The following is a 72,089-nucleotide window of genomic DNA, read 5'->3' on the forward strand; positions in this document are numbered from 1 at the left end:
GTAAAAGCTTTGTTTAGATGGTTTTCGTTGCTTCTCCTTAGGATGGGGTATAACACTTGCATTAACTTGCTGTATTGCTTGTCCTATCCCCTGTGATGGTTGCAAGTTTGTGTTGACTTGTAATGGTGCCGAAGGTACTGCAATTTGTTGTCGACTGCCATATGGTTGTTGTTGCATATCATTTGTTTGCACATTTGATTGTACCTTTTGTATATTACTCAATTGTTGCAACAATTGCTGGTGGTGCAAACCACTATCCATAGTTCTTTGTGTCGCCATTATTGAAGGATCTGTCGCAATAGTGTTTGACAAAGATACATAAGAACTTTGTTGCATCATGGAATTGCTTTGGACATTATTGACATTAGGTATTCCAGTTGTGAAATGTTCTTGTATCTTAGATGTTGATCCAATTTTATGCATATGAGGAACCACTTCTTGTTGAGGAACCATTGTCGATATTTACTGGGTCTTCATTTGATCTTGTATTACAGGCGTTGTATTAAATAATGGATTATTTATCGTCTCAAATGGTGACTTTTGAGGAATAGTCACTGTCAATTCCTTTAAAGCACGTTTACTCATCAAGGTAGGTTGAGTTGCTTGTTGTACATTTTCTTCATTTGGATGTGAGGAAAAACTTAGCGGCCCGCTACCTTGTTGTGTTTGCACATTAATCTGATCATTTGAGGAAGCCACATTACTCACCATGTTAAGGTACTTCTGTGGAAACATCTTAAAGACCTTATTCAAGAATCTATCCATTTTTTTTGTTACCTTTGGATCTTGAAGGAACATGTCAATATCATTTGAATCATCGGAATCGGATGAAGAGTCTGGTTGGATATTCGGATTCACTTCTTGTTGGATGCCTTGATCTGAACCAAATCCTTGCGAAAGAGTTTGTTCTTCATATAAGGTTTGAGTTTGAATATCATGTTGCAAGTTTGGTTGATTCCAATTGAAGGGTGCACTTCCTCTTGGAGTTGGTGGGACACTCCCCTGTCCTGGTTTCATAGGTACAAACACTGGTTCATATAATGGTGGTGGTCCAAGTTGTACCGTTCCATATGGTGGTAGAGATGTGTTTGATGAAGCTTCAACTTGCACTAGTTGGCTAGTTTGAAATTGCGAATTGGCTATGTTGTCCATGGGTTGATACATTGGTTCTCCCATCTTCTTAGATCTTGATCTTGTCTCAACTGGCATGTCACTTATGCAAATGCAATATTTTTGGAATTTTTCAAGGATAATATATGATATGCAACTAAATGCAAACTAAATATATGAAAATGCAATCTATGTTTTTGGTTGTTTTTGAAGATCTTGATAAACTTATGAAATGCAAATCTAAAAGAGACCCTTAGGAAATTGAAATGATACCTAGACCTCAAAGGACAAAAGGACCAAGTGACAGAAGGACAAATTGACAATGTCTCACCTATATGCTTGGATACTAAGCTAGGTTTGACGAAATGATATTGATGACAAAAAGGACAAAAGACTTGATGAGGTCTAGACTTCTTAACAATGACTTGGGGTTTATCAAAGATTTGGATTGCTTAAGTATGACAAGACCTAGGTTTTGAGACTATATGCGAAAGGATAATTAATATGCAAATGATCTTAATATGATATGATAAAGACTTAGGCTTAATGAAGAGACTTTGGATATGCAAATGCAAATGTATGACAATGTCAACCTAAGATGAAACCTAAGGTTTAATTATGAAATGATATTACTCTTATGCAAGAGGACATATGCAAATGGATGACTTTTATTGATATGCAAAAGAAGTATGACTTAGGTGAAACCTAACCTTGATACTTGACAATGACTTTGAAAAATGCAACCTAGGATGAACCTAAATGCAAGTGACATGAATGTTAAGACAAGATTTGGAACAATGTTTGACAACCATGTTTTAGGAAGATGATCTTTGAATCTTGTTGAATTTTTGTTGGATGAATGTCTCTTGTGTTTAATCTTGTTTTGATCAATGTGTTTTGCTTTTGAAATGGGATAACATTCAACTTTTGACAATCAAAGAATACAAGATGTTACAACTTAGACTCAAGACAATCATACTCATTTCCACATTCCTTATGGTAGGCAAAGACATTAGGTACTTGAGAGGTAGACTCATTATGAGATTCAAGGAGAATACATAGATGCTTGACCCCACGGGCTCCCCTCCACGGCACTCACTTCTCAGGGCAGCCAAGCATCAGTCCCCATGGAATCTCCCCATGGCGAACTTAGTATCTCTTCCAAGTATCCGAATTTGTCCTTCTCAAGCAACTAGAAGGGTTTTTGGCCTCTAAAAACAAGGTATGTAGTAAGGATTTCTGTTAAGCATTACTCCTTGATGTCATGCAAGCATGATTGAGACATTAAGCCCATCAAGATACCAACAAATGTAGTCACGCAAGCGCGATTTAGACCAAGAGGCCCTACTTAGATGTTGATATGAGAAAGAGTTTCAAGGGGCATCACTTCCCAAGTAACTGCAATTCCCACGTAACACTTCCTTCAAAGCTTTCGCTCATCAGGTATTTTTTTATAGTGAGTTAGAATGCCAAGGAATTGTAGCCGTACTCACTTTGGGTCGTCCCCTTCTCACGATTATCACTCGCTTGCTAAAGCAAAGTGGTCGGGAAGGCAGGCCCTCTAATGGAGACAAACAATCAACAACACAAGCATGGTATTGAAGATCTGGATTTCTGATCACCCTATGAAGGATGAGAGCATACTCTCCTACTCCAATGTCATACTTAACAAACAAAGCAAACAAGGGTTCATTTCCAACCTATTTAAAAAAAATCACTAAGTGCCTAATTAGAAAACTCAAACACACAATTTGGTTGTTTCTCCAAGGCAACCTGCAAAACACATGTCAGAAGTTTGATTTGTTGTCTTTGACCATCGAATCTGCATAACACATGTTAGTAATTTGATTTTTAGTCTTTGTCATGCGTACGCCAAGATCCTGCACAAATAATCAGTACCAAAATCCAAAGCATAGAAAACAGAAAGCAAAAAACATCAAAAATTTCAAGTAAACTGCATTTTTTTTACCCTCTGATCTGGACTTTACACAGGCGCAGAAGATAGGACACAAGCACAGGTTGTCAAACACAAGCGCAGAATGTCTTGACACAGGCGCAAGACTCTTCAACACAGGCGCAAGATGCTTCACACAGGCGCAGGATGTGTCCAGAATGCATTGCACGGCCCTGTTTTTGAGTTTTGCCCTGCAAATCAGCTTAGAAGCACTCCAAAACACAGTAAGATGGTTAGAAGGTTAGTATTCACGTCGGGTTCACCAGTTAATGTAGTGTAGAAATTAGGATTCATCACAAGATATAAGTAGATCAATCAAAACGTTAAACATGATAGCTCAATCAAAGAAATACTCATTGCAATGAACCTAATTCTAAAGCACATTCAATGAAGGTATGAAAATGAAGCATTCAAAAGAAAACATTATGCAAACCAGATTCAAGATTGAATACTCCTTCCATGCGGCTCCATTGTTGTTCTTTCCTCTTCAATAGTTTTGTGGATCTCACCTACAAGTGCTCTCACAATTGAAAGCAAAAAGCTCAAGAGTACTAGAACGAAAATTCAGTAGTCTGATAGCAATTCGGAGTTCATGAAGTGATTGAAGGGGGTGATTGAAGAAAAATTATCCAATTTATAGAGAAATTGGAGAAGTGACAAAATTGGCATGATGCAACTCAAATGGAAATTGCAAATCAATATGTCAATTATGACAAATTATGCATTTCCATACACAATTTTGATTGATTGATTATGACACATTTCATGTCAAAATTGATTGATTAATCAATTATGACAATTTCATGACAAATTGAAATGCCACTCCCATAGAATTAGGAGATGAATTAGGAGGGAAAAGGAATTAGAAATTTGAAAATTAGCAAAATGAAATTGATGACAAATTAGGAAATTGGAATTAGAAATTGATGAAAAATAGGATTTAAGAATTAGTGAATTAATTAATAATTTTTCATTTATTAATCAATTCACAAAGAAGAATAATTAGACAATTAAATAAAGATTTAATTGTAATAAGAAGACTTAGGATAAATAAGTAATTTATTTAATCCTAAAGGAAGAAATGACAAATTAGGTTAAATGACTAAATCATAAAACCCTAGAAGACGAATTAGAAATGCGAAAATGACAGTTAGGTCTTGATTAAAGATAATTAATGTCATGATTTTGAATTGATAAATGACCAATGCGACAAAATGGTTTGATTGATAAATGCGCCAATTGACAAATTGATCCAAATTGACATACTTGAGATAGACAACGATCGATGACAAATCGATCGTTAAAATGACAAGATTGAAGGATTGATGATAAATCGACAAGATTGATAAGAGGGCAACGATCGATGACAAATTGATCGCAAGATTGACAGGATTGAAAAGAGGACAAAACCCTAATTAGGATTGACAATGTCCAAAATGATGACAAATAAGCATGCTCATTGATGCAATAAGATAAAATCGATCAAAATCATGACTGGATAATGTTGTCGACAAGACCAAATTTGAGGACGAGATGATTGAAGAATGTAGAAGAATGACTCGATGTTCGCAAATGATAAAGACGAAGTGCGAATCATAGGAGAAATGTTAATGCAACGCAAAAACCTAAAATGAGGCAATGCGCAAATGTTAAAGTATGACCTCGCAAGCGTTGACCATTTTTGGGTGTCTACAGTTTTAATTTTTAATTATTATAATTTTGAATTGTAATAAAAATATTTATTTTAATTTTTAATTATTATAATTTTGAATCATTGTTATTAAAAAAATATATTAGTATAATTATATTTATGTAATATTAACTATAACTATAACTCTCATTTTAATAAAATAATTTAAATAATTATAATATAATACAAATTTAATAGTAAAAATATATATTTTGCTTAAAAGCATAATTCTAATTTAGTTTTAAAAAATTATATAATCATAATCATAATTATAATAATAAAATTAATCTCAAATTTAATTATTAATTTTTAGTGTAATATTATCTTATTTTTTATATTTATGTAATATTAATTATGACCAGTCTTAATAACAACTATTAGTAATTATAAAAGTGAAAATAGACATTTTTTGAATAACTTGATGAAAAATATTTAAAATCATGATTAAAAGTTATTTAATTATTTTGTATATATTAAAATAATTAAAAAAATTATGATTTAAAATTATTTTGTTATTTAATGTTTAGTTTAAATGTTAAATTCCTCACTAAATGAGGCTAAGGTCTTTTTATCGCCTATATAGATGCAAAATGATCTTCACTAAATAAAGTCCTCAAATACCTTTAGTGTTCATTTTCTAATATTTCATATTCTCGCTCAACCTTTCTTTTCTACCTATATTGGACTACATATGGTCTTAAACATTAAAGTTATAGGAATTTTGGGGCCAAGTCATGTCATTACGTTTAATTTTAGCACTCAACAACCCTTTTTTTATTTCATATCATGAAACATATCATTACATTTAATTATATCCAGCACAATAAACTCTTATAAGTTTGTTACCTATATTCTCTAATAAATTTGATTTAATTCTCTCATATTTTTTAGCAGCTATATTTTCCTAGAAATGATACACCTCCATGATTAAAACAACTAAATTTTAAATGAATTAGATTTTTAGTACATGTTATTTTAAACGATTAAGATTTCTAAGATATCGGATATTTATGCAGATGCCTGGAAAAAGTTTACACAACTCTCAACATCCATGCTAGGATTGTAGAAGCCTCTCGACTTAAATTAAAACTTATAATGTTCAAATGAAACATATGTTTTTTAAAGATATTTATGGACATTCTTTATATAAAATGGAAATTATAAATATTTAATAACTCAAATAATATAAAAAATATATGAAAATATTAAAATATAGAAAAAAAATAAAAACAAGATAATAATAATAATAATAGATGAAAATGAAAAAAAAGATGAGGAGCCGTGCACATCGACACCCACACCTCGGTGACCATCATTCACACAAGGGCATGAACTACAATGTGGTTGGAAGGCTTCCATCCGAGAGGGAAGCATCTTCACAAAACCACTTGTGACAATTGGTAAAGTGCAGAAGAGCTGCTAGGGCAGAGAAGAGGGAGGCTAGGGTTTCTCTGGAATGGTCAAGTATGTGGGCGATCCCCATCACCTCTCGAATCCCTGGTTGTGCCACGAATGCAAATAGCATACCAGTAGGTTTTTGAGAAAATACTTCTGGTCCTGGACATCCCCTTCAAAAGCCACAACATTCTTCCCGCCCACATACCTATAGAGCGGAGGGTTATAGAAGACCCGCTATGGATGGAGGAAGGGAAATACCATATCATGGCCCCAAATTAGTCAATTCAATGTCGGTTTTGAAGCTGGGAAACTCACTCCATAATGAAAGCAAGAATGTGACAAGGAGCGAGGATGCCTTAGCAGTGATAACCCCGACCCGGATTGCATCGAAATTTTGAACCCCAGGGAAGCCATGGAATTAAGTAAATATTACAGAGGGCACAGGCTCTTTGCAAAATAGGGAGGGAATAATCGACCTCTCACCAGAATAGTTGAATGGTGGAAAACAACATTCCATGGTCGGGTAAATATCACTACCCTAGTGAATAATTTTCTATATATTGAATGCTACAAAAATTCTCTAAAAGCCAAGCTATTACCTGAAGAATATGTTTTTTACAAAGATGCAAATTTCAATTTCATTGAATGGCAACCTAAATTCGATGCTAATAGATATGAATTCAAAATAGTATCAAAATGGGTAGAAATTCACAATGTTCCTGTTGAATTAATGCATGCTAAAATTCTTGTAGAAATTGGGGATAAATTGGGCAAATTCATAGTCGTAGAGAAAAACTAGTCGAATAAATCTAACATAAAACTGCTAATAGAAGTAAATAAGGGCATGGAAAACCTAAAAAACATAACTCTAGAAAAAATAGATGGTATTTACACCCTAAAACCGGTATGGTATATTGGCCCAGTAGCTGAAGATTTAGTATTCTACAAAAGGTCGAACCCTAATCTACAGAAGCCTCAGGAAAAAGAAAGAGATAACCATAGAGCTCCAAAAGACATAATAAACATTTAATTTAATAATGACAGGGGCGGCTTTATTATAAACAATGGGACCAGCAAGAGAATGTTAATATCCCAACCTCGCCTCCATCCTCAGTCTTGAGTAACAGTCCAAACAGAGTCGATAACAACAAAGAAACTCATGTTTATGATAATGAGGACCGAATCCAATAAGAACTGAACAATGTTATAGAAAACTTAATGGGGAAACTAGCTGAAGAATTTGTCGAGGAGGTACTCATTGATACTCTGACAAATAGGGAAAATAATGTCAATATCTCCAATATAGAACAGGTTCACGCCCCCCTCAAAACCCCCTCACTAAACACCAACCCGGCTGAGGTGGCTCAAGAGGAAAATATCACAGTCTCTCCCACTTTAGAGGAATCCCCTATTGTGGAAGGATTGAATGCTAATGAGGAAAGAGAATTCATTATCAATGAATTGATCAATATGCAAGAAAGGAAAATAACATATTATTAGATAATAGCTCAATCAACCCACAAAAAAAAGGTATCCTCCAGATGGGAGGTGAGAAATTAACTCCTAACTGTGGAAAATCCATGAGCAACAAAATAGGTCAGAAGTCTTTTTTAGACAAAAGAAAGATGGATAGGGATGTGAAGGGGTAGGCCAAAATCACAACCCTGTTGGGGCAAGGAAAATCTCCCCTTCTCCTCGTAGAGGAATAAACATACTTACATGGAATGTTAGGGGTTTGGGGCCCCCTAACAAACAAAGATTGATTAAGCGAAGCATACTAAAATCTACTATGGACCTAGTTATGATACAAGAAACAAAACTGGGCAAGACTGATATGAACAATTTTAGTAAAAAATTCACCCAATGGCAGATGGAAATGTTGGAGTCTATAGGGGCATCGAGTGGACTGGGTATAATGGAGAAAAAATGCAGTTGCATTCACATGTCATACCAAGATGCAAAATTGGATGGCTGGAAAAGTAAGAGCCCTTAGTCTAAATCTTGAGTTTATTATCATTAATGTATACGGTTGAATTCCAACAGATAAAAAGAAATTTGTTTGGCAGGAAATTGAACACTACTTAAACATTCAGGATGAAAAACACATCATCATAGGTGGTGAATTCAACACCATCTTGTTCTCAACTAATAAAGGTTGTGGTATAAAAGCCATAAGACAACCACAAAGAGACTTCACAAACTGAATAAATAACAATAACCTACTGGAAATCAGGATTGAGACAGGTTTTCACACATGGAATAACAGAAGAAAATGTTTCTCCAACATTGCAGAAACACTTGATAGATTCTTCTTCAAAGGAGACCTAACCGACCTCAAAACATAAATAGAGACTACAGTATTACCATGCTCAGGCTCTGATCATTACTCAGTGCTTTTAGAACTTATGGGGGAAGCAAAGAAAATTGGGTGTCCCTTCAAGTTCAAAATGATGTGGTTTACACATGAAGACTTCCTCCCCAACATGTAGAAATGGTGGAAGGATAGTGTCTTTGTAGGATCTAAAATGTACTATCTTGTCTCTAAGCTAAAAGAGATTAAGCATAAATTACTAGATTGGAACAAAAAGAAATTCAAAAACATCTTCGAGGAGAAGTCAAGAATTAAGAAAGAGTTGGAGACAATAAATACTGTTGTGATGCAAAACGGGATGACCTCTGAAACATACGAGGCTGAAAAAATGCTTTTATGTGAATATGAAGGCATTCTGGACAGAGAAGAGATATACTGGAAACATAAATCTCGAGAGACATGGTTAGAAGATTGAGATAGAAACACTAAATTTTTTCACAATAATGTCAAAATGAAAAGGGTAGCAAATAAGATTACTCAAATCACCAATGATAGTGATCAGATCATTACAGATCAAGATCTAATTGCAAAAGATGCAACCAAGTACTTTGAAAATATTCTCAACAACTGGGAGCACTCAAACCTCCCTAACAATAGAATCTTATTAAATACCATACCCAAACTGATAACAGAGGGTGATAATCAAATGTTAAACTCCAAAATCACCCATGAATAAGTCAAAACGACGTTGGCACAATTTCAAGGAGATAAAGCCCCTAGACCAGATGGCTTCCCTACTGGTTTTTTTCAGAAATGCTAGTACATCTTAGGGGACGAGGTTACTAATGCCTTGGAATATGCCCGTAATGCAAGGAAGTTCCTAAAAGAGATCAATAACACCTTTTTGGCCTTAATTCCAAAGGAGAATCTCTCAAAGTGGGAAGAATTCAGACCCATTTCTATATGCAACATGACTTATAAACTACTAGCTAAAGTCATGGCCAATAGACTAAAAAAATTACTACCTGTCATAATATCAGAAGAACAAATAGGCTTTGTACCCAATAGATCAATTTTGGACGGGATTATTATCGTCCAGGAAGCCATCCACACCTGTCAATTCCAAGGGCAACCTAATATGCTGATAAAATTAGATATCAAAAAGGCTTATGACAAAGTGGATTGGTATTTCCTTTGTAGCTGCATGAAGGCCTTTGGCTTTAACAAACAATGGGTTAATTGGGTTTACTTCTGCATATCAAACCCTAGGTTCTCTATCTTACTAAATGGGAAATCGGAAGGCTTCTTTGAAGTATCTAGGGGACTCAGATAGGGAGATCCCTTATCCCTATTCTTATTTATAATTATGTCTGAAGCCTTAGGAAGAAGCCTGGATGCATCATGGAGGGCAGGTAGACTGGTAGGGATTTAGATCACCGGAGGGGTAGATCCATGTACTCATCAACAGTTTTCTAATGACACAATTATTCTGGGGAAAGGGCAGTTGAAGGAAGCTAAGGAAATCAAAAAAATATTGCAATCTTATGGGCTAGCTTCTAGAGAGATGGTAAACAAGGAGAAATTGAAGATATTATTTTTCAATATGGAGGCACAGGAGGAATACATAATAGCTTCGTGTCTAGGGTACAAAATAGGTCATCTACCATTCTCGTATTTAGGGATGCCTTTGGACAAAGGTATTAGAACCAACAAACTCTGGGATCCCCTGAGTGAAAGGGTGAGGAAGAAGCTGTCATCTTGGAAAGTCTTATGGCTGACATGGGTAGGAAGATTAACCCTCATAAAAATAGTCTTAGCAGCAATGCCTTTGTATCTTCTATCATGTATACCACTTCCAAAAGGGGCCTATAAGAAATTAACTCAAACAATCAGAGATTTCAATTGGAATGGTGCAGAGGATAAGAACAAAATGAAATTGATATCATGGGACAAGATATGTCAAGAAAAGAGTGGAGGCATGGGAATAAGAGAATTACTATGGCAAAATAAGGCTTTAGGGGCAAAACTGGCATGGAGAATGTACACATCCTCAGAAGCCAAATGGGCAAGAATCCTTAGGATCAAATACATATCATAAAATCAGAAAGAGGCAGTATTTAGGGAAACAAACCCATCCAAGGGATCTAGAATCTAGAATTTTATAAAAGAAAGTCGATTGCTCATATCGAACCATCTATCCTGGGATATTCGTGATGGTAAATCCGCCTTGTTTTGGGAAGATTCCTAGGGGGGCTACCCCCTAATAGACAGTCTAATGAATACGACCGGTATAAAGGACCAAATGAAATCTTTATGGGGTAATCATGTAAGGGATTATACAACAATGGCACCAAAATTGACAATGGGATGGAAATGGAAAAACATGCTCCCATTCTTGGCGGATAACAAAGACCAAGAATTGTTGCAAATTCTTCAATGCAGAATAATAATATTCAGACTTGGGCCAGATGAGCTTATATGGTCGAGATAAAAGGATGGATAATACAATTGCAAAGATGGTTTCAAAACCATATATGATGAGGCAAACAATGTCAAGGATTACATCCCTAATACACTATGCTGGGACAAATTTTGTCTCCCAAAAGTTGGCTTCTTTGCCTAGGTGGCATTCTAGGGGAAGGTCCTAATTGCTGAACAATTTAAACTTAGAGGCTACGAAGGACTCTCAATCTGTTTCTTATGCAAAAAAGACGAGTAGACAAATGACCATATATTCACAACCTGCAACTACACACAAAAGTGCTGGTATTGGCTGATGGCACAACTAGGTTGGTCAGGTGCACTTATCCCTTCCCTAAAGGAATGGCTCAGAAGTTGGCCAATTATCAAAATAAATAGCATCTTCCACAGTTTATAGATATGCAACCCAAAAATAGTAATCTGGGAGGTTTGGAAGGAGAGGAACAGGATAATTTTTCAAGAAACAAAAATGAAGGTAGAGAATCTTATAGAAAAAATAGAAGCTTCCACCACAGAAACCTCCAATAGTAGGAATGCACCCATCCCCCAACATGATAAGACATTTACAGACTGGGATAACTGCATCAGAAGGCAACGGAAGGGGATTAAAATCCCTTCGTTCACTGGGAAGGGTGGCATAGACAAGACCAAAGTGGAAAGCATGCAAATGGGTGCCTCCAGAGGTTGGATGGAGAAAACTCAACTTTGATGGAGCATCCAAAGGTAATCAAGGGGAGGAAAGGGCAGGATGTATAATTCACTCAGATGAAGGGATCTGTATTGGATCTAGATCCAGATATCTAGGTCATTGCACTAACAATAAGGCAGAACTGTTGAGCCTAATAAAGGGTTTACACCTATGCAAACAATTAGAAAATATCCAAATTGGAAATAGAAGAGGACTCTTCCATTATAGTTAATGCAATGAGGACTAGGACAATGCCAAACTAGGAACTCAGAAGTTTATTGGACAGAGCCCTATCTCTAATGGAAAGCTACTCAGATTACACGCTCAATCACATATATAGGGAGGCTAATACATTGGCAGATAATCTAGCCAAATTAGGGGCAGATGGAACAAAAAAAACCACATCATTAACATATAGGAATTTAGACCCAGATACTTATAGGCAGGTAGGGGTTTAGATATAATCCTGAACAACACATTCACACACATATTGGAAGGTGTACATATGTATATGCATAGATAGCAGTATATATTTATACTTATATACTTATATGTGCATATGTGCATATATATGGTATCAGATACATATATAGATGAGCGTATACATATATAACTATATATATAGATACATACTCACACATATACAAATATTGTTCGTATATATAACCATATATACCTATAAATAATAATCTTAGAGAAGAGCTCATCATAACCCCTCCTTTGGCTCTTAATAGATTTCTCAATATAATAGATGCATACGATCATTTGTATACACAAAGTATGTTTGTATGCTTATATGGTTATATACATACATATATATGTATATATATAAACATATAAATATGTATATCTATATATGCATACAGTTATATATGTATATACACACACAAACATATACACATTTAAAATTTATATATTTACATAGAGATATATATATCTGTATATATAGATATATATATAGAGAGAGGGAGAGACTAAAATATGTATATATACATATAGATATATATGCAGACATGTATATATATAGATCTATATAATATATAGATATGCGTAGGCATCATCATATGTCAAGACCTTATCATTTAGGTATAGTTAGAACCCTTAGCAATCATTCACTGGAGATGCTAGGGTGCAAGGCAAACAGAGAATAAGGGAAAAACAATCAACAGCCCTATATTCAATATGACAGGATAGTATAGGGATGAAAATCTCTCAGATTTGACAGAGATACACATGCTCATCTGTATACATAAAACATGTTTATATACTCAAATCTATATATACATACATACACACACACACATCATAAAGGCACCACTCGACTACTTGAGCAATCATACATTGGAGAGGCTAGGAAGTAATGCTAACTAAGAATCATGAAAAAGTAATCAACACTCCTATAGTCATTACAACAAGGCGGTATGGGGATGGAAATATGTCAGAGTTATCATAAGATAATCATAATATTTACCAAGAGGTGAATGGGAAACCATCACGAGAATAGCCTGGCATAACTGGGGTTACAACTCAATTTACTGATTATACTAGTTAACAAAATCAATATATCTAAGTAGAGGCACCCACCATTTATCTTTGTAAAAGATGGACTCCGGTATTGTCTTTTCCCTGAGAAGCGTGAAATGTCCTTTCTCGGAGAGATCTCTAGCAAACGCTAGTCGGTTATTCTGAGATCGGAAGATGATCTGGTCATACATGCAACCAAAAGGATTCTGGGCAATGAGATTATATACTTGGAACATAGAAAATGAGTCAATAGAAGCATCCCAATGGGGTTTGTAGCAATACTACTCACAATGGGAGAAGATAAAGCAGTCACAGTCTAACTATGCAGGCTAATATTAAAAAAAGAATATTTGGTTAAGCTGGAAATGGCCATTAAATGTGTGGATGATAAGCTATATATACATTATCTAGAAGATTAAACCAAAGTTGTGGAAGCTATAGACAAGGAAGAGGCTCTCAATATAGAGTTTAAGAGGCCAATTCTCAACAGCAAAGATCATAAACTATGCCGCCAAAGGCAAACAGAGATAACAAGGAGCATTGCATTCCTCAAACAATGGCTTGGTGTAGTAGAAGAGGCAAAAGGTGAATGGTGAGTAAGTTATATAGTAGAGGAGGGTTGGACCCCGTTCCAGGTTGATAATCCCAGTGATATGGAGGCTGAGGAAACACAGGCCTCTAGCATGGAAGTCGTAGATGATAAGGAGGAATAATAAGTTTTCATAACATATTTTTATTTGCAGTTACTAATATAACTAATCTAATACATAGGGATGTAGGATCTACAGTTAGTACAAGGCACATATAGAACTATTTATGAAAGCACTTTGATATAAGGATGGCTTAGAAATGTATAACTTTGTTATAGCATAGATAGCGAAGGGTAAGATACTCACTTGATGACATTTTCAAAACATATAGATATACTAAATAAGTGAAGTTTAGAATCCAGATGTTTCTTTGAGTTAGGCATATACTAAAATGCAATAACAAGAAGTACTCTAGTAACTCTTGCATATTGGTTTAATTGAGCATTTACATTTAGACATCTATAAGACTAGAATATCATGAATTATAGGATAGATGGGTTGTGTTATTATTAGTCTTTTGTTGACCAAGTGTTTATACCTCTATTATTATTGTAGTCTGGGTAATCTTTCATAGTATAGCCAACAATTTCTGATGCTGACTTAATATGAAAGAAACCTAGGGTATAATAACAACAGTGGAAAGTATGCAGAGATAATACTAGTTCTTCTTCTTTTTGTACTAACACTTAATGAAGTGGTTTGCAGAAAGATTGTCTTGAGAATCTGTTTTGAAGGAAAAGAAGAACGCATAAAATATGGCAAAAGAGGCAACAACGTACAACGAAGTTTGGTAGAAGCAAGTAAACTTAGTGGAAATTATAGATACTACCTATGAAGGGCTTTTTGAACAACCATAATGAAGAATTTGTATAAGATTATATGTAACTCAATCAATGATATTAGATACTGACTGGACCTATGGTCCCGGGCAAGGCCGAAGGTTTTCTCCTCTCCGCTCTTTCCTACCGGTGCCCGCACTGAGCAGAGATTGTAATTCTATTTATTAATAAAATATGACTTAGGCCTTTTACCGAACAAAATAATAATAATAATAATAATAATATGAAAACTATAATATAATTATATTTTATTATATTAACTTTAATATTAAAAAATTATTTTCTTATCAACTTTTTTATTATTTTATATTTTTGGTAAATTGCTATAGTTTTTAATATTTTATTTTTATAATTTAAACATACCATAATTAAATCCTAATTTCTTATCTATGATCGCGTCAAAATTAAAATCAAAATATAAAATGGTGGTCATTAAAATTATGACCAAAATTTAATCTATGCATGAATAAAAGTTTGCACTAATGGTTGTTGCGGTTGTAGATGTTACGCCTCAGGACATAACAAAATCTTGCTCAGTAAATACTAGAAAAAATATCTATACTTGATTACAACGTTACAGATCATTAATGACCCTTAAGGTCACATGTAGCAGGTAATGACGGTGGTTACTTCTGCCCACGCAATTATGCTTTTACATTCAAGCAGTAGAAAAGTAAAGAGAAAGTGAGGAGCATATTCAGCTTTTGCTACCTTAAAAATCTCGTCAGTTTTATCTCTAGCCTGTTAGAATGGCCCAGCAGGTTGTCTGTTCTTCCTTCATTGGTAAAAGTTTTGGATGGCGAATATTTTGTGGTACAAAAGTAATCTTGCCTCTCTCCCACAAAAGGAGAGTAATCTACATCAGGTCTAAAATAGGTATGTGAGTCTAATATTGAGTTACAGAGCTATCTTGACATCTTATAAATTAGAGTAATTTCTTTTGTAGTGTAGATGGTGCAAGCTCTGGTTTCGGAGACAAACTACAAATTCGTTTTGGAGAAGTCGATCACAATATAGTTGGTATGTATGTGATTCTTTGAATAATATCTCAATTTTGACTCAATTTAGTTTCATTTGAGTAAATTAACGTCATATTCAGTGAATACTTTGGTAGCTTCATCATTCACACAGACATATGAGGCAAAGCCATACCCCCAAATATATGGGGCGATGATTTTATGGTTTCTTTTGCGACAAGAAATCAGGTGTATAACATTGTCTAGAATGTTTTAGAGAAACAGAGTTTTCTAGAAATGAGAAATTGTTAGAAGTTGTACAAGTAAAGGAACTTTCTAGTTTTAGAATTCTTTATAATTCTAGAAGCTTCCAAGTTCAATTATAAATATGAAGTTGAGCAATTCAATGGAACACACAATGTGTTGTGGATTTATGTTGTTGGATTGAATAAATAAAAACTAGATTGTTATATTTCAGTCATTTCTCTTACTAGTGCCCTGTTTTGCCTTGATTACTGTTGTTATTTCAATTTATAAGTATATTTTGAACCTGTTTTTTACACCAGGTACCTAGGGATTTGTGGTTTTTTAAAGATTGAAATAGGTGCATGATTTAATAGCCTACCTTGATTTTGATGACTATATGAATTCTCCCAGGAGACCATGGTTACGCATAGAGAATTTGGTCTGTGAGATTAAGGAGAAGTTTGATTCTATTGAGGATGGTGAGATAAGTCCGAGCTCGTATGATACCGCATGGGTGGCAAGAGTGCCCGCCATTGATGACTCTCACAAACCGCAGTTTCCCCAGACGCTCAAATGGATAACTGATAACATGTTATTCGATGGCTCGTGGGGAGAGGAAAGCATCTTCCTTGCAAGCGATAGAATACTTAACACTCTGGCCTGCGTCATCTCACTCACTATTTGGAACACTAGCAAGACTTATGTATATATATATATATATACTTATTGTAAAAAAATTTGTATTTTGTTATTAACAAATGGCGAGACACACCATATCCTTTTTAAGAAATTATGTAAGTGATAGTTTACAGATGGCATTGTAGCAAGATGAGAAGTGCAACATCTCATATTTATCTGACATAATGAAGATAAGGCCTTGTTTTTGTAGGTCTAGATTTCATCAAAAGACATGCAGAACAAATGATGGAGGAAATTCAGGCCAACGGAACATCCAAAGAATTTGAGATGGTGTTTCCTCCAATGCTTAATGAAGCTAAAACTCTCGGCTTGGATGTTGATGCAACTCTTTTTAAGGAAATCAGTAAAAGGAGGGACGTGAACATGAAACTATAGAATTCTATCTATGTTTTTGCTACTACTTTGTATATGTTTTATGAAAGGGAATTTATAACTAAGGCATCTATTTAAGGAAAAAAATTGTTATGAAATAGGATTTCGGTGGAACGCTTCCATATCATTCCCACTGGTGTATTGTACTATCTAGCGGGTGTGCAGGATGTAGTGGATTGGAAGATTATCCTTAACTTGCAATCCAAGGATGGCTCTTTCCTAGGCTCGCTAGCATCTACAGCCTGTGTCTTCCTCTGGAGACAAGAAATGTCTAGAGTTCTTGACCAGCCTTCTTTTTAAGTTTAGAGGCCATGATAAAGTTTCAAATATGTAAAGCATGCTCAAATAGAACTAGCATATATATCTTAAATAAAACATTGTATTTAGTAAGGATTTCTTTTTGAATAGTAAGTTAATATAAGCCTGGAGTCCCTGCAAAATATATTTATGGGATCCTTGATACATTTTGACATGGATTTTGTAGCGCCATGCATGTATCCAGTGGATATCTATGAACGTTTGAGGACCGTTGATAATGTTGAACATTTAGGGATCGATCATTATTTCCTAACAAGGATCAAACAAGCTTGGGATTATATGTTCAGGTTGTAGAATTTTGCAGCTATTCCTACAAAATAAAATAGATGTAGCAGAAAATGAAGAAGCAAAACTTGCAAACAAAATAGAGAAGAAAATCAAAACCGAATTAATGCAATTCAATCATCTTTCTTATTACAAATCTGTATGAATTACAAGTGATATATAGATCAAAGGAGCATAAATTATGCGTGAGATGCATGAAATTTCTAAAGATCAACTGAAGTGGAAGAGAGAAAACTCCTTGGTTAGGATTACATTCAAGCATGCAAACATACTTCTCCATAAGTTATGGGAGAAAACAAAATGTGTAAGCAAACAAGTATGCATTCATGCTTCTCCATAAATCACATCTTATAAAAGGAGAGCATGTGTAATCTAAGCTCCGTGGATCACAGTAGGAACAAGAAGTTAACTGCGCTAACACCCCCCCTTAAGCCTAACTAAGGAGAGATATGAGAGATATGGGTCTTGGCAATAAACCCTGATTAGGAACCCAATTACAAAGAATAAAGGAGAAAACCCAATTGAGAGAAACTCCTAACCATTTATTCAAACTAAAGAAGAAAGATGCAAACTACAAATAAATCCACACTACAACAGGATTGTATCAAAATCATAGAAACCACTGCATGAGTACCTCCGGGATACTTTGAATTTATGCAGTTGTATATACTCTACATTGCTCAAATAGATGAACAAACAGGTACACAATCTCTGAATATAGAAACTGATCATCTGAAGACATGAAGATATGAATCTGCAGAAATGTGCTCCAAGCTGAAGAACTACAAAGAAGACCTCCAGTTGGGATGATGCCATTGCTTATCCAATGCTTGACAATATTGTCCCACTAGAAAGAAACTTCGGAAGCACTCGAGGATGCGACTCTGGAATCTCATGTAGTTAGGAACCCTACTAGAAAGAATATCTAGGAGAAAACAAAGTTGCAACATTGAAATCTCATGTAGACAAGAATGTAGAACAAAAGAATAATTTTGGTTGTCAATTGGAGGAGTTGAGTACATAGGAACTTTAATCTTCTATTTTTATTCAGGAAACTTATTGAAAGAAACAAATACTAAATGCATTAAATAAAACCCTCATATAAACCGAATTAATGCAATTCAATCATCTCTATTATTACAAATTTGTATGAATTACAAATGATATATAGATCACAGGAGTAGAAATTATGCATGAGATGCATGAAATTTCTGAAGATCAACTGAAGTGGTAGAGAGAAAACTCCTTGGTTAGGATTACATTCAAGCATGCAAACATACTTCTCCATAAGTTACGAGAGAAAATAGAATGTGTAAGCAAACAAGTATGCATTCATGCTTCTCCGTAAATCACATCTTATAAAAGGAGGGCATGCATAATCTAAGTTTTGTGGATCATGGTAGGAACAAGAAGTTAACTGCGTTAACATAGGTGATTCTTGGGTCCGTCATTCTAGCTTGGTTGTTTTTATTAGAAATTTATGTTAAAAGCAAACATGAGTCCTTAGGTACTAGGACGAAAGAGGCGTGGGTTTTGGAAGAGAGAGCCTACTTCCAGACATTGATTGCACCGCCACAGGCCTCAGACTCTTAAGACTTCATGGGTACAATGTGTCTTCAAGTTGGTCATATGGAATCTAAGCTTGTTTTGAAAGAGCGGAAAATTTATCTCCACAACTACTTTTGTCTTCACAATTTAATCGCTAATATTTTCATGTGGCAAACATTCTAGAGAATATAAATGATGACCAACTTTACTACAGGGGACCTTCGGCTATGTTAAGGCTTTACAAGTGTTCACAGATCAACTTCCCTAAAAATGATTAATGAGAGAGGCGAGTGCCATGGCCAAGGCTTACCTATCCCAAAGCATTCGAAGCAAAAAATTTTTTAATGAGTTGGCTATCAGGAAAGACCTTCGCATAGAGGTTCTACCTATTGCAATATGAACCTTCATCACATCAATATTTGTTTTTATTATTAACATGTATAGTTTATAATGTTTTTTATTTATTTATTTGTTCATGCTCTCAGATTGAGCATGCTTTAGATTATCCTTGGCACATGAGTCTTCCAAGATTGATGACTAGAATTTACATGGATCATTTTGCATCCAATCACTCGTGGATGGAGAAGACAGTATATTATTAAGAATGGCTACATAAACTTTTGAGAATTTTATATTTAAATATTTAGTAGGGGAGAGGCACCAATATGTGTGCACCCTAACTTCAGGGGTCCACGTGGCACATCATGCCACGTGGACCCAGAGACCAATTTTGACCCTTCGCCAGCTCAATCGGTGAGTTGGCAACCCAAAATAAAAAATTGGATGTCCACTCCTTTCATTTTCCATGTGTTTGTCGTGCATTGGTGTGAGGTGTCAAAAAATTTCCGTTTTGTACCCCCGACCGGAACATTGGCGAACCCACCCCGTTCCCTATCAACAATATCTGACAGTCTCAAACAAGTTTACATGTGGTAAATTTTTACAAGACAACCCATTTCATTGAGCTCTCCCTCTAAAAACAATGCCACCACTTTCAAACTTTCCAACCTGCCGCATTAACTCCACATCCACTCACCCTACGTCTAGCTACCGCATCACGTTTTTTGAGAAGAGATGCATTCATGGCATTCATCTCCTCACTTTTTGCTCCTGCGTCCATTTTGTGTGCTTTCTCTGGTGAAGGGTTTCAATCAACTCACCTCTTGTTCGCCATGGCATGCAACCAAATCAGCAAGGACCCAGAACGTGCGCACCTTCGATCGGGTATGTGATTTGTTTTTGTCCTTCGAATTCTGGGTTGTGGTCGACTTTTTGCCTTCGTTCCACTTTTTTGATGTTTCAATTGATGTTTGCAGGGTTTGGTTGTGACGAGGACGCGTTGCGATGGCTGCGGCAGACCAACGACGACTTCCCCTTCGACCCAGGTGAGGAAATGTCCTCACTAAGGCATGTTGATTCTAGTTTTTTATTTGAAGGCTACTTCCCTTTGGTATTTCAATTTTTTTTTTCATTCTCTATCTTTCCGCAAGTCTTTGTGTTTTTTAGCACAACACAGTGTGTTCTTGAACACAATTACATGCCAAAAGGGAATCGTAATCCTCTGTTCAAGGTTCGTTGTTCTTTATTTGCTCACTGCTATGAGAAGATGGGTTTACATTTCTTGCATCTCTGTTTCTATTGATGGCTTCTAATTGATGTACAACTGAATTTTGTTTGAGGGTTTGAGGGTTCGAGGATTTGAACTGATATATGTTGGAATTTTGTTTGAGGATTTGAGGATCTAAATTGATATATTTGTTACATGGTTTCAATGCTCGAATGCTTTGGATAGTTCAATGCCTTCGGTTTCCAAGGGTTTCAATTTTTTAAATGTTGGAATTTTTTAGGGTTTATGGGTTTCTCGGTTTGAATGGTTCGAGTGTATATTTGAATATTCGAATGTTTGAGTCTTTGTGAGTATGTGAGTATGTGAGTTTGTGGGTTTGAGGGTTTGAATGCTTTCACTTCAATACATTGCTTCAATGCTTAAATGTACACTCAATGCTTCAATGGTTACATGTCCAAGGGTTTACACTCAAGAAAATGAAGATTATTTGGTAAATCGTGACTTAATGGTTGTCACATTTCAATATTTGCCATGTTTCAATAGTTTGAATGTTGTCAAGTTTCAATAGTTTCAATGCTTGTCATGTTTCAATACTTGTCAAGTTTTAGTAGTTTCAATGTTTCTTTCAAATAATGCACAAACAGTAAATTAGAAACCCTCAAACCCTTAGACATGAACAATGGCATGTATGTGCAAATGTGTATGCACATGTGTATGGACATGTGTATGTATATACTCATGTGTATTTACATGTGTATGTATTTACACATGTCTATGTCTTTACACATGTGTATGCACATGTCTATGTATGTACACATGTGTATGAATATAATTAAATGAAGTTTATTTGGTTTATTGCGAATTACTTGTCAAGATACTTTTATTATTCTTTCAATGAACTCATTAATGGTTGTCATGTTTCAATAGTTCATGATGTTTCAATAGTTTCAATGCTTGTCATGTTTCAATAGTTTCAGTACTTGTCAAGTTTCAGTAGTTTCAATGTTTCTTTCAAATAATGCACAAACAGTAAATTAGAAACCCTCAAACCCTCAAACCCTCAGACATGAACAGTGGCATGTATGTGCAAATGTGTATGCACATGTGTATGTATATACACATGTGTATATAAATACACATGTGTATGTATATACACATGTGTATGTATATATTCATGTGTATTCACATGTGTATGTATTTACACGTGTATGCACATATCTATGTATGTACACGTGTATGAATCTACATGTGTATGAATCTAATTGAATGAAGTTTATTTGGTTGATTGTGAGTTAGTACTAGTCAAGATACTTTTACTCTTCTTTTAATGAACTCATTAATGGTTGTCATGGTTGCATAAATAGTATATTAGAAACCCTCAAACCCTTAGACATGAACAGTGGCATGTATATACACATGTGTATGTATTTACACATGTCCATGCACATGTTTATGTATTTACATGTGTATGCACATGTCTATGTACATATATGAATCTACTTGACTTACAACTCAAATTTCAAGACATTCACTCTATAGACATGTACATTTATGTATGTACATGTATATACATATGTGCATGTACATATATATACGAAGGTGCATGTACATGTTTTTGGTGTGCGATTGCACAAGTTTTGTCAGGCAGGCGATCATGTGTGGGGTCCGTGTGGAGTCCATAATGCACATGTTCTATATCACCTTCTGAACCCGTGCACATATTGGCTACTCTCTCCCCTACCCTAAATCTTACCGATTCTAATTCAGACTGCCGAATAGGACCGACGAGAGGTTCTTACAACTGGCCAAGCTGGACTTCAATAGAGTGCAGGCTTTACACCAAATGGAAATTCTAGAAATTAGTAGTTGCTGCAGAATTTATTGTACAATAGTGTAGTCTTTTATGTTTAGGTATTCAATAACTGACATTAGTCTGTATGCGTTTGTGTTTGTGTTGGGGGGGCCAAAGATGGTGTATATACAAGCTGCGGTTTCAACAGCCTCATTTTCACTCGTCATAGACCAGTGGAGATATACTTCACAGCTGCAGTGGTGAATACTCTGCTTGTACAATTGCCTACACTAAAGCCGCCTGCATTGCAGTTATTCTGGACGACCTCTTTGGTTCTCATTCTTCGCTAGACCAAGTCAACTTATTTACTGAACTCATCAAAAGGTAAGCCGTGTGGTATCCTCATCTACATACTACACGTTAGATTATCGCATGGCTACATTTAACATAGTTTCTCTTGTTGCTGCAGGTGGGATCTATCTCTTTTGCACTGCCTTCCAGCCCACATGAAAATCTGCTATTTGGGTTTGTATGAAACTGTAAACGAGTTAGGGCAACAAGCACCGGAGGCTCAGGGACGTGATGTGCACCCCTACCTTCGCTCGGTTGTAGGTAGACAGTTAATGCTACCATATCTTTCGAGATTCAATGGAAACTATATTTTACTGCCTTACTTATTGCCCCGGCTTAACCGGCACACTCTAAGCATTGACTGCTTAGGTGGTCGGGTTCATGTGGGGCCCTCTTAACCAGGGTTTCCTCGTTACTTCAACATTTTCTTAACTAACCGTTTCCGTAGCATTCTGTCGTTAACCCTTGCCCAGTCTCCGTTTAGCATTTTGCTGTTGCGTTTCACGTTTGCTCTTCAACAGACAGAAAATCAACGCCAGGGAGGGATGCAACGTTCAGGATTTCTGCAATCTACCTGATCCGTAAGGAACCCCCATTTATTATTGCTCATTCCCACTGTTTCGATATTATCTGCGTCACAAATCGACTTTAAATCCCACATTCGTTTCATTACTTGATTGGGTGAGTGTAGCCGTTTATATAAAGGAACCCCATAGGAAAATGAATTTAGTATAAGCACTCATCTTTTCTATATTTCATTTTACACGTGAATAATATTTTTTTATATTAAAATATATTTATCTAAAAATAACTAACTCTCATGAGGGACACCTTTGTGTAGAATTCTAAGTTGTGACTCTTGGTCTTTCATTGGTTGTTTAAAGTGGATTTCTAAGTTGTGACCCTTGGTCTTCCAATTGTTGTTTCTAGTTTGGCGCTGAACAAAAAATGAGCTTTATGATTCTATGATACTTAATACAAAAAAAATAAAAAAATTTGTTAACGTTAATAATTTTAATTTTTATGATTATTATTTAATTATTTTAATATATATATATATATATATATATATATATATATATATATATATATATATATATATATATATATATAATTTCAAATTAATAATTTTAATTTTTAATGATTATTATTTATATATGTTAATAAATATATATTTAAAAATGTTATTTATTTTAATTAAGAAATTTACCTTGTGTAATTTAAAGAAAAAAGTAAATTTTATGAAAGTTATGGAAGAATTGATACTACTATAAGGTCGATTATATAGTCTTGCAAAAAAAAAATGAAAAATAAAATGAACATAAATAAATAAATATCTAATGATCAATGCATTGACATTAGACTATATTTCTTTAGCGATTTCATTGAATTCATTGAATTAACCTGTATTTTTTGTTCCTATTTATAGATATTTGGAAGAAGAGAATTTAAGGTTTTGAAAAGTTTCTATGCTTTTTTATTTGTGAAGTTTAAATTCATACAACTAAATATTTCTTTATCATTCAGGTTTAAAATGTAAATATCAATTTTACCATATCTAAGTGTATATATAAGGTTTTTATTAATCAATTTGTCCTATATTTAAAAAACATTATTTTGTATGACTCTTAAAATGGTTGAATGATAAGACTATTAATTATCAATTCATGAGACATATGACCATAAGAAAAATTATTGCACATACCTTTAATAATCACCATCACCTTTAACAAATCATTATAGAGTTACATTCTTGACCTACTATGTGTTACAAACCTCTATTACTTCATGTAACCCAACTAAATAGACAAGAAAAATAATGCTTAAGAATGTGTCTTTACAAAGCTAAATTCTTGCATGAGATAAAATTGCTCAAGCTCATTGGCTTCTACATCTTTCCATTTTCTTTATCTTCATTTCTTTATGGATTATTACCTAGGTTATTCTCATATTTTATGGGAATTTCCCCCCCCTTTCTACATAGAGTCGGGGCACAATTCTCATTTATTAGTATTCAAATATTTTTTTCATTTTCATTTCTATTTCATCTTAATTTTATGTTTAAATGTTAACATGTTAATTAATACAAACATTGACCACATAGTTTCATACAAATATTGTTTCTATAGCCTATCATTTTGGAAATCACAATAATTATCGCACTAATCACCATATTCACAATTTGTAAAATAAAATTAACTTAATTTTATTACCATCTATGAACAAGATGAATTCAAAGGGTAGGTTTTAAAATACTTGCATGCATGGTAATTACTACATATTTAATATACTGATTATAAACAAAATTAAAATAGTAAAACATGTTAAGACTAAAAACCTCTAGATGGATTTTGGGCCTTGGAACCTAAAGTTTTGGTTACCAAGTCCATCCTATCTCTTATCCCTCACAAATTGATGTTAGATCCCCTTTGCATTTTCATTTTTGAATCCTTTTCAATCTTGGTTTGTATTCCCTTCTAGTTCCTGGACTTGCGACCCATTCTTTGACCTTTCCTTATCAAGAACAAACTAATGAATGGATTCTAAACTTTGGAACTAAATTCCTAGTTCATATTTACATTTGTACCTTGATCTCTTATTATTAGTTCCTCCCCACTAGGCCTTCTTCCCATTGATAAATAGTGAACCTTGACACCCAAGGTTCAAGGTCCCACGTCGTCCTCAACCTTTATGACCTAACGTTATTTTCAAATCTCTTCTTCATAATCTTCCATGACCATTTCCTTATTCCAATATCCTCTTATTCCTTGGGAATTCATTCAAACCTTTCATGTCTCACCTCAATTTTCTCTACATTCATCCTTCCTTCTTGTACCTAACTTGCACCCCTTTCAATGTGACTTTCTCAAGTCTATCCCAAACCTTGACTTTGGTCAAGCATTGAAATGTCTAGAATATTACATCAAGAGTCAACATGCTCATTTCACTTACCCATCCACTTTTTATGGATACTATTAATGACTAGATATTATAGATTGAAGGGAGATGAATCCCCACAAGGACATGTTTTAGGAAGATTTAAACTAGCAAAATAATTAAAAAAAACATGACATTGAGGTATATTTTCACTTTCTAAAACTTCCCATGATCATAGATTTTAGGAATTTCTGGAAAGCCTACATGTTTTCCACTTTGGCATGACCTACTAATAAGTATAAAGACTGCATTTTAGTTGTAAAAAGGAGATGGAAAAATAAATAGTATAATAGTTCCAAAATCAACAATAGAAGAGTATCCCACATTAACCTTGGGGTTTCATTCTCTAGTTTTAGCTAGTGTATTTTAAGAATATAGTAATGTAGGTTCACTCAAATTATATAATAGACATTAAAATTTTAAAGAGTGTCTATACTAGAAGGTTTGATAAAATTTTATTGTTTCCAAGGATATTCTATGCATTATCTTGATGAGTTTTGATTAGTTGGTCAACTAGAAGGCCATTGAATTATTTGAAATTTTTTTTAATCTTTCTACTCAAGATCAATAAATAAATATACAAGTTGATTTTTGAATTATTAAGTAGGCTCATGTAAAGTTCTACAAATTTCAATTATTTATTTATATGCATGTGTAAAACCTAATTTATGTGTGCATTTAAATAATTATAATATTTGGATATATCTTGATTAATGTAGCCATTTAGTTTTGAACAACTATTATATATTTTAAGCAAACTTCATTTCTTTTTCTCAAGTAGATATATGCATTATATAATTTTTTGCTTTCCATCATTTTAACACATAATATCATTTCTATCCTTCAACTCTCATTTTACATCCCGATGATGGATCATGGAGTGTGATCCAAAAATGTTGATGCAAAAGAATATCACATTATTGATCCAGAAACAAAACAAATAATTTTAACATGGAACGTAGAAATTTAATGTCTCTTACATAATATCAAACTAAACTTTATATACATTTTTAGTTGTTTGTCTACTCCTAGATTCCATGCATGTATTTAAGTATAATTTAAAAATGGGGATTTTTAAATCTAATATTTAAAAAACCTACACTTGACTATCCCCTTGTTGCTATATAAAGGTCTAACTCTACATTTTCAAACCAACATATAGATACATTTTGACAAGTTGTATACAAGTATAATGTGTAACTGTGGGTATGGTTTGTAATAATAAAATATTTAATCTTATTCATATTATATAACTTGAACACCTCATTGAAGCCCCCTTGATCTTGTAGAAATATAAGTGAAGGAGGTCCTATATGCACCTCAATATTTTGTCCTTAATTGCCCAACTTGAATATAGTTTTTGTGATAACCTTCCTAAGTTTGACACCTTTGCAAATTCATAAATTATCCATTCATAGGGATTTGGCAGATATATCTTAGAACACCAATAAATTGACATCATTGCAAGGGATAATTAATTTAACCTTCTATTTTAAGATTTAGGTTGATAAAATAAGTGGTATATCTAGTTAAGTTGACACTTAGCTCAAAAAAAATCAAAAGATTTATTCTTATACAAATATATTTCTCCTAATTTGAAGAGTGGTGACTCTATCAAGGAAGAAAATATTAGTTACAAGAAAGAAGAAATATAATAAGAGAAAGAGAAGCAATTTGAAGGTCAAAGATAGCCTAATGTGATTTATTAGAAGGAAGGAGGCAATAGGTTGAGTGATGAGCTAAAAACCTAGGTATTTTTCTTGAGCATGATTCCCAAACTATTGAATTAGTAATGATGCAAGAGCATCCCTGGTCTATGAGCAATCTTGCATCAACCAAAAATATTTCCTTAGTTTTGTTCTTGTTCAATTCATGTAGTAGTTTTTTGCGTTTCTTTCAGAATATTCTGGTATTTGTTTATCTTTTGTTGCAAATCATATTTTTTGGGTTCTAGGTGTGTTATTGTGCATTATTCCATATTTCTAGTTCATTTGGGTTATTTTCCGATGAGTTGTTCCTTCTGGAGTAGTTGTTTTTAGGTTCCGAAGCAGTTTTGAGCTTATCATCTAAGTTGAAGATTTCTTCTTTTTCGGAGCGATTTCTTGGACTATGGATCATTTTGGAACCACAATCGATGTTCTTAGGCCCTTGGTTGACCTTCCTTTATGGTTCACACTTCTGGATTGTTCTTTGCGGATGAGATCCTAATCGTTTTGGGACCGACTTGTCTTACACATTTCATTTTCCTTCCTTGGTTAATATAATCTTTTGTGGTCGACTCGAATGTGTTTCGGAGGATATTTATATTGTTTTATGTAACTTGATTAGGGGAATATAGATTAGTATGAGATTCTAGATTCATGATTAAAGATCCGGATAACTTTGAGAGTTCTGGATGGATTGTAATCTGGCATGTTAGCCTACATGTAATCGGTTGATTATCGGATGTTCTATGAGGATAATATGATGATGCAGATGTCTAATTCTGTGATATTCCTATGTGTTCTTGTTGCTTCCATTTTGTTACTCTTGCTGCATGATCTGGTCAGTTCTCTTTGAGGACCCACTAGATCATGGTTACATCAAGTGATATCAGAGTTGGTTGCGAACCTTGTGGCATTCCTTTGGGTGAATAGATCATCGAGTGGAGGTAGGCTACGAGTGTGTTAAATAGATCACTGAGCGTGAGGCAATTGAAACCTATAGTCAGATCACCATGTCGAGGCAGTTTCACCAGAGAAAAGGAGGAGTTGTTTCCCAGAAGGGTGAACCCCTAGAGGGTAGAGAAGATGATTGAGGACATAAAAAATGAGATGAGGAACTAGATCTAGAATGCATTGGCTAGTTTGCGGAGGAATCCAAAGTCTGAGGATGAATATGAAGAAGTTGGAGAAGAGATTGAAACGGAAGAGGTTGAAGGAATGGAAGATGGGAGAGAGGAAAGATTCCTGAGAGCAGTGGCGCAAGTGAGCAAAGTTCATAAAGTGGAGGTTCCAAAATTTTTTGAGATGTTGAGTCCGAAGGATTTGATTGACTGGATTGGAGGGTTGGAGGAATACTTTGAATTTGAGGATATTGAGGACCCACAGAGAGTCTGGTTAGCATAGACTAAGTTGAAAGGGAATGTTGCCTTATGGTGGAAAGAGTTGCAAAGAGATAGAGTGAAGAATGGTGAAATGAATATCACTCAGTGGAGATAGATGGTTGCAATATTGAAGGCTAAGTTCATTTCGAAAGACTATGAGTTGGAATTGTTCAAGAAGTTGCAGAACCTAAAGAAGAGAAACATGAGTGTGAAAGAGTATATTGAGGAATTCTACAAGGTAATTATTAGATATGGACATAGAGAGATGGATAGGTTAAAGGTGGATAGATACATAAATGGACTTGCACTTAACATTCAGGATGAGATGAGCATGCTAAAGATTTCTACAGTTGAGGAGGCTTACCAATATGCTTTGAAAGCTGAGGAGAAAGTGAAAAGGAGACACCAGAGTAACCCTAGAGAAAAAGAGAGATATAAGGGACAAATGAGTGACAATTTAGAGAAGGAGAAAGTGGATGAAGAACCAAAACCTAAGTGGAATAAAGAACTGGATCAGAAGATAAAGCAAAATGGCAGTGGCAATAGCAGTAGAGGATTTTTGGGAAGATGTTTCAAGTGTGGAGAGACCTGACATAGATCTTATGAGTGCAAGCAAGGAGTGGCAAGAAATTGTGTGGCAAATGAGGATCAAGAAGCTAGAGTCATTGAATCTGAATGTGCATCAGACTAGGGATAATCTCTTATGTTTAGGAGAAACTTGATGGAGCAGAGTAGTGAAGATACCAAACCTACTCAGAGAAGGAGTCTTTTCCGGATTGTAAGTAAATCAGGTGGTAAGTGTTGTAAGGTTATTATGGACAGTGGAAGTATTGATAATTTTGTATTCAAGGAGATGGTGGAGAAGATTGGATTACAGAGGCTTAAGAATCCTTGTCCTTACAAGGTGAGTTGGTTACAAGATGATCAAAAGATAGAAGTGGAGGAGCAGTGTTTAGTGCATTTTAATATTGGACCTTTTAGAAATGAGGTCTTATGTGATGTTGTGTCTATGAGTTCTTGTCATGTCTTGTTGGGTAGACCTTGGTAGTTTGATAGAAGAGCTATTTACATGATTGTAAAAGAAACCTAATCACTATTGAGAAGGATGGGCAAAAGTTCACTTTGAATTTCTTAAGGAAGGAAGAAGTGATAAATTTGAGTCTTGGGAAGAGTTGCAGTAATGAGAAGCCGATTACAGAGGCTACACCGGTTGGTGGCATGGATTTGTAGAAGGATCAAGTCAATAAGTCTGATAGCAAGATGGATCTAGGTGACAGTAAACTTATGGTGGTAGACCGGATGAAGTCTTGTGGCAAAAATAAATCCAAGTTACAAAGTAAAGAGAAAAGCAGTAAGCAGAGAGAGTGTGCAGATAAGAAGCAAGAAAAAGAAGAATAAAGAGAACCAGAAGTTGGAGGATATGGTTGAGGTTCCGGAAGAGGAAAGGAAGTGGTTTGCAAACAAGGAAGATGTTTGGATCATAATTGAGCATGGGTTTTATATTCCGAATCCTTTTCGATGTTCATGATTTTTCACTCATGGAACATCTCTTTCTACATGGGGTGTTTGATGTAGGAGCATCCCCGGTCTATGAGAAATATTGCATCAACCAAAAATATTTCTTTAGTTTTGTTCTTCTTCAATTCATGTAGCAGTAATTTGTGTTTCTTTCAGTATATTCTGGTAGTTGTTTATCTTTCATTGTAGATCAGATTTTTGGGTTTTAAGCGTGTTATTGTGCATTTTTCCAGATTTCCAGTTCATTTGGGTTCTTTTCTGGTGAGTTGTTCCTTCTGGAGTAACTATTTCTAGGTTTCGGAGTAGTTTTGAGCTTATCGTCTAAGTTGGAGATTTATTCTTTTTTGAAGTGATTTCTTGGATTGCAGATCAGTTTGGTACCACACTCGATGTTCTTGGGCCCTTGGTTGACCTTCCTTTGCGGTCTACACTTCGAATTATTCTTGACAAATGAGATCTTCACTGTTTTAGGGCCGACCTGTCTTACATGTTTCATTTTCCTTCCTTGGTTAATGTAATCTTTTGTGGCTGACCTAGATGTGTTCTAGAGGATATTTATATTGTTTTCTATAGTCATTAGGGGAATATCAACTAGTATGAGATTCTAGATTCATGATTTAAGATCCGGATAACTCTGAGAGTTTCGAATGGATTGTAATTTGGCATGTTAGCCTGCATGTAACCGATTGATTATCGGATGTTCTATGAGGATAATATGATGATGTGGATGTTTGATTTTGTGATATTCCTATGTGTTCTTGTTGCTTCCGTTGTGTTACTCTTGTTGCATGATCTAGTCAATTCTCTTTGAGGACCCACTAGATCATGGCTACATCAAGTAAGCATATCAAGTAGGTGATGATCATTTTAATAGACCTCAAATGAAACTACCCACAATAGGGTTAAAACTAGTAGAACTCTCAAAAGTGATTAATGGGCCTAAAAATAAAATAAAATTTGGTATAAGAAATAGAGGTACACCTCAATAATTTTATACCCAAGGTGTAGATATGAGTTTACCTTGACCTCCACATTTGAGAAATCCTAGGAGTGACTTTCATCACAACTCTTCTACCTCATCTCATAAAATTGAAGAAGTGAAAACAACTTTCCAAGATACTAATGTTGATGCAACTACTCAATAAAAAAATGAGCATAGAGAATAATAATTATATGAGTAATTAGATCTACTTGACTAGCTTAGACAGATGTAGCATGAATTAGAATCTAAAATTAAGTAGTAATAGGTTTAACTTTTTCTACATGCCTATCAAATGAACCAAAACCTAAATATTTGACAGCATAATAGAAATCCAATAACGCATTAGACATTACAAATCATTAGATACACAATATGCAACAAAGTCAATGGGTCCAAATCAGTAAAAGACTCAACAACAAGGCATAGGATAGAACATGGGGTCAATCGCCAAAAGTGGAGCTATTATTGGAATGAGAATGTAATGGTGAACTATATATTTTAAGTATATTTATATCCTTTTAGTATTTAAAAATATTTAAATAATTTCCTTGTTGATATCTTGTTTTACTTTAGCATGAACCATCATAGAAGTTCACATGCATATCAAAGTGGGAGAAAAAATCAATGATATATCCATGCCCTTTTCCCTTTGACACACTTTGACTAGATTGTCCCTTGTGCAATAACAACTTGTCTACAAATGAAATATTCTTGTCTCAATTCACATCACCCTTTCTTGGATAAGGTGTACTAGTCTAAACTTGACCTAGGTTATCCACAATTATAATTTTGAACCATACACTTTTAAAATTTAAATTCAATTTAAATATTGACAACACCCTTGTAAGCTTACCTACATGCATGCTTTTGTTGATTTTTCAGTTAATTTTTATTTGAAGAGGCTCACTCGGTGATTTAAAATTATCAAAGATTATTAGGGCCAACTAGGATTTATCAAAAGAGCATTTTGAATGAATGAAAGAAATGTAATAGCTTTTTATCATAATGTATATCATTATTACAAAGTCATGAAATTGATCTGATTAAAGTTATAAATAAGGAAAAAAAAACCTTACAATTTAGTAGGTTCTCTAAAAGTATTACTAAACATTGTTGGTCTATATTGGTGTTTGAAATTCAAATATTAAAAGATCAAGACAACAATATTCTAAGTATCCTTTTTACTAGTTGATTCATATATATATATATATATATATATATATATATATAAATTTATATTTGCACAGTAGTTGAATTTCTTAGACATAGATATGAACCAAAGGAATGTTTTTATATTTACTTATTATCTAGAGATCTAAATATAGAGAACCCAAACCTTATAAAATATGGTAGATTTCAAACTGGTTTTTCTAAACATTGTCAATCCATATTGAGGTGTAATGTTAGAAGATGAAAGTTAGTGCACTTCAAGAATTATTATTTTACTAGTTGATTTGTGCAATTATAGTTTTAAGATTGTACACTAATTCTATTTTGTAGACAAATAACTAAAGAAAAGAAAAGAAAATAATTTACCTTATTTTAAAGAATTTATCAAATCAAATCTTAAATTACCAACACTTCAAATAACATATTTGTATTATTGAATTTTTAAGATAAACATCATATTTAATTTTAATATCAAACCTCTCATAAATCCTATCTTAATATTGTTTTAAAAATAAATCATAATAAACAATACTAAATAATATGTATTTAATAACATTATCTATTTAAAGACAACAATGTCAGGAGCAGGAGTAGGAGCTAGTGCGGGAGTCCGAGCTGGAGTTGGCATGGGAACTGGTTCAGGTTTGAATTTGCTTTCTGCAGGATCTGGGAGCATAGGAGATTCCCCCCTAACCCTTTCGATGGGGCCTCGAATGCTACTTGGGATGGTGGTACCAATACTGCCAATGGTTTTTCTGTCACCTTCGACAAAACTGGGGAGGTTGTGGACCCCAATAATAAGATTCCCTTTGTGGAATGCAACAAGAAATGGGCCTCTCTTCTTTAATTAAAGCTTAAAGGCAAGGCCATTTCATTGGTACCGCATAAGGTAGACTGTGACTCTGGCGCTTGCTCCATCTCCATTCCAGATAGTATTGTTGATCAAAATATGGCCCATATGCATCTGGTCTTGGTTGGAAAATTTATCGGCCCACGCCTAAATATTGAGGTTGTTAGTTCCTAGATGGCGAGGAAATGGAAAGGTAAAGGTCAAACTGATGTTGTGGCTATGGTTGGTGGCTTCTTCTCCTTTTCATTCTCTTGTGAAGAAGACTTTCGATCTGTTATGGCGGGAGGTCCTTGGATGCTAGGAAAAGCTTCACTGACCCTTAAAAAATGGGAACCAGGGTTTAATCCCAAAGACTAGGAATGTAATGAAGCCCCTATATGGGTTAGACTGATAGGTTTACCCATGGAATTCTAGGGAGAAGAAATTTTTGTAGGTATTGCTACCTACTTTGGGGATCTGATCTCAGTCGACCCAATGACTACAACAAAAAGATGTCTGGTCTATGCCAGACTTTGTGTTAACGTCAAATAGTCCTCAAACCTACCTTATGAGGTAGATCTTTTCTCCAAGCTTGGCAGATGGGTGCAAAAAGTAGAGTATGAATCCATCCCCTTTGCGTGTTTCCACTGTAAAAAAGTTGGTCACTGGGCTAGACAGTGCCCGTCCAAGCCAAAGAAGGAATGGAGAAAACGAAATGAGCCACTCTTAGAAAAGATGGATGCTCTGGCTGCAGAGCCTTCCTCGATTGTTTTGGACTCTATTCTGGTTGACTCTTGTCTTGAGCCAATCTTCCCCACTTACCTTGACCCGATCAACTCGGACCCTGTGGAGATTGCTGGGGTTCCCTCTGCTGTGAATGCCCCCTACTCTAACGGGGTTTCCCCAACCTCTTCCAAATCTACCCAGGATATTCCCATTCAGTTGATTGTTGATATGGATAACTCTTTTGAGTTGAATCCCCAGACCTACCCCTTACAAGATCCTCCTCCTGAAGACCCCGCTCCTTTTATTAAGGTCAAGCCCAAAAACAAAAGAAGGAACTCCCCTATTGGCCAAATCACCCCATCTCCTAGGGGGGTCTTAACCAGAAACAGACAAAGAGCGTATCGTGGGTCAGATTCAAGGGGGTGGGGAGACCTTCTAATGTAGTTAGCAGAGATAGACAGAGTCAGGTTTCTATTGCTAGCGGATCCCAGAGAACACTACCTGAAATGGAGATGGGATCCCCCCCTCATGCTAAATGAAGGTCATCTCATGGAATATAAGGGGATTAAACCACCCCCATAAGCATGACCTACTATCTAATTTGGTCAGAGATCACAAGCCTGATATTTGTCTTGTCAAAGAAACGAAAATGCATGGTAGTAAAGTGGAAAAACTCAAACTGGCAATTTTTGGAGATTGTGGTGTTCACTGTGTGGATGCTGATGGTGCTTCAGGAGGTATCGCCACCCTTTGGAATCTGAGACTGCTATGTGATAAGGTGGTCCTCTCTTCTCCCAATCACATTGCTACTAGATTCTTTAATCTTAAAGATGGGTCCTCTTTGATCATTTCCAACATCTATGCTCCTAATGGGAGGTCAGCTAGGAAATCTCTATGGTCTTCCATTTGCCTTGCCAGATCTCTCTTCCCTAATGAGAAATGGATCCTTCTAGGTGATTTCAATACCCCTCTCTCTAATTTGGAAAAATCTGGTGGTCTTCCTATTTCTATTGATAATAGACAAGACTTGGCTGACATGATCAACTCTTTGAGCCTTCTAGATCTTGATCTTATTTGGGCTAAATTCACCTAGTCCAACAGACGCGGTGTGGAGGATCTTATTCAGGTCAAGCTTGATAGGGGTCTTATTTCTCTAGATTGGCTCCGGTTGGCCTCCTACAAACTCAATGCCTTAGCTCATGTTGGATCAGATCACTTCCCCATCTGCCTCTTGGTCTCTCCATTGTCTAGCAGAAAGGCGTACCCCTTCAGATTTGAGAAAATATGGCTTATGGCCCTGAAAATCCAAGATAAAATTTTGGAGTGGTGGAATATTGATATCCAGGGAATGACTATGTTTCGTATAGCCAAGAAGCACTCCAATGTTAAGTCTAATATCCAATGCTGGAATAAATCCACTTTTGGCAACATCTTCAAAGCTAAACAGAAGCTCAAGCTGGAACTTGCGGAGGTTCAAGAGCATATCCAAGCTTACGGGTTTGATATTGATGTCTCGAATAAAGAAATTGATATTTTGACCAAATTACATGATATTATCTCCAAAGTAGAAGAATTTTGGAAGCAGAGATCTAGAGCCTTATGGCTCAAAAGCAGTGACAAAAACTCTAAGTTCTTCCATATGACGACTCTTAAGCATAGGGATACCAACAAAATAAACAAAATTCAGATTGGGCAGAAATGGGTTGATAAGCATGATGAAATTTGTCAGGATGCCATCAATTTTTTCTCCAAGCTCCTTTCTATGGATGATCCTCTTGATTCTTCATCTCAAATTGAAATCTTGCAGGAAATTTCGTCCCTCATCTCTAGGGACATGAACTTGGAGCTTAATTAGAATCCCCTCCCCCAAAGTTCGCAATGTTGTTTTCTCTTTTTAAGGTAACAAGTTCCCCAGACCTGATGGTTTCCCTCTTCTTTTTTTTCAAAACTTTTGGCAAATTATCTACTCTGATGTGATCGTTGTTGCTCAAGAATGTTTTGGATCCCGCTCTCTCTTGAAGGAACTGAATGCCACCTTCCTGGTCCTCATCCCTAAGAAATCTGACGCCTTCTTCTTTTAGTATTTTAGACCTATTAGCCTTTGCAACTCTATTTATCAAATCTTCACCAAGATTCTTGTGTCAGGCTTAAGATTTTCATCCCCTCTTTAATCTCTAAACATCAAAATGGGTTTGTGCTTGGGAGGCGGATCCTAGATTCTGCTATTGTGGTTCATGAGAACATCAACTCCCTTTGAATTAATTAAAAACCGGGTTTTCTCCTGAAACTTGACCTGTTGAAAGCTTTTGATAGAGTTAATTGGTGCTTCCTCCTCAGAATCCTCAAGGCCTTTGGATTCAGAGATAACTTCATCTAGATTTTTGAGCAATGTGTTTCCACCCCAAAATTCTCTGTGTTGATTAACGGATCTGCCTCCAACTTTTTCTCTGGGTCTTGGGGCATACGACAAGGGGATCCTTTATCTCCTTTCCTTTTTATTTTGATGAGTGAATCTCTTAGCGGAATAATTTAGAGGGAGGTTAGAAATTATAATATTATGGGCCTTCAACCCTCCTCTTAGGCCCCCACTTGCTCTCACCAACAATTTGTTGATGACACTCTCTTGATGGGGGAAGGTTTGATCAAAGAAGCCAAGAATTTAAAAACGACTCTGAATATATATGAACAAGGCTCGGGACAAACAATTAGCCTGGCTAACAGCTTTATCTTCTTCTTTAACACCCCTGAACATAGGAAAGTTAAGATTGTCTCGATTATTGGCTGCAAAATTGGAACTTTGCCTGATTCCTATCTGGGCCTTCCCCTCCGCTAGGGCTTGGCTTGCGACTCTTTTTAGGCGAATCTTATAGACAAATTCCAGAACAAATTGGCTGGATGGAAAGGCACCTTGCTAAGTCAAGCTGGGAAGCTCCAATTACTCAAAGCCTCACTTCAGAGCCTCTCGGTTTATGCCATGAGTCTATTCAAAATCCCAGTCAAAATCGTGGATAATTTGGAAAGAATTCAGAAAAAAATTTTATGGACTAGAACTGAATCCAAAAATAGATTACACCTTGTGGCTTGGAATCAAGTTTGCTTTCCCAAACTCATGGGAGGTCTAGATATCCAGAATTTGAGACTTCAATAAAGCCCTGATGTTCAAGCAGTTATGGAGATGTCTTAAGGAGAATAATGAATGGACTGATATTTTTAAACTTAAGTACCATATTCCTGATATCCAAAACACTCTGGAAACTTATGTGCTCCCCAATGTGGTTTCTGATTTCTAGAGAAATTTCTTTGGCTCCTCCAAATTTATCTTGCATGGTTGCAAAAGGATGCTAGGTAATGGTATCAGAATCAGGTTTTGGGATGATTGGTGGACTGGTGATGGCCCCCTATCAGACTCTGTTTGGGCTCCCCCCTACAAAGAATTATGCCTCAGAAAAATTGGCACCTGGGTGGCTGATTACATTAGAAATGGAGAATGGTTGGACCTCTCTTCTGTTGATAATGATCTGAGACCTATGCAACCCTGGTTGAATTGCATCCACATCCCCCACTCTCAAGGGGAGAATGGAACTTCTTCTCTTCTAGGAAGTTCAAAGTTGTTGATGCTTATAAGTTCATCTCAAGATCCTTCTCTCCCCCTATTGGGCGGGTATTTGGAACAAACTCCTAATTCCTAAAATTAACATTTTTTCTAGTTGTTTATGTAGGGCAAGATCTCTACCATTGATAATCTTTGCATAAGAGGTATTCCTCTCTCTAATAGATGTTTTCTCTGTAAAGAGGTGGAGAAAAATGTTGGCCATCTACTACTGCATTGCACCTATGCCAAAGATATTTGGAATCACTTCCTTAACATTTGGAACATTGCCTGGGCCTTCCCTGTTTCTACCCAGTGAATGTGGTTTGAGTGGAAATGCCCTTTTGATAACCAGGCCTTAGGTGTTCTCTAAAATTTATCTCTTCCTCATATTGCCTGAGGCATCTAGAAAGAAAGAAACAATAGAGTCTTCAGGGACTTGGAAACTCCTCCTTTTGTTGTGGCTGCTAGAATTCACAATGCTATCAAAGAGAACTTTCTCCACTCCTGCCCCAACAAAAAGAATGACTCCCCTATTCCTACTCTTTAGGAGGATTGGGATACTATCAATCGGTGGCAAATTGATTGGAATATTTCCAACCCAGTCCACAAAACTAAGCAATGCAGACAAAATGTTATATGGCATCCTCCCCTATGGGCTGGATCAAAATTAATATGGATGGGTGGCTAAAGGAAATCCTGGGCTGGTTGGGTGCAGGGGAGTGGCTAGGAATCACTCTGGTCTACTGGTTTCCACAGTGATGCTCCCCCTGGGCACCCAGACTAACCACCACGCGGAAGCCAATGCTGCCCACATTGGGCTACACATGGCTAAAAGAGATGGGTTTACTAAAGTGTGGCTGGGTTTCGACTCGCTAAACATTATCAACTGCTTGAGTGGTCGCATGGATCCTAGCTAGATGATTGCCAGCCTAATCAAGGAGTGCCGAAATATAATTAATGAATTGAAAGATCTCAAAATATCACACATATACCGAGAAGGCAATAAGGCGGCAGATCTACTGGCCAATCTGGCGGTGAGATATGTGGCAACCAGCTGGTGGAGTAGTAGGGATGCTTTCCCCAAAAATATGTGCGATCTGGCACGTAATGATTACTGGGTTAATCAATGATCCCTCATCATGACATGATTGAGTTGATAGGGAAATGACTCTTTCTTGTTTTCCCTAGTAAAAAATCTAGAAACCTCCTTAGCGACTGGATTTCCTATCTCATTGTGTGGTTTTTCTACTACTGTTTGGATATCCTTTGGGTCTGGCCCATTTTCTATGATGGTTCGCGATAGTTTTGGAAACCAAGAGCATAATGGGAGGGGATAAGAATAGACAAGAGCCCTCTACTTGCGAGAAGTGGAAAAAGAATAAAGATGTCTGGCAGGAAGTCGTCAATGGTGGTCTCGTCCCCTACCTGGATCGGCTTCATGGCCCCTCTCCTCTGATTATGGAGGCCTTTGTTAACGGATGGAAAAAAGGGAGTCTTAGGGCTTATGGTGCCTATTATCAGATTGATGAAACTTTGGTGGCAATGGTCACTGGTCTGGCTATCACTGGAAGAAGGTTCTATAGAGATAGAAAAATTGGGGAGGAGGACTTGTTGAGTTTCTTTGACAAAGACAAGGAGCGCTCCAGAGTCACCAAGATGGCCAATGGCGGCTATAATAGAAAAGACCTCATGGCCCCATGGGCTGACATGGCTGAGTTTATAATAAGGTATATCACCCTCGATGGCAGGTATGCAAGCATCTTCTCCTACCATTTCACTATCTTAAATCATTTTTTGTCATAGTAAAATTATCTTTGTTCCCTACTATCTAGCCTCCTCCCTTGAGAATAGCTTGGAAAAGCACTTGGAGAACCCTAACAAACTTTTTCTCCATCAGGGAATTATTGTCCTGATCATGGAACATGCCAAATCCCTTGAAATTGTGCCCTTTGCTTGCTGAGATTGGCCTGTAGACGGAGGTCCAAGATGTCTCTGACTCGGACATGGACCTGGATGATAGTGGGGTTCCTGTGGATGACCCTGAATACAAACCTACGGATGAAAAGGAAATCATGGTCACTCCTAGGACACTCCACAACAAGAATCCCCCCAGAGGGGCAGCTAGCAAATACAAAACCAACAACAAGCTGATCTCCAAGGCTAAACCCCTCACCAAAAAGAAAAAGTTGGTGGCTAAGGATCACAGCCTGAAGATTATGGACCAAGGGATTAAACTGGACATCCCTATCAATGTCCAGAAAGAAAATCACGAAACCATAGCCAATGAAGAGAGCTGTGGAAATCAGAAGGCTAGAAGTCTAATGAATTTGGTCATGAAAGCCACCAGAAGCCAAGAGTGCTGTTGGAAGTGGATTGAGCGCGAAATTGACACCCTTAAAATGGGGGTTAAAGAAATAATTGACATTTTCCTTGCTTCCCCTGAACCTAGCAAACTGGAGAAACTCATGATTATGACTCAAAAAATCTCCCATAATGTTGAGGTAATGAAATGCAACCATGAACAAAGGATTGATAAGGTGGAACAATCCATGGCTAAGATTAAGAAAAATCTCAAGAACCCAGTCGACATTAGTAAAGAAGCCATGAACAATGACATTGAGGGGCTTGAAAAAATTAATGACATGGTTGCTGATTATAGATCCTATCACAGTGATCCGGTGAAAGATCTTGGAGGAGATGATATGGCTGCTGGAGACAACAAAACCACTGGACCCAGTTCTAGAACCAGGAGCAGAAGCAACAACAAGGGTACCTCCAGATTCATCATGGAGGAGCTTGAGGAAATCAATAGGATTTCCATCCAAAAGAACAAGGATCTGGTGCTCTCGCTTAATTGAGATTGTTTTCTTTGCCTTTGGCTTGTTTGTCTGTGTTTCCTTTGTTTTAGTTTCTGTTCGGGGTTGCTCCCCTACTTTTCTGTTGTTTCTTGCCGGTTTGGCTGTTGGTCGGCTGTTGTAAAACTTTAAGTTTCGAGTCCTTATAAAACTCGTTTATCTTTATCAAAAACATTATCTATTTAACGTTTTACTAATTATAAATATTAATCATTAAAAGTTAAAATTATAAACATTTAATAACCCTTAAGGCTTTTAAAAACAATTTACAATATTATTTAATCTAAATTTTACTAAATTTAAATAATAATCATTAAATATTAATAATCAAAATTATTTCTTAATAGTAATTTTAAGACATCTTTTACTATAAAAAATTAATATTCACATGTAATGATAAAAATAGAAAGATGAGTGCTTCCACTAAATTAACTTTCCTATGGGGTTCCTTTATATAGACTGCTACACTCACTTAATCTAGTAATGAAACGAATGTGGGATTAAAATTCCATTTGTGACGCTGAAAATAATGAAACATAGGGAACGAGCAATAAAAAATGAGGGTTCCGTACGGACATAGTAGATTGCAGAAATCCTGAAAATGGCACGCGATCGTGATTTTCATTGCATTCTTCCCCGATGTTGATTGAGTGTTTGTTGAAGAGAAAACATGAACCGCAACAATAGAATGCTAAACGGATACTGGGAAGGGTTAATGGCAGAATGCTACAGAAATGGAGACTGGGAAACCGTTAGCTAAGAAAACATTGCAGCAATGAAAAAACTCAGGTTAAGTGGGCCCCACATGAACCTCGACACCTAAGAAGTCAATGATTAGAGTGGAACGGTTAAGCCGAGCCTTATTTATTATAGGTATACCTTGAGAATAATTCTTATGCTATGTGTTTTAGTTGGACGAGCTTCTCTCAGCTACAACGAAAGAAGGTGAATGGGCTGACACAAAGTATGTGCCGCCATTAAAGGAGTATCTAGAGAATGGGAAAGTATCAGTTACTCTGGCAATACTCATCCTCAACTCCATTTTTTTCACGGGAGAGCCTCTTCCTGACAACCTTCTCTGTCAGCTTGATTTTCGAGCTCCCTTTCTCCATCTAGTATGTTTAACAACGCGTTTAATGAATGACGCTAGAACTTTCACGGTAACTACTACAGTCGAACGCAATGCCATGGCTCTTATACTTGATAGAAAATTTTACTTCTAACAAACTTTTCCCTTTGAAATTGATATAATGCAGAATGAGAGAGATCGCGGTGATTTGGCATCGTGCATACAGTGCTACAAGGGGGAGCATCCTGAATGCACAGAGGAAGAAGGTCTAAGTTATCTATTTTATTTCAACCAAGACAGTTTGATTGAACCGAGTTCTGAGTTTTTGAAGCCCAGGAGGGTGCCAAAATGTTACAGAAAGCTTATTTTTGACACTGCCAGGGCATCCCAATTGTTTTACAAGAACAAAAATGGTTTCGGCATGTCTGCCTAGGAGATGGAACACCATATTACAAAATTTCTTTTGAACCAGTCGTTTAACAGAAGGGCAGTCCACTCTGTTTTAGATTCCAGTATGTGACAAGGAAATGCAATGTTTGCTAAGCTCTAGGATAAAAATTAGGAATTAGTCCAATGCATGAATGCCATGCTAAGTTTTTTATTTTACATTTGAAATAAGAAATCTTTCCATCACATTTTATCTTATGAAAATAATTTGTACTCATGGATTGTTTTTTATAAAGATAAATAGGTTTTATAGGGACCTGAGACCCAGAGTATTACAGACTAAGGCTAACAGCCAACCAGAAAATAAACCTAAACAAAACAAGGGACAAACCCCACACAGATTGAAAGTCAAATAAAACAAAATCAACAGAGCCAAAAAATAGGGGAAAGCACTCAACTAAGAGAGTACACCAATTCAATATTTTTCTGAATAATCCTCTTGTTAATTTTCTCCAAATCCTCCATGATGAATTTGGAGGTTCCTTGGTCCTGGTGCCGGCTCCTGGTTCTAGTGCAAGGGCTCGAGCTAGTCTTCCCACCAGCAGCACTCTATCCACCCTCCGAGCCATTTTTTTTTTCTTTTCCCCCAAGGGAGGGTCACTGGCGATGGTTTTGGTTCTATAGTCGACCATCATGGAATTAATTTTCTCCAAACCATCAACACTATTGTTCATCGCCTCCTTATTGATTTCCACCATATTCTTCATGTTTTCCTTGATATCACTCACATACTCTTCTAGCTTCTCAATTCTGCGCTCATGAATGACCTTCATAGTTTCAACACCCTGAGATATCTTCTAGACCATGCTCATGATCTTCTCAGTTTTACTAGGCCCAGGGGATTCCGTGAAAGTATCAATAATTCCCTTAATCCCATCTTTTAGGGATCCAATTTCCTTATCCACCCACTTCCTGCAATTCTCCTGACTTCTAGTAGCCTCCGAAAACAGATTTCCTAGCACCTTCTCCTCCTTTTTCTTGCCTTTATTTTCTTTATTCACAAACCCTTGTTTCTCATTATCCACATTGATGGGGATGTCCAACCTAATCTCGTGGTCTAGGACTTTGGACCCACTATATTTGGTTAATTTCATTTTCTTTTTGGTGGGGGGATCTAGGTCTTGCATTTTCTTGCTGCTAGATTTGAACTTACTTGCCGCCCACCTTGGAGGATTGGATTTCCTGCAATGGGCTTTAAATTAAGTTGCTCCAAGTTCTCATGTATATGTTAAGTATTTTAGAAATTTGAAAGCGAATATATAGTAAATAAATAAACATGAAATTATAGATGCTTATGAAGGATGAAAAAGAAAAGCGCTTATACTGATTAACATAAAAATCTGATGTTGTTGTTAGATAAAAAAAGTCTATATTAAGAGTGCATCATTCAATGAAGAAGAGAGGACTTGATTATTGAATATTGCTCTTCACTATTGCTTAAAAACAGTTTAAAAATAATAAAAGGATATTCCAAGTCTGATTACCGATGAAAGCTAAACTAAGGACAATGAAAAAGCTAACTCCAAGTTAACTGGACTATGCATATTATGCATTGGACCCAAAACTTAAAAAAGACTGGGAAGTCTATATGGACTTGATTGTATGGGAGTGTGAAGAGGAGAAAATCAACATGTATATTAATTTTAATAAGGTAATCACTAAATCTTAAATCTAATGACAAAATTTAATCATAACTTATGTTATCAAAAAGGAGAAATGAAAATTGTAACAATAATGACACCGTGACGAATCATGGAAAGAGGAAGAGCATACATCAAGTGACGAACCATGATCCAATGAATAGCAAGGTATGCTATTCTATGGATTTGTGGGGAAAGGAGAAACTAAAAATGGATTCTACAAGCTATCAAGTTGTGTTATGCTAGGTCATCCATGGGGGAGAGAGAGGGAACATGGATTCCACTAGCTAGCAAGTTGTGTTATGCTAGGTGATCCATGGAAGAACAGATTCTCATGGGATAACAAGTTGTCTTATGTTGTGTGATCCGTGTGGAAAAAAAGAGTCAAAATTCTCTAGCAAGTTGTGTTATGCTAGTTCCACTCATCCTACAAAGGGAGTTCCAAGCAAAGTTCTCTTATTGCAAGGTGATTGATCAATGCAAATTTAAAGGAAATATTTTGACAAGTAAAGATTTCTTATCATAAGAAAAACAACTACAAGGAAGGTGTTAGTGGGACAACACAACTAGGATAAACAAACAAACCATAGCATGGAAGGATTTCTACAAAAATAAATTGAAAGGAAAGATTTTTTCCAAGCAAAGTTCTCATATCACAAGGAAAACAACTAGAAAGAAGTTGTTATTGGAACACCACAACTAAGATAACCAAACAAAGCATATTGTTCATAAGGAAATCCTTTATTGAAAAGGAGGTTGCATATATGTCCCCACCTTAAGATGTCAACATAACCCTATGTTGATGTCTTAAGGTAGAAAGAAAAGACAAGGATAAACACCTTCATCACCAAGGAGATATCCTTTAAGAAATAATGTACATTTCTATAAGAGTGGACTAAAGAGGCATAACTTACATTACTCCAAGATAAAGAGGCATAACTCTAAATTGAACCAAGGGAAAGATAGTTGTCAAATAAATATCTTGCAACAAGTGTAAAGGGATCCTTTTGAGGGATGCAGAATGAAAGGAGGAAGAGATATTTGCCTAAATATTTTTACCTCTACATGTAGAGAAGATATTTAATAAAGATGACATCTTTGAAAGGGGAAGGATACTAAGAATACACACCTTCCCTATTTCTAACAAATGTGCATTCTTAGTGAAGGGCTGCATACATTCACTAAGGAGAGATTATTAATAAAAGACATACCATTTCAAGCAAGGAATAGGTTCTAACCAAGGGACATACATATACGCACATGGAGGATAATTCTATGCAAGAAAGGACATCAATTTATAAAATATGCAAATTAACAAAGGAAAAGGAAATCATTGAAAAGAGAAAAGATTGAAATATTATTCTTGCCTGCCAAGCATGAAGACAAGAATAAGAAATACTATTATATTGCTAACCAAGTATGATTGCACATGAAACTATAAAACCATGAATCACAAAGAACCCCTAAAAGGAAAGCTTCTAATGTCACATAGAGAGCAACAACATAATAGGCGAAGGGACTACTGTGTCGACTTGAATTTCATCATCAGAATACTACCTGCAACATGTTAGTTTCACAAAACACAAAGGAAATGCTACAGGAAATCCAAACTCAACCAATGAAACTACATGAAATTGATATAAAATAAAACCACTATTTTTAACTTCATGATTTAAGTCTCATTGTGTCCTCCTCCACTATTCCTAGTTGCAGATGATGTGCTCTTAGACAAGCACTGATAGCTTCCAAGATGGAATTTGAAGAATGGACTGATAACTGATAGTTAATTGATACTATGATATGCAATGCAAATGATTATGCTAAATTTCTATAATTTGCTTCAAGATTAAAACTCACGGATGCATACGTTTTCATAAATTTTTAACTTGAAAACTCACTTGAAGATTAACTCTTTCTCAACTCAAACTCCCACATTTATAGACTTTGAGAGGACAAGATGATGTGGCCTAGATCAACGATCATGATCAGATTTGCAGATTTGGATGGCTGTGAGCAAAGGTGAAGGTTCAGAGAAAGGGGGAAGGAGAAGACAAGTGTCACTTATCTCACCTTGACTGGGCTGCTGACTGAGGGAATCTAGGGATGGTTGGAGAAGATTTAGGCATGAGAGGACAAGTGGACTCAAGTCCTTCCTAAGATATAGGGATGTTGGAGAGGATATAGAAGAAGGTTAAGAAATATGTGCACGTACACAATATTTCATTAAATTTTGGAAGTTGAAGATAAATGATAAATTAATATTTAAGAAATATTAATATCTTTAGCCACATTATTGATGAGTTGGCAAAGGAAAAATGAAGTGGAAATGGAATGATGAATTGGAAAAGGGATTAAATAATTTAGAAATTATTTAATATTTGAAACTATAGGATAGAATAATAACCATTAAATATAAGATATCTAATTGATTGAAGGAATAATTAAATATTAGATATTTAATTAATTGATTAGAGGAAAAGGATAAATGAATTAATTAATAAAATATTTCAATTAAATTAATTAATAGAAAGACACGAAATGAATTAAATAAATTAATCTTTTCAAATTAACTATTTAATAGAAGAATAAATATTAAATACATATAAAATATTTATTTAATCGCTCATAGCCATTTTTATGTGTATACATTTTGCCCCTCTTTGGAATGATGTCAAGACAACATTGTTTCAAAGATTAAATCAAGTCTCGAGTGTGCCTGATGGAGATAAAAATCCTAATTGTGTGCCCCCTTGGGAGATTGATCATGAAATTGTTGAAAATTTTGGATAAGCGATTGATCTCACGATAATTGAAAAGGTCCTTCAATTAAATTCATTTATGAAAAAATAAATAAAATTGCCCCATTTAAGAGCATTAATTATCCTTCCAAATGGTAAATATAAAATTAACCAAAGGTAATTTTCATTTCATTTGCATCCTTGTCAGTTTGTGAAGAGAATTGTCTTGGTGAGGTGGCGAAATGGTGATCCCATTCGAGGACCATTGATTTGAGCATGTTTGATGATATCGGTGACCTCCTGACTATGGTTATCCGGTATGTTCCTTATCCGAGCCCCTTTTTGCAACTTGTCGTACGATTTTCCATGTTTTTGGTGCATGTGAGGCTATTTTGAATTTTTTCAATTTTTTGCATCATGTTTTAACACTTTCATTTTGTTTGTTAGTGCTTATGCATTGGATGTTAACGCTTTCGATAGTTTTAGCGCATTCATTAGTTTTGTTAGCGCATTTGTGATGTATGTTAGCACATTTGTTTTGTTAGTGCTTATGCTTTGAGTGTTTGCATGTATGTTGAATAGGGTAGTGCTTTTGATTGTTTCACGCTTTTGTTCAAAGGTTTAGTGCTTTTTTGAAAAAGGTTCATGCATTTGTATGTTTCAGCGCCTGTCTTTAATAGAATAGTGCTTATGTAAAAAGGATTAGCGCTTTTATTTTAGATGAATTTGTTTGATGTTGTTCATGTTAAAATTCATTGAGATGATGATGTGATTGATGTATTGTGATGCACAATTCTGATTGATAGGTATTCGATTGATGTCTTGATAAATAAAAATTTGATAATGGTGATTGATAAGATGAATGATTGATTGATTTGATTTGATTTGATTGATAGATTAGCTCTAAGAAACCGATGCAGTTTCTGATGAAGAGCACTGCAGAGTTTGATTGAACTCATTGATTGATAGTTTTAGATTGATTTGATAGCTTGATTTGCTTCATTTTAAATGATGTATCAATTATTGATGTGATAGATCAACAATCTCTTTGATTTGATAGATAAATGAGTGATGATTGATAGAGATCAAATTCTCTTATTAAATAGGATAAAATCAATGTTCTCCAATGTTGGGAGAAATTCCCGGCCATGCGCCACTTAGTACCAGAGCTTACACAGGATGAGGTTAGACACATAGATGCTTGTGGATTACGCTATTTGTTATGTATGTCTGATATTATCCATAATAGGGGATTGTTGACTGCCTTAGCAGAGAGATGGCATAGTGAGCATAATACTTTCCACTTGCCCACTAGTGAGATTAGTGTGACGCTTGAGGCTGTCTATAGGATTATTCATATCCCCATGACTGGTGAGTTAGTCCAGTATGATTTTCAGGATCGTGGAGGGACAGAGGCTTGCAGAGCTATTTTTGGTGATGACAACATTTCTAGAGGAGAGATCCGATGGGAGGATATGATCATGTATTATGAGACTCTCCTAGTGATTCTTGCAGGTTTGCTTGATGGATTCATTTGTCTAGACAAGAGATCTCAAGGTTTTGTTGTTGGTTGGGGTGAGAATCTTCAGAGCATGATGCAACATTGAACTTGATATGCGTGGGGTATTTTTATGCTTGCTAATTTGTGTCATGATCTTCATTAGGTTGTTTTCGATGAGAGTGCTAGTCTGTTGACAAGATGCACACTTTTACAGATTTGGTGCTAGGAGCACATTGCTATTACTCGTCCTATTCATCATAGAGTTTGTGGTGATAAGCAACCATATGTCTATTTATATGCAGGTAGCCTTACTCAGCACAAGCTGGGTAAGATGGAGTATTGGCGTTGGGTTCTCGATTCACTATATAGTGTTATTTGGAGACTGTATATCGACTGTGAGACATGGATGGATGATGCACGAACATTACCATATATTATGCAGAGTAGATATCTCATTGGTCGTACTCCATATATTATTGAGCGGTAGTTGATTAGTCGCATTTTGAGATAGTTTGGTATCATTCAGCCAATGCCTACTGGTGTCATGATATATGTACGATGGTACAAGGATAGGCGAGATTGGGGACCGTCTTTGTCTTTTTAGATAGAATGCGCAAAGTTTCTGGCTACTCCTAGAGTGGCTTATGATTTGAGATTACACATTCTAGATCCTGGGGTGACTGCAGATTATGCTCAGTACATGCTTGCACACCCGTTTCCTCGTATTACCGATCCAACAGATCCTCCTCCCAGCTCAGGAGATGAGGAGGATGAGGAGGATGATCCAATCATTAGGAGACAGAGATGAAGATGAGAGCTTAGAGTTGCTCAGGAGGCCAGAGGTGATGGATATGAGGAAGGAGATGGAGGTAGAGGCGGTAGGAGACCCGAATGGAGAGGAGGTCGATTGAGAGTCTATGGAGGACCTTTTGGATCGGTTGGCCGGATTGGGAGACCACTTCCTATGGGTGGGAGAGATGCAGGATGGATTGAGAGGGATGCCGATAGAGTAGGTATGAGATCAGTGAGAGGGTTACCCTTTATAGGTGGAGGCAAGATTACTGGACTGGATGGGGGTTGCAGGAGAGGTGTTGATTTTGGTCAGATTTAGCCAAACCCTAAGGTTATTGCAGCTCATGGTAGAGAGGAGGAGGATCCAGAGGATCATGTTCCACTTATTAGATGATGGGTTTTGAGAACTACTTGGGTTGAGATTCCAGTAGGTGGACAAGGAGGTGGAGATGAGGGGATTGAGGGTCATGTTTCTCAGCAGGATGTGCTAGAGCAAGATGTGCCAGAATAGGATGTGCCAGAGAAGGAGACCTTGGAGAGTCTCAAAGAATAGATAGAGCATCTTAGAGCACAAGTACAACCACTCATGACAAAGAGAGATAGGGTTGCTAGGAGACAACAGGATACTCAGGGTCTCCTTGATCACATTCAACAGGTTGGATCGGGCACTATCTCAGCTAATACTGTTAGAGCACTATTTCGGGTTGGGAAGGAAACATCACACTAGCGACAATTATATGAGGATTTAGTCGCAGAGAGCCAGAGGGCAGGTAGCTATCATACCACTATGAGGATGGATACTAGCAGCGGTGGAGTCATGGGACCTCCTCAGAGGAGTGGTGATCATGTGAGACAGGCATTTGGAGGATCTTCTCGCCCATAGCCACAGAGATGGACAGAGTCGGGTGGTAGTGGTACAGGACAGCCCTAACTTGATTTATATTGATGAGGCACTTGTATTTTTGATCTGATATCATTGTATACTTGGAATTTTTATTGTTTTATGATGATCTATATGCAAACATGGACTCTATATGATGATGATCTTTTATGATGCATGGATTACATGGATGATGTTCTTTTATTTTTTACAATGATGATGGTATATATGATGCAATGATAAATGCTTTTGATTTTTTTAATGATTTTTATGATCATGGATGCAAATGAATGATTGAATTTATTTCTTTTTTAATGTGAAGGATGATGTAAATGCAAATGATCTACATGATATGTTTTTTTTATTTTTATATGTAATGCTTATAATGATTATGAATCTAAGTGCAAAAATGCAACTAAATGATCTTAATGAACTTTCAATGATAATGCAAATAATAATGATGATACACTACATGATTTATGAAATGCACCTAATGAAAGGAAAACTAATGCAATAATTGAATGCAACTAAATGAAATGGATGATGATTAAAATGATTCTAAAATGAATGCACTTACAATGATCAAATGCAAATTGTATTGGTTTGTCCAAGTATACTCAATCTTTACTTATGACCATTGATTTATGAATGAAATGATATGCTTATAATGCAGATGGATAATGAGCTAATCTAAAAATGATCTAACTAAAAATGATACTACCATTCTTCATATGCTTGTCTTGTAATAGTGCTTGATTTCATCATTAAGCTTTAAAATGTTGTAAGAAAATACAAGCAACTTGACATAATGATCCAAGATGACCTGAGTATTTCTTACATGGATTTTGATATAGAAAGTTTATACAAGTAACTTGATATAATGAATCAAGGTGACCTGGTATTTCTTGCAGAACATACAAGGATTATCCTCTTTCATGCATGACTCGGAACATCCTCCTTGATCTTTTGCCGATCATATCCTTAGACAAGTACATATGTTAATAAGAGATAAACCACAGACAACAATCAAACAAAATAATCATGCCCCATCATAGCTTCTCTAGTCACGGACATCCTTGAGTCGCATACAGTACATGATTAGCATTAAAATCAAGATATAAACACTGAATCTTGTATGTCATTCACATGTTCTCATGGTCATTAACTAATATAATCATCTTGATGAATGATCATTGATAATATTTTATTACTTGCTAGTTGATTGTTTGTTTTCTGAGGTTCACAATTCAGTTGTTATAAAAGGCCTTGATCTTCATTGCTTTGTTGCTCATTATCTGTTTCAAAATCCTAAATGTTTTTGGTTTTTTTAAGTTTTCCGGATGTGTTGGATTTTCAAATATTCAAAAGATCACCTTAGCAAAAAGGAATTAGGGTTTTTCCCCCAGTGGAAACACAACTTTATTATGGATGTTCAAATTGATCAAGATCCAAACCATGGTGGGATACAAATGCGGATATGATTGATCTTGATAAAATCTAAGACAGTGACTACGATAAGTATGTCAAAGATTGATAATTGTTGGTAAGATGTATATTTTCTACTAAATGGTTCAAAGAAATGGATGCGAAAAGATAAAATGGATGAGATAAGATAGATGGAAGCGGTAGATGTGATAGGATGGAATTGATAGGTGTGCAAAGTGATCTCATAGATGGAAGAACTCACTTTTTAGATAGCGCATGTTTACCAGGTTTTCACTGTCTAAATTTATTGCATTTTTTCCATATTTTGATTTTTTTCTTCTTCTTTTTTTCTTTCTCTATTTTATGCTTTTTAGGGATTTTTTTGTTTTTTTGATTTTTACTGATTTCTTGAGGACTTTATATGCTTTTTTTTTTTTTTTTTGATTTTTAAAAAAAAAATTTCAGGACTTTATATGCTTTTTATTATTTTTTCAGGACTTTACATCTCAAGCATAGAATTTCTTGAGATGGATAGGATTGATAGGTTCATCAAACCAATCACCTTCAGGGGTAGATAAATTGTATGCTTCTAAGCCATATGCTGCTACTATGACAAAAGGACCTAGCCAATTTGGTTCAAATTTACCCTTATTTTCTCGATCTTGCTGATTTCTTGGATTCTCCCTTATAACTATATCTCCAATCTGAAAAATTTGTGGCTTGATTCTCTGATTATAACTTCTTTCCATTCTCTATTGATATACCTTCAAATGATTTATTGCATTTTGGCAACGTTCCTGAATCAGCTCAAGTTCTTGAAGTCTAGAGACTCGATGTTCTTCTTTTGGTATAAGACCTTTCAAGGAAACTCGTAGAGAAGGTATCTCTACTTTTATTGGTAATATGGATTTTGATCCATAGACTAAGCAATATGGAGTTGCCCCCGTTGGTGTGCAGATGCTTGTTCGATATGCCCAAGGAGCAGGATTTAGCTGAATGTGCTAGTCTTTTCCAACTTCATTGATTGTTTTCTTCAATATTTTCAAGATAGTTTTGTTTGATGCCTTAGCTTGACCATTTCCTTGTGGATAATATGGAGTAAAAAACCTATGTTGGATATGGAATCTCTCACATAGTTCCTTCACATATTGATTCTTAAATGGTCATCCATTATCAATGATAATGGTTATAGGAACTCCATAGCGACAGATTATATAATTCAAGATGAATGATGATATTTGTTTTCCTATCACTTTTGTCAAAGGTACTGCTTCAATCCATTTATTAAAATATTCAATAGCAGTCAGAATGAACTTATGTCCATTAGAGGATGAAGGATTTATCTTACCTACCAAATCAAGGCCCCACTGAGAAAATGGCCATGATCCTACCATAGGATACAATTATTGTGCTGGTGGGTGGATGAGATTCCCATGGATCTGACATTGTTTGCATTTATTGGCATATGTGAATGAATCTCTCTCCATAGTAGGCCAATAGTAAACCATACGAAGAGAGTGTTAATCCACTTGAGTGTGTGCCACAAATACCTGCGTGAACTTCGTTAAGAACTTTCTCAGATTTTTCTTGTTTGAGACATCTCAATAAAGTGATATCTAGACCTTGCCTATATAAGGTATTAGCAATAATAGTATAGCGGGATGACTGATGGATAAAATATCTTCTCTGATTGTAGGATAGGTTAGGAGGAAGGATATTCTCCTTTAAGTACTAATAAGTTTGGTCGTATAAGGATTGATTGGTTCCCGATATATGGAAAATCATGTAGGTATGCTAGGATTGAATGGTAGGTGATGCTCTACAAAAAAGATTAGAAAATCTGTTTGATGGCAACACACACAAGAGCACAAGAAACAAACGTTAGTGTTAGCAACAAAAGATTATCCTAAACAGGCATATCAAGAGAGATATTAAGCATGAAATAGCTAATCAAGATGCTCATAGTTGCTCCTCCCTTGTTCCTCTCCTCTCCAAGTCCCAAATGAGTGTAGCTCTCAGTAGCTTTTTGCACTATGGATGCTTATGGAGGATTGAGATTTAATATTAAGCTTCAAATATGAAATGAAAAGCTAAATACTATGCTATTGATGCTAAAATGATTGATTTTACCAAAAAGACAAGATTTTAGTTATGCTATGCTAAATGCTCTCTAAAAATGTCTATAGCCTAAATGCATACAAGTTTTCAGGATCTGGATTATGAAGGAATGGGCTCTATTTATAGGAAAAATGGAGCAATGGATGGCCAGGACTAAAAGGTTTAATCAAGGGTCAAGCTTGAAAGTTGGGGATCCATGTGCACAATTTGCACCAATGAAATGGTGACAAGTGTCAACATAAGATTGGGTTGAGAGAAGAGGTTGGAGGCATTAAATGCCTAAGGAGACCTCATGGTTATCTAGAAGGTAAGGGTCAAGCCTAAATTAGGATTACCCACTGGATTAGGAGTTAATGCAAGGATAAACCTTTGTGCAAATGATTAAGAGATAATCATGGTCAAAGCATTAAAGGCTTGATGAGACCCTTGGGTTGGGTAGAGGTTGAGTCAAAACAAATGTTTTAACCATGTAGGAGGGTTTGGGTTAACCATTAATGGTTTTTGAAGACTTTGTGGATTAAGTGGTTGAAGGTTGGAAGCTTTCAAAGGTTATCCAAGACTTTGAGACATTTAGTGGTTGAAGGTTGAAAGCCTTTAATGGTTATCAAAGACTTTTAGGCTTTGAGAAGTGACTCCATTTTGCTTAGGAATGTGACAATAATTAGGGGATGGATTAGGTTAATTAGGAAGGGGTTAGAAGAATCTAGAAGGGGATTAGATTTTGCAAGTGGATTTGGTGGGTGAGGGAAAATAGGATTTTATTAAAATAAAAATTCATTTATTTCAATAAATGTGTGCAAGTTGTATTTGGATAAATATTCAAATAAATATTAATTTATTTAAATGAGAAAAAGGAAGATAAAGCATTAAAATGCTTGAAGACTTTGAGGGGAACCATTAAAGGCTTGAAGACTTTAAGGGAAGACATTAAGTTTGAAGACTTCAAAGCCATCAAGTTTGAAGACTTTAAGGGAAACCATTAAAGGCTTAAGAAGACTATAGAAGGAAGCCATCAAGTTTGAAGACTTTAAAGCCATCAAGTTTGAAGACTTTAAGGGAAACCATTAAAGGTTTCAAGTGGGTGAGGATAAATAGGATTTTAAATAAATAATTTATTTAAAATAGTTGTGCAACTTGCATTTGTAGGAAAATGCAAGTGGGTGGAGGATAAAGGTGATTTAAATAAATGATTTATTTAAAATAGTTGTGCAACTTGCTTTTGTAGGAAAATACAAGTGGGTGGAGGATAAAGGTGATTTAAATAAATGATTTATTTATTTAAATGTGAGAGGTGGGATTTTGGGGGATTTAAATAAATATTAATTTATTTAAATGTGAGAGGTGGGATTTTGGGGGATTTAAATAAATATTAATTTATTTAAATGTGTGAGAAGATTTAATTAAACAAATATGATTTATTTATTTAATTAATGGTATGAATTTGGTTAAGTGAATTAAATCAAATAAATTGAATAATTTATTTAATTAATAGGAGAAGAGGGTTAAGATGAATTAATTAAATATTAATTTAATTAATTATTAATTGATGGTTAAATAATCAAATAAATACTAAGTATTCATTTAATTAAGTGGACAGATTTATGTGACTACATTTGCCCCTCTTTGAGACGGTGCAGTTTATCGCGTCGTTTCAAAGAAAGAAAAATAGGTGTGAAGAAATGCCCCATAAAATGTAAATTTAATGGGTGGTATGCCCCCTCGAGAGATGCGCCGAATTTTGTTTTGAAAAATCGGGCGATCTCTTGAAAAAGAATGCAAAGTGGAGGGGAGGTAGAATAGAAGAAATTAGAACTAATGATGAAAGAATGGGAGAAAATGGAGTGAATATGAAGAAACAACAAGCCAGCGAGTACCCTGAGGTCATGCAAGAGATACATAGCAGATGTAGTGTGGGGTTTGGATTGATGCTATACAATTGATCAAAATTGGTTGGACAATCTGGTGCAATCGGTTTAATTGCCCCGGTCAAGTCAAAACGTGACAGTGGATGTCAGTTGGTTGCTTGGACATGATAAAGTCTGAGTAAGTGAATCAAAGTGACCTGATGTGACTTAGACAATTGATGTAATTGCCCGATGAAGTCAAGGTATATGAAGCAAAATACTCATTGAGACGTAGACAATTGATGTAATTGTCCGTTGGATTGTGTTTGATTGGTTGATCAATTGGTAGTATGTGCATGTGATGGATGGTTGTGGGGAATCATGGCAGCCCCGTTGAGACTAGGTCATTATGATAAATGCCTGATGTAGTCTAGGATTACCATAATCGATTACCTGTTGAGACCCGAAGATACTTGATCAGAGTATCTGTTGATAGTCTAGGTGTGTGGGAGTCGATGTATCTGTGTAGACAGAGTAACTGGCTTAATTTTGTGGATGAGTGAGGATGGGAAGCGATGAAGGGATTAGGATGATGTTGATGATCAAGATAGGGAGGGTGAGGGGGGATTTGATGTTAGATAGAAGATATGGAGGACTTATGACTCATTCCTATGGAAGAAGAGGAAAATAGAGTATGCATTATTATGACTATGTATGCATGATATGCAGCTATTATGAATGTATGGATGGTTGGAATGCAACGGAATGCAGTATATATAGATGAGATGGAATGATGATCCATAGTGCTCTATTTTCATCATTGAGCTTTAAAATGTTGGAAGAGAATACAAGCATCTTGACATAATGATTCAAGATGACCAGAGTATTTCTTACATGGATTTGATATAGCAAGTTAATACAAGCAACTTGATATAATGGATCAAGTTGACTTGAGTATTGCTTGCGGAACAGACAAGGATTATCTCCGTTCATGCATGACTTGGATCGTCCTCCTTGATCTTAGGCTGATCATATCCTGAGACAAGTGCATACCGTACTAAGAAATAAAAACCTTTATCCAAATTGGATGAGGAGGAACCAAAGAATGAGCATTGTACCTATAAACAAACAGTATATACATAAAGAATAAAGAATATGGATCCTTGGTAATGGTTCATGCTCATATGGTCGAGGTATACGCTGTAGTCAGCAAGCCGTAGTGATCTATGACTGTATTTTTGCCTATGATCACGTAGCTTAGTGAACTTCCCATGTAGACACCATTAGTACATGCCCCAGAACTTCATCGGAAATAATGCGCAAACGATACAAAACAATGCTGAAAGATCCCGATACAGATAAACAAATGAATTACTCATGAATCAACCAAGCATTTGATAGCTTAACATAATTTTCTTGACAAAGAAAACGTCACTTTTGTCTTTGTTTTGGTAAGGAAGGATGCATCCTTGTTTTTAAAGACAGTTTCTGATTTGTTGGATGTGGATTGTGTGGTCGATTGATAAATGGTCATTGTGTGAGTACTGTGTTAATGTTGGTTTTGCATCTGCTTGAATGAATATGTACAAGGTGTTGCCATGTTTTTGTGTGATTTTCGATGGTTTTTCGATGTTTTTGGATTTTGTGTAATAGTTTTTGAATGTTTTTGGATTTTGTGAGTCATTTTTGAATGTTTTTGGATTTTGCGAGACATTTTTGAATGTTTTTGCCAATGAATCACCAGTAATGTAGAATCCACTTCCATCATCTAGATTGTAAGGGCATTGCCCCCAAGTTGGACATGATTTATGAAAAAGCGAGATACCAGACGCATGAAGTACTTTCTTGGATTACAGATCAAATAACAAGCCATGGTTAGATGGATGGATGTGTGTATGTATGAATGTGATCGCAATGAGCCTGAAGGATACTGGAGCCATTGCCTTTACGAGTGGCACCTGTTTGCTAGGTTTTCGCCATCGCACTTACCCAAGGTGCCACTGGAGTGGTTGTTCACCGTTTGGATGCATGATTTTTCTTTACTTTTTTGAATGTTTTTGTATTTTCTTTAGGACATTTTTATGAATGTTTTTGGTATTTTCTGATATGCAGGGGAGCCTAATGCCTTGTACACCTTAGGTATAAAACCGTTTGAGGTGCGTGCTATTGATTGGATCTGCGAGCGGTTCTCCATCTGATGTAGCGAACTGATATACCCCGGACCCGAATACAGCAGTGACAACATATGGGCCAAGCCAGTTTGATTCAAACTTGCCTTGATGTTCTCTATTTGGTTGGTTGCGAGGATTCTCTCGAAGAACAAGATCACCTACCTCAAATGTACGAGGTCTAACTCGGTGATTGTAGCTTCTACTCATGTGCTGCTGATAGGCTTTGAGGTGATTGTATGCAACTTGTCGCTTCTCATCAAGTAACTCTAAGTCCTGAAGGCGTGAGACTCTGTATGCTTCATCATTGATGAGATTATGCAAGGAAACTCATAATGATGGTATCTCAACCTCAATAGGTAAGATAGCTTCTGCACCATAGACCAATGAATAAGGAGTTGCACCTGTAGGGGTTCGAATGCTAGTTCGATATGCCCATAATGCTGGATTCAATTGAACATGCCAATCACGACCGGCATCATTGACTGTCTTCTTTAGGATTCTCAATATGTTTTTATTGGATGCTTCGGCCTGACCATTGCCTTGTGGGTAATAGGGAGTGGAAAAGCGGTGTTGGATATGAAATTTCTCACAAAGCTCACGGACATCCTGATTTTTGAAAGGAAGACCATTATCTGTGATGATGGACATGGGCACACCATACCGGCAGATGATGTAGTTGAGGATGAATGAGGCGATCTGCTTGCCAGTGACTTGAGTAAGTGGAACAGCTTCGATCCACTTTGTGAAATATTCGGTGGCGGTAATAATGAATTTATGGCCATTGGATGAAGATGGATGAATCTTACCCACAAGGTCAAGGCCCCATTGACAAAAAGGCCATGGTGTTGTGATTGGTTGCAGTTCTTGTGCTGGTGCATGTATCAGGTCGCCGTGAACTTGACATTTCTTGCATTTTTTGACAAAGTAGTAGGAATCCTTTTCCATAAATGGCCAATAGTATCCAGCTCGCATGATCTTCTTGGCTAGTGATGGACCACTTGAGTGAGTCCTACAAATTCCTTCATTACCTCTTCCAAAACCTTTGTTATCTCATCCTGTTCCAGACATCGAAGGAGAGTACCATCAAGACCGCGTCGGTATAGGGTTTCGGCAATAATGGTATATCGAGCAGTTTGGCGAATGAAGGTTTTTCGTTGGTTATTTGATTGGTTGGGAGGAAGGGTATGATCACGGAGATAGGTGTAGAACTCACCATACCATGGGGATTCGGAACCAACAAGGCGACATATCATTTCAGATTCGGGGATATCATAAGCGGGGATCCAAAGCTGTTCTACCAAGAACTCGTAGCGTGTTGAATTCTGTGGAAGATCTAGTAGAGATGCGATGGTAGCCATAGCGTCAGCAGCTCGATTCTGATCTCTTGGTATCTGCTCAAAAGTGATAGTAGTAAATGATGTCTTTAGAGTGTCCACCATTTGCTTATATGGCATGAGTTTATCATCTTTGGTCTGATATTCATCTGTTGCTTGTCGAATGACTAGTTGGGAATCGCCATATACTTGTAGTTCTTGTAATTTCCATTGTATGGCTAACCTGAGTCCTGTGATCAAGGCCTCATACTCTGCTATGTTGTTTGTGCATGGAAATGTGAGCCTATAAGACTTCAGGATGCTATCACCTTGAGGTGTGATAAACAGAATGCCTGCCCCTGAGCCGTGCCTAGTGTATGAACCATCAAAATATAGTTTCCATGGTTTTACTTCTGTGATCATGAATATCTCTTCATCTGGAAAATTGGAAATGAGGGGATGATCGCCTATGAGTGGTGCATCGGCCAACTAATCTGCAATGACCTGCCCTTTGATAGCTTTACGGTCCACATACTCGATGTCAAATTCACTTAGAATCATTACCCATTTGGCCAAGCGACCTGTCAATGCTGCTTTGCTAAGTAAATACTTGAGTGGATCAATCTTTGCGATGAGTTGTACCTTGTGTGTCAACAGATAGTGCCGCAATTTAGTGGCTGCTAAGATTACTGCTAGGCAAGCTCGCTCAATAGGTGTGTAATTGAGTTCATAGCCAACCAGTGTGCGAGAGATGTAGTAAATAGCACACTCTTTGCCTTCTGCATTATGTTGTGCCAATAATACACCTAATGCTGTACTTGTCGCTGAGATATAAAGTAACAACGGTCTACTTGGATCTGGTGGCATCAACAATGGTGGATTCATGAGATAGTCTTTAAGCGTCTGAAATGCTTGTTGGCATCTGGCATCCCACTGAAAGCGGATGTTCTTGTGTAGCAAGTGTGTGAATGGGTGACACTTATCAGCCAATTGTGCAATGAATCTTCGGATGGATTGAAGCCGCCCTTGTAATGTCCTTAGCTAACTGATATTCTTTGGAGGTGGCATGTCCATTATTGCCTTAACCTTTGCTGGATTGACCTCAATGCCTTTGCTTGAGACAATGTATCCTAGAAGCTTCCCAGAGGTCACTCCAAAGACACATTTCTTTGGGTTGAGTCGAACATGATATTGTTCCAGTCTATCAAAGATTTGATCTAAGATGTGGAGATGTCCTTCTCTAGTAAGTGATTTTGCTAGTAAGTCATCCACATAATCTTCCATCATAGTATGCATCATGTCATGGAAGATGGTGGTCATTGCTCTTTGATAGGTTGCTCCTACATTCTTTAGACCAAAAGGCATTACATTCCAGCAGTATGTGCCCCATGGACATGTGAACGTTGTCTTATGTTGATCTTCGAGTGCGATCTTTAGCTGATTGTAGCCAGAAAAGCCATCCATGAGTGAAAGCATCGCATGTCCTGCTGTTAGATCCACTATGATGTCGATATTTGGTAGGGGAAAGTCATCCTTAGGACATGCCTTATTCAGATCTCTGAAGTCAGTACAAATGCGGATGCCCCCTTTTGGTTTGCCGACAGGCACAATGTTGGAGATCCATTCTGCATAATCAATTGGCCTAATGAAACCAACATCTAGGAGTTTCTTGAGTTCTGTTTTGACTAGCACTGCAATCTGGGGATGCATCTTATGAAGCTTTTGCTTGACAGGTTTGGCTCCTTCTGCTACGGTGAGGTGATGCATGACTAAATTAGGATCAAGCCCAGGCATGTCTGCATATGACCATGCAAAGTTGATCTGACGCTTCTGGAAGAACTCTATAAATTTAGGTTGTTCCTCTGGAGTGAGAAGAGATGCCAGATGTATGATATGAGGATTTTCAGGAGTCCCCACATTGTATTCTTTGGTTTCCTCGATGAGAATCGTTGATCATTCCTGTTGTGCATTAGCAGGGAGAATGTCAAACCCTTCATCCTCAGGTGCCTCAAAGAGGTTTTCACCGTTGGATACGCTCTTTCTTTTTACTTTTGTGGGATCAAACAGTGCCACAGTGTGGTTTTCACTGGAAGATCCATGTTTCATTGTTATATTTTTGCAGCTGAAAGGTTTGGCATCCGCCCCGAAGTATGCTGCACTATTAAGTTCAATGGCGAATCCAGCTTTGTGATCCCCACTTGGTAGATTATCCCGTAATTCCAAAAAGTCAATGATAGCCTCATCGTTTTGGAAGAGGTCAAGACATGGAGGATTTGATTGGTTCCATTCGATGAGTTCAGGGTAGATAATGGGCATTACTTCATCGATTAGGTTAAGTGCGGGAGATGTATCAGTGAGGGTTAAGATGTTATGGTGAAGGTCGTTAATGGTACTCTCCCTGTCAGAATCAGGCGTAGGATGAGACATAGGGTCTGTGGAAGATGTTTCCAGCTCAGGTACCCAAGTGGTCTTTATCTGTGCTTCTCCGTAAACAGGGATGTCTTTGCGTGGCGGAGGTGGTGATGTGTCTTCCTCATCTGAAGTGTTAAGCTATACAGAATAAAATTCCCACTCATGTGAGTCGGTCTCTGAATCACTCTCCAGCATCCGATTGCTATACCATACTGGGATGTCTTTGGAGTTAAACACGGCAGGTGTGATTGGTTTATGTATCTTTGTAGTGATCAGTGCTGCAGGAACTGTGATGGGGATTAAAGGATTTGTTACTGGAAGTATCGGCAGTGTTGATTTAGTGGCTTCTATTGGAATGGCTGGTGCCATAGATGTTGCTGTGGGTTTCCATACAGTTGTTGCTACAAATGGTGTTGCTGATGGGATTACTGGTTTGTTTGGTGGGATGAATGATATTGATGACAGTTGCGGTGGGGTTGTGAGCCTCGATGGGGCAGTGGGGATAGTGCTTGATGGTGCTTTGATTATGAAAGGTGTCCTCTTTGCAGTAGGTGGGCAAAATAGTTTGCTGGGTTTTCCTTTGAATTTGAGTTTAGGAAGGATCTCTTTTTCAAAGCCTAGGCCTGTATTACCTTTGGGCTTGAATTCTGGTAGCAGAGGTTCATGTCATCCTTGTTTGCAGTATCCCAAAGCACTCTGACCATCATATCCCATTCTTTGCATAATGAGGAGGCCTTTGCCATACTGTTCTGTAGGAAGTGTAACTCGCGGTTTATCAGTGGTGATGGGATCTTTATAGATCCAGTCCGCTAGGTCCTCATCTTGTGTCTCTTCGTCTTGACTCTTTCCAAGGACGAAAGGCGTCAAGGCACATGCTGGCGTGATTAGTGGTTGCTGGAGTAACTGTTGTGGCTTGCCATGTGTTCTAGGAGAAGTGGGCATTTGTCCCACACAAAAGAGCTGACTCAAGTTGTATTCTCCAGGACCTTCCTCTGCTACTTTCATCTTAAGCTTTTCTTGCTTGGGTATAGGGGTGTTCGAACTGGCAAGAGAGCCGGGACTTACATACGATGTGGAGGAAATGGCTTCCCTATTATTAGGAACAGTAATTTCTGGTTGATGGCTGATATTATGGCAAAAAGCAAAGGGATTTGCATCGCCCAGGATTGTGATCTCTGTACCGTTATATGGGAACTTGATACATTGATGGTAGGTAGATGGAACAGCTTGCATGGCATGTATCCAAGGTCTCCCTAATAATAGATTATATGGCAGAGGAAGGTCCAGAACCTGACAGATGATGTGCTTTACTACAGGGCCCACTCAGATTGGTAGTACCACAGCTCCTTTGGATGAACGCTCTGCATCATCATAGGCCTTGATGGTGATCTTCTTGTGAGGATCCACTGATTCTATTGCATATCCCAATGTTGTGACCAACTGTAGTGTGCAAATGTTCAGGCCTACTCCATTATCGATCAAGACTCGCTTAATCCTATACTGGTTGATAAATCCTTCAATGTGTAGCGAGGCATTATGAGGTTGCTGGAAGGAAGAGTTGTCACTTTCAGAAAAAGTGAGACAAGGTGATGACTTTAGATTTCCAACCATGGCTTGAAATTGGTTCGTATTCAGGTTTGCAGGGACTGACGCCTCTTGGAGTGCTTGATCCAAGATTGTTTTATGAGATGGCGATAGGCGCAATAGTTCTAGAATGGATATAAGTGCAGGGGTTTTGTCTAATTGTTCCACAAGATTGTACTGCTTTGGGACGGAGGTGGTGCCTTGTGGAGCTACCTTGATGGTGACCTTGCCATGACGTGTAACAACATTGCAATTTGAGGTGGGATTTTTGAAGGTGATAGTTGCAATTTGTTCACTGGCATCATACAGGTGATTTACAATGTAGTTATACGCAGCCTGCGTATAATCAGTGGTATCAGTGCCTCGCCAGGAAGTGGAAGGACCCCTTTGATCTTGTGATGGAAGTGGATTTTTGAACATCAAATGATCATTATTTGTTGTTTTTGGGTCATGTCCTTCAATTTCAATTTCTCCTCGGTCAATAAGATCTTGAATGAGATCTTTCAATCGGTGACAATTACTTGTCTTGTGTCCTCTCCCTTGATGGAATTCATAGTGTTCAGTATCTCTCCACCATGCTGGTTTGACCTGAGGCTCATAGTTTGATAGTTTAGGTAGAGTGACCAAATTTTGAGAAATGAGTTGTCGCAACACTGTTTCAATGGGTTCCCCTAAGGGAGTGTATGTGCGTTTTTGTTTTTGCTAACAAGGTCTAGGTTCATCGTGAGATGTGATGCAACCTTGATTAGGAGGACCATTTGTGTTGTTCTGAGGTGGAGGATTTTGTCCTACAAACCGAACCACAGGTTGTGCATTTTGTATAGTCCTAGCATCCACAACCCCATCGTTGACAATATTCTTGTTCTTGTTCCAGAAGCTTGGTTTATCGCTATTGAAGTGTGGGCGAGGACCATCTTTTGGTTCATTAAAGATTTTGATGAGTCCTTTCTTGATGAGTGCCCTTTCACATTTTAAACCCTTGGTGATCATATCGTTAAAAGAGTCTGTGTCTTTGACATCCAGGTGAAATTCCATTTCTTCTTTTAAGTTGGAAATGAAAATTTCCACTAGTTCTCATTCCGGTAACTGAAGAGAACGTCTGCTAGACATTTGGTGCCATCGTTGCAGGAATACTGAGAATAGTTCACCTGGTTTTTGTTTGGTGTTGCACAGATCAGCCATGGTGATGTCGCGTTCAATGTTATGAGAGTAATGAGCTAGGAACTTTTGGATGAGTTCCTCAAATGTTCTAATGCCACCTGGTAGTCAGGAAAACCATGATGTGGTTGTTCCTCCCAAGCTTTGGGGAAAAAGGCGCATTAGGTAGGTGTCTTCATATGCTACTTCAAGACAAGTGGAATGAAATTCTCTGACATGATCACAAGGATCTCCCTTTCCCCTATATTTTTCAAATTTGGGTGTTTCGAATCCACGTGGAAAGGGTGGCATATAAAGATTTCTATCAAAAGGATAAGGACAGATGTCATTGAGTGAAAATTGGTTAATCTTGACACCACTATGAAGTTGTTGGGCGAGATTCTCGACTTGTTGCCGCAACATCTCCATTTCATTTGGAGGAGGAGGTGGTGGGTTACCTCGAGGGATGTTATATCTGATGGGATCTCTACCCCTTTCCTCTTCATGGTGACTTTGTCTTTCTGATGCTTGTCTTAATTGGGCAAGATCAAAGTCAGAGGGGAGTTTTGCTCCTTCTTGAGTGAGTTTTAAGAAGTGAGCATCCGCATTGCTCCTGAGTATTTCGTCAAACAATCTGTTAAAGAGAGGGTTATGCTAAGCCCTTTCTATTGTTGCAGGAGTAGGAGTACTTGGGTTTTCGTCATTTTCATTTCCTCCAAGTGCTTCTTGGAATTCATTGAGATTTTCCTCTTCTTCTTCTTCTATTTCTATTTCTCATTGCCGTGACTGCGATCGGGTTTGGGCCATTTTGTTTATGAGTCTTTGTTGAAATTGCATAAAAATGATGATGAGTTTTTGATGAAATGAGAGATTTGATGATTGGTGAATTGTGTTGCATGTGGATCTCTTAACACTTTTAAGGTAGATGTAACCGAAATTTCTTCTTCGAATTGCTTGCTTGTTTGATAAGATTTGATGTGATAAGGTGTAGAGAAATCTGAGATGTGTTACAGATTGAACTACCTAGTAATGAGAGGATTCACTCATGAACTAGTTTTAACCTGCGTAGATGTGTCTCTTAGGATGAGCTTATCCTAGATGTAGAAACAATCTAAAAAGTGATGTGATGTGTTTGATTTCAAGCAATATCTAAAAAGGGATCTTGGGACAAGAATCTCTTAATGTTTTGAGAGTTGGAACGGATTGATGATGAAGTGATGATGTATGAGTGAGATGATGGATGAAAATGTTTTCAACTTCAATAAAAACTTTGTGTTACAAATGGGACAAACTCTATCTCTTCCCTTTCGGGTGTTGGTGGTATTTCTCGAGCTGTGTTGTATGTGATACAGACGTTTGGGAAAAAGTTGGGATTAATCTTACCTCCTTGGTTTTTGTGATAACTCAGAGCTCTATATTGCATAAAAGCTCTGTGGTTCAATGATTCTAAATCAAATTTGTTTGTTTTTCCTTGAAGGTAGAGATGCATGTGACGTAGAAAGACTCTATGTGAGACAAAGATTTGTCTATTTATATAGAAGAATTTCCTCCTTTTGATCAAAGCCTTTGAGCTCAATGGTCTTCTTTTCAAGTTGATATTCTGATGACGCTTCTTCTTTTGCAAGATGTGAAGAATGGTCATAAAATTTGACTCTTTGTTGTTTGTACCTTGTTTTTGATGTTTTTGGTTGTTTTGACAGATGTTTGGTTGGATGAATACTTTGTTTTTGGGAAGTGATTTTCTGATTTTTCTTTGACAAGAAAACAAAGCAAGCACACAAACACAAGAATGTTGCCCCAAAGGCACAAATGAGTATGGGTCTAGATCAACCCAATCCTTGGACTTTTATATAACCCTCCCTTTAGATGTATTTTAAGGTGCATTTCCAAAGCCTGAAGTTGGCTCAATTTGCACTGGGTCTTGACTAAAATGAACACACTTCAAACACTTTTTATCCCTAAGGTCAAATGGCCAGTTGTGATAAATTTAGCCCACATCTTGATATTTCTTCGACTTTGGTACTACATACCTTATGAATCCCGCCTTGGCAGGTAAGGATGTGATATACTAAGTCTTGCACGAGCATAAAAAATAGATGATCCCTATGATGGGGGAGTCACCACTTTTATCAAGCCACAAGTGACTTTTCAAAAAGCTATGTTTCTACTCAAGGAAATATGTATGGTGAGTATCTTGGGAGCAAAACCATCTATTCTCTTGCACTAAATTATATCGCAAATATCCTCAATCAATAGAATGGGTGGGCTACTACTTAAAGGTGTTTAGCCATGTTCGATATTTTTGGACATAAGTTCATTCTGCAGTGACTCACTTAAGAGCCTTGTAACTGGTGGTGGGGCCCATTTGTCCTTTCGGCCAGTTACACTGTAGGAATAGCTATACTCAAGGCTACAGCTTTCGCTCTCACCTGATTTCTATAGCGGCTCGAAGGATTTACCGCTCAAGGTCGTTCCCAAGAGTGATGTGTCTCTTGGCAGGCCTCTCTTAAAAAGATAAACCTTTGAGTGTTACTAACACTTTTCTCTTGCACCTAGGACCACAAAAGCCAAGGGAGAGGATAGTGTGTGTTAGAAGTAGGACCACTCGACCAACTCTTTGCACAAGTGTGCCAAGCACGAAAAACACTTGTTCTTTTTAATCTATCATTGCAATGTGATCTAACTATTTGGAGATGTTACTCCAACAATCATGGTGTTCTTTTTAATTTTCAAAGGCAATTGTTTGAGTAAACTAGAATTTGAAAATCCTGGTCAACTTAATGAAAAACACGTTTGCATGAAGTAAAATTTCTTTGAAAATGAGACAAGTTGATTGTGAATTTTATTTGCACCAAAAATGGAAGTGTGGATTGTGAGTTTTATCTTGATGCAAGAAATAAAATTTGCCTTGTTTATTTTAAGCACCAAAACGAAGTTTGTTTCCTAACTTGCAAAAAAAATAAAGTTGTTTTTGTATAAGTTTGTGGTTCTTTTTACCTTGGAACAATGAAATTCTTTTTAAGAGCCCCAAACAAATGTGTGATTCTTTTTTTTAAAAGCCCAAAGTTGAAATGTGAAGTTAATTTTAAACCAAAATAAAAAGTGAATTCATTTTTAAAACCAACTTCAAAAAACAAGTTAGTAAAAAAATATAAATCTACTTTTTAATCTAATTTAAATCTGCACAAAAGAGAAAAATAGTTAGTAAAATCCGCCTATTTGGTGGGCTTCTACAAGCCTAATTTTTTATTTATTTTTTTTGGTTTTTTTTTTTTTTTGGTTACAAGGTGATTTGTACAACATTTTGTTACAATAGCACTAGTTTGCATTTGAACAGAGGCACTATTTAACACAAACGCACTAAAAGAAAGGGAAAGACAGAGAAGGAAAAAGCACTGAAACAGGGTGAATAGCGCCAAAATAATGTCAAACGCACCAAAACAGTGTCAAAAGCGCAACCTGTGTGACATTTTCAACATTCAAACATGTTATTGGTTAAAAACAAGTTGATATTTTTGGTGTTTGGATTCACGTCGGGTTCACCAAATGATGCTCTGCAAAAAAGATTAGAAAATCTGTTTGATGGCAACACACACAAGAGCACAAGAAACAAACATTAGTGTTAGCAACAAAAGATTATCCTAAACAGGCATATCAAGAGAGATATTAAGCATGAAATAGAAAGCATATAAACATAGAATGAAATAGCTAATCAAGATGCTCATAATTGATCCTCCCTTGTTCCTCTCCTCTCCAAGTCCCAAATGAGTGTAGCTCTCAGCAGCTTTTTGCACTATGGATGCTTATGGAGGATTGAGATTTAATATTAAGCTTCAAATATGAAATGAAAAGCTAAATACTATGCTATTGATGCTAAAATGATTGATTTTACCAAAAAGACAAGATTTTAGTTATGCTATGCTAAATGCTCTCTAAAAATGTCTATAGCCTAAATGCATACAAGTTTTCAGGATCTGGATTATGAAGGAATGGGCTCTATTTATAGGAAAAATGGAGCAATGGATGGCCAGGATTGAAAGGTTTAATCAAGGGTCAAGCTTGAAAGTTGGGGATCCATGTGCACAATTTGAACCAATGAAATGGTGACAAGTGTCAACATAAGATTGGGTTGAGAGAAGAGGTTGGAGGCATTAAATGCCTGAGGAGACCTCATGGTTATCTAGAAGGTAAGGGTCAAGCCTAAATTAGGATTACCCACTGGATTAGGAGTTAATGCAAGGATAAACCTTTGTGCAAATGATTAAGAGATAATCATGGTCAAAGCATTAAAGGCTTGATGAGACCCTTGGGTTGGGTAGAGGTTGAGTCAATACAAATGTTTTAACCATGTAGGAGGGTTTGGGTTAACCATTAATGGTTTTTGAAGACTTTGTGGATTAAGTGGTTGAAGGTTGGAAGCTTTCAAAGGTTATCCAAGACTTTGAGACATTTAGTGGTTGAAGGTTGAAAGCCTTTAATGGTTATCAAAGACTTTTAGGCTTTGAGAAGTGACTCCATTTTGCTTAGGAATGTGACAATAATTAGGGGATGGATTAGGTTAATTAGGAAGGGGTTAGAAGAATCTAGAAGGGGATTAGATTTTGCAAGTGGATTTGGTGGGTGAGGGAAAATAGGATTTTATTAAAATAAAAATTCATTTATTTCAATAAATGTGTGCAAGTTGTATTTGGATAAATATTCAAATAAATATTAATTTATTTAAATGAGAAAAAGGAAGATAAAGCATTAAAATGCTTGAAGACTTTGAGGGGAACCATTAAAGGCTTGAAGACTTTAAGGGAAGACATTAAGTTTGAAGACTTCAAAGCCATCAAGTTTGAAGACTTTAAGGGAAACCATTAAAGGCTTAAGAAGACTATAGAAGGAAGCCATCAAGTTTGAAGACTTTAAAGCCATCAAGTTTGAAGACTTTAAGGGAAACCATTAAAGGTTTCAAGTGGGTGAGGATAAATAGGATTTTAAATAAATAATTTATTTAAAATAGTTGTGCAACTTGCATTTGTAGGAAAATGCAAGTGGGTGGAGGATAAAGGTGATTTAAATAAATGATTTATTTAAAATAGTTGTGCAACTTGCTTTTGTAGGAAAATATAAGTGGGTGGAGGATAAAGGTGATTTAAATAAATGATTTATTTATTTAAATGTGAGAGGTGGGATTTTGGGGGATTTAAATAAATATTAATTTATTTAAATGTGAGAGGTGGGATTTTGGGGGATTTAAATAAATATTAATTTATTTAAATGTGAGAGAAGATTTAATTAAACAAATATGATTTATTTATTTAATTAATGGTATGAATTTGGTTAAGTGAATTAAATCAAATAAATTGAATAATTTATTTAATTAATAGGAGAAGAGGGTTAAGATGAATTAATTAAATATTAATTTAATTAATTATTAATTGATGGTTAAATAATCAAATAAATACTAAGTATTCATTTAATTAAGTGGACAGATTTATGTGACTACAGTAGGGGTTAAGATATCTTCCACCAAGAATTTGTAATGTTGTTGATTTTCCTGATTTTGCAAGAGAGATGCTATTGTAGCCATTGCATCTATTGTTTTATTCTCATTTCTTGGGATTTGAGTGAATGATACTTCTTCAAAGTGCTCTTTAAACTCTTCTACTAACTATTTGTAGGGCATGAGCTTGTCATCCTTAGTTTGATAATCATCATTTATTTGGTTGATGATAAGTTGTGAATCGCCATAGACATGTAATTCCTTGATATTCCATTCAATAGCCATTTTGAGACCAATAGTCAATGCTTCATATTTGGTCATATTGTTTGTGCATGGAAACTATAGTCTATATAATTTGGGAATTGTGTGTCCCTGAGGTGTGATGAACAAAATTCCTATGCCTGATCCATATTGTGTATAAGAACCATCAAAGTACAACTCCCAAAATTTTGTACTTATTGTTAGGAATATCTACATCAGGAAATTTAATGTGCAATGGTATGTCATCTTGTAAATGTGCTTCAGCTAATTGATCAACAATGACCCATCCTTTGATATCTTTTCGATCAACATATTCTATATCAAACTCACTTAGTACCATAACCCACTTTGCCAGTCTGCCTGTCAAATTTGACTTGTTCAGCAAATACTTTAGTGGATCTATCTTTGCTATCAATTTCACAGAATGAGTCAACATATAATGTCGCAACTTCTGAGTGGAAAATACAACTTCTAGGCATGTCTTCTTTATGGATGCATAGTTTAATTCATAGCCAACAAGTGTTCTACTAATGTAATACACTGCTCTTTCTTTTCCTTCTTCGTCATGTTGTTCTAGGAGAGCTCCTAATGATACATTTGTTGTTGAGATATAAAGTAACAATCGTTTCCCTTTGATTGGTTATACAAGGACTGGAGGATTCATGAGATATTCTTTTATTTGCATAAAAGCCTCTTCACACTTCTGATCCCATTTGAATGGAACATTATTATGTAAAAGATGAGTGAATGGATGACATCTATTTGCTAATTAAGAGACAAATCTTCTGATTGATTGCAATCTTCCTTGTAAAGAACGTGATTGACTTATGTTCCTAGGTGACTTTATTTTCATGATGGCTTTGACCCTTTCAGGATCTACTTCAATTCCACGAGCTGATATAATGTACCCAAGAAGTTTTTCATAGGTTAGTCCAAATGCACATTTCTTTGGATTTAATCTTAACTGATATCTTTCAAGCCTATCAAAGATCTTGTTGAAGATGTTCAAATGTTATTTTCTTGTATGATATTTTGCAAGTATATCATCTACATAGTCTTCCATAAATGTATGCAACATATCATAGAAAATTGTTGTCATAGCTCTTTGATAGGTTGCCCTCACATTCTTAAGCCCAAATGGCATAACATTCTAGCAGTAAGTACCCCATGCACAGGTGAATGTTGTCTTTTCTTGATCTTCAAGGGCGATTCTTATTTGATTGTATCTTGAGAATCGATCCATTAATGAAAACATTGTTGGCATTATGTGAACTGGTATGAGGACATAATCATATTATGTGTTGTCATTAATGTCAATATGATGAAGAGAAGAGAACCAGTATAACACTGCGAACCGACATTTGTGCCAAAGTGAAGCGGTGTGCTTGTTCAAGGTGAACTGGCATATGGTTATGGGAACTGACACATGGAAGCATTGTATGACTACCAGTTGGTAGTCTCAACTTCAGGATTTTTGGTTGGAGTGCTTCAAGCCTGTGTGGCTCAACCAGTGACTTTGTGTGATGAGTCAGCATGATAACGAAGAACAGATCGTGTTGCCACATATGCCTTGTGTGCGTGAAGGATCTTGCATGAAGGAGATTGTTCTTATCTACCTCGGGAATGTGCGAAGTCTATAAATGGTGATAACATGTGATGGGTTATCAGCCACCATGAAATCAGTGGAAAATGAATGATAGAGATTAATGCAGTGTGCTCAACGGTCAGGATTGAACCGTTTGAATTCCTTAACCTAATAGGTTTAGGGTTTAGGGTTTATGCTACCGACCTATTTGTTTTCCTATAAGATCAATGTTGTGACTCTTTCTAGGGTTGTTGGCAAAAATTGTGTGTGTGTATCCAAGAGAAGAGATACATGATTCTTGCCAAACCAAAGGAGAGAAGTGATACCTGCATAGTGTGAGTGTAGAAGGTGAAGAGGAACTTAAGCGGATCTGCATTGGCATTGAGTGTTATTACTAGATCATTGTAATACCTATTGATCTCTAACCACTTCAACAGTTTGGAAATCCCTTAACAGGGTAGCTTTAACCTGTTTGTTGTAAATCCTTTAACAAGGTGACTCAAATCCATTGAGTTCTTGAAATCCTCTAACAAGGTAACCTTTAATAGGGTTTAACCCTTAATCGGGTATTCTAGCCATCCCTTAACCGGGTGATCCCTAACAGTATCGGTTCCTAACAGAACCTATTGTATCAGTCTTTAACCGGACAAGGCTCCTAACAGAGCGGACTTCTAAAGAGTTCAAAAACAAGCTTGTGGGTATTCATCCCCACCGTGGTTTTTCCCAGTTGGGTTTCCATGTGAAAAATAAGTGTGTCATGTGTGATGTCTTCTTCATGTGATGCTATGTTGTTTTTGGCTAAGCGGCGAATCATGTTGATCTAGTTGCTTATATGTATATCTTTGATGGTAGATTACTTGTTCATGCATTAGGGTGAAATGGAAATGAAGTATTAGGTTGTATGAGAAGATAAGTGTCAACCAGTTTATGCTTGTCTCATTTATTTTGGGTTTTGCCGGTTGCACTCTGTTTAAGGACCGGTGTTACTGTTTGTCTGTCAATGCACAATGTTTGCAGACAAACTGGTTCAAGAGTGTGTTTTTGTCTGTACTGATTCACCCCCCCTCTCAGTACCGGTTTGGTACTATTCATTCATCATTGAGCTATCAATTGGTATCAGAGCGTCCTCCAGGTCCTCTGTGTTATAAGCTTAACCGCTTGAGGTAAAGATCCTAGTCTAATGATGAAGAGGGAAGGTCCAAAGTTTAATAGAGAAAATTTCAATATATGGAAAGACAGAATGAAGATATACATCAGAAGCATGGGTGCTC

At 36.4% G+C, this 72,089-nt stretch overlaps 1 pseudogene; it reads left to right on the forward strand.

Moving 5' to 3' along the window:
* Positions 1 to 15,334: 15,334 nt before the first annotated feature.
* Positions 15,335 to 42,002, forward strand: LOC131077742 (bifunctional levopimaradiene synthase, chloroplastic-like; annotated as a pseudogene).
* The last annotated feature ends 30,087 nt before the right edge of the window (positions 42,003 to 72,089 follow it).

This window comes from Cryptomeria japonica, unplaced genomic scaffold (assembly GCF_030272615.1).
Source record: "Cryptomeria japonica unplaced genomic scaffold, Sugi_1.0 HiC_scaffold_105, whole genome shotgun sequence".
Lineage (NCBI taxonomy): Eukaryota > Viridiplantae > Streptophyta > Pinopsida > Cupressales > Cupressaceae > Cryptomeria > Cryptomeria japonica.